This window comes from Uranotaenia lowii, chromosome 2, assembly GCF_029784155.1.
Source record: "Uranotaenia lowii strain MFRU-FL chromosome 2, ASM2978415v1, whole genome shotgun sequence".
In the NCBI taxonomy this organism is placed as follows: Eukaryota; Metazoa; Arthropoda; class Insecta; order Diptera; family Culicidae; genus Uranotaenia; species Uranotaenia lowii.
In genome coordinates, this window is record NC_073692.1 from 174,684,820 (window position 1) to 174,756,908 (window position 72,089).

Consider the following 72,089-nt stretch of genomic DNA (forward strand, 5'->3'; position numbering starts at 1 on the left):
TCTATCTCTCTTTTCCTCAAAAATAAAAGTGTTAAGCTAAGAAATAAATTGTTAAAAAAAAAACGAGTTTGGCTCCTTAAAGCCTTAAGGTATGAGCCGTTTCAAATAAAGGATTTACAAAAAAAAAAATCACATTATTGAATAAAAATTATGCACGAAAACCCCTCTGGCAGTTACTGTTTAAAATAGTTTCGTTAAATTAAGGCTTGTTTGTGTTATTTTTTGGTTCCCATTCCGATGAAAATTGCTAAATTTGTGGATCATTAATATACTCTGAGTAACAAATAAAAGAATTAAAAACCATAAAAGTAAAAGGGTTCGTAGATAATTTCATTATAATTTATTTTATTTATTCCTTTCAATGTTTTAATAACAGTGGCCCTCACGGTAACCAAAGTTACTCTATTCTGTATAAAATTTCATACAGTTTCGGGAAAAGTGTCTCCACTTAGTTTTATGTTTGGGCGCTTTACGCAGAGCGTGAGCAAAGAGCTTTTATACATTTGAAAGCTTTCGGCCAGTTGCTCAATTCTGTATATTTTGACATGGGGATGCCCATGCATTTTCAAGATTTCTTCAGAAAAGTGAAAGTTGAGTAAATTTCTTACTAAAAAAAACATATTTATTTTCCGTAGCAATAAAATCTTTATTTTCAATTAAACATACCGGTCATTGAAATGTAGGATTATCGATTTCCAATGTTTTTATATCGACAGCAAACACAACACAAAAAATTGTTTAACTTGTACGACCAGGGAGATGTCAAAAACTGTTGGGCCCCAAACATTGATGGTTGTCAAAACAATGACAAAGGATACGGATGCTTATACGAGCACTTCCTGTACTGATTCCGGTACGTCTTCGTGCAGGCCAACCTCGAGGGAGCGAGGAGGGAATCGAGGCTGTAAGAAAAAATTATGTCAATCTTTTATAATTATTTTGCAATGTGAAAAAAATAATAATTAAATAAAATAATATAAAAATTGGCCAATAAAGTTTTTCGAGATACCTTTTCGAACAGTTTCGACGATCTGACCAGAATAACTCGGCTATTTCCTAAATTTTGCAGAATCAAGTGGTCGAAACCAGCTCAAAAAGCTGCTTTCCATTTTTCCTCGCTGTTTTTTCCTCGTTTTTTAGGAATAATAAAGCAACGAAGTACCTTGCTTCGGAAGTGCCATGATGAGTAAGAAGCTGGAAATGTTGTTCTAAATGTTATCGTAGTTAAGTCCAGCTCATTTTCGGAAGCATTTTTTTTGCAACGTTTCTACGTCGATTATCCCAGCAATGACCTGAAACAAACAATTTCATTAACATCACATTTTTAATGGGACCAAGCAGATGACTCTGAGCAGGAATATAGACTTCTCGTGTCAATTTTGGTTCAAAATCCGGGGATGCCAGGCACAGAACAATTTCGGGTTCAACTGCAGGCAGAATTCCGTGATTTTTCCGGTTTATTTTTGAAGTGCTTGGACTTTCCTGAAAATAAATGAAGTTGATAATAAATCGAATAAGAGACTAAGACACAATGGACTTACTCATTTTGGCGGAACCAATTGATGTACTTCCGGCGGAAGTTTCACGAGTCATAATTTGTTGTTCCAGCTCGTTTCTCAGCTTTTTCTTCAGTATCCGTACCTGCACCTTGTCTTCTCCTTCCTTTTTCTTGCGAGCGCGCATTCTCGGCATTGGTTTCCTTCTGCAAGAATCCCCTAATGTACTTGACCGAATTTCATCGGATCACGAGCGTTGGCTTCCCTGAAAATCAAACAATTAGATCAAAAAATCAAATTAAATTGCGAAAAACGTACCTTTACGAGTTTTAATGTTGATTCAATCGCAAAAATGACGAAAAATTAAAACCTTCACAACAAACGTATAGTCTAACCTGAAATCTTTTGGTGCTTTGACATCCCTTCCGAAGCTTTCCAACAACAACAAACTTTTTATACAGAGTTGAATAATCGAGTTTTAGTTTACATCTGCATAGTGTCGTCCCAAAACTACCCAAAACTGAATTGGGGATATACAAATTTTGAGCAACAATCCATTAGTTATTATGGATGTGTAATCGCAACACATTTTATGAATAACTCAATTTTTCCGTGCTCGCTAAAGTTTTAGAGCTACTAATACATAGCTCAAAAACGGATTGTTGTACCTTAGAAATCAGGTAAACCTTATGCATTGACTGTTCATCGGAGTTCACCCGAAATATTTTTTTTTCCAATGTGCGTACATACTCAGGTAATGCAAACTTTGTACAATTGGTTAAAAGAATTTAACTTTGCTAAATATGGTTAGTCATTTTTTGTATTTGCGTCGAACTCAAGCAGTGGAATATGATTTATTTATCTAAAAAAAAACTACTTTTCACTATAATTTGTTAATAATCAATATTTTAAAGAAATCATTGCATCACCTGCCATGGCGTCGCGTTGGTTTCTGCTGCTGCATTCACTCGCGATGAACAACATGAACGTAGCGAACTGTCAAAAATTCAACCAAATACAACTCGACAAAACCAATCCTCTAGCGTAAATTGTTGGTTCCTTGTCCTTCACACTTGGTACTAATTTTGAAATTTGCAGCCAATTTTTTTTCATCTACGTGCTGCCGTTTTCACTAGCTGCCAGCGAAATTAAGGTAAGTATTGGTAATCATGCCAGACCGCTGCGATAGAATCGCCATAGAAATGTCTTCGAAATTTATCAGGAAACTTTTTTCATTTGCTTACTGTAGAAATAAAACACCGCCACTAGCGTCGATGAGGGCCTACAAGAACCGATCAGCAATAGCAGAAATTTACCGAGCGTCAAATCTTGGCAAGAAACACCCGTTCAACCATCCCGAAAAAATGATAGCCGTATCAGCGTGGAACAGGATATACGAAATAGACAGCTCAAAAATTTGTTCTGTGAGGATCCAGATTTCACCTTCTTCTTGATCGCAATGTTTGCCTACGTTGTTTGCTACGTTGGATATCATACAAAGCCAAAGCCGATGGCACTAGTGCTGCAAGGACGGAGATCTGATGGTACCAGTTGCGGTGATTTCTCCGAAAACGGTCGAAACATATCACAGCCTCGGCCAAAAGTAATCGATTGACAACAAGTGTTTTTTTCCTTCTATTAAATTATCTCTTAAATTGAGCAGTTGCTTATTTAAATTCAAATTTGAACTTCTCTCCATTGTTTTATGTTTCATGTATTATTATAAAAAAAATAATTGAGAAATCAAATATTTTTTATCACCATTATATAAGCCTTCTTAATAAATAGGCACCATATACTTAGCTTTGAGCTCGAGAACACTACAGATTATTTTTTTACAGAATTGTGTTAAATGGAATTGATTGTAAATTTTTTTTTTTCAAAATTATCCAAAAAGAATTCCTTTTTAAAATCCATAAAATATCACCTCAAAAATTTGATTCTTAAAAAGCTAGTTGTTTTTAAAGATTTAAACCTTTGTTGTATTTTTTCAAAACATTTTTTATCTAAAAACATTTATTTTAAAGTTTTGTTAATAATATAATTAATATTTTGTTATATTGAGAAATTTTCGAATTTATTTCTTCCAAGTCACCTGCGGAATAGGTTACGACTTCAAAAGTCACTTAGCACCGACTTGAGTCACGCCATTCGCCTCTGAGAATACGGTGACAGTAAAAAAAGGTTCATTCAAGTCACCCAAAGTTCATTCAAGTCACGGCATTCGCCTGCTAGAATACGGTGACTCTAAAAAACTGTGTCACTTCACGTCACTCGCCTCGCAGAATAAGCCCCTTTGTTCAATTGCAAATTTTGTGCTTAATTTGTTTCTTTTCAGTAGTTTTTCAAGCACTCCGGGAACGGCAGTACCGTCCGGAAGGCGGCCAGGTATTCCGCATCTCCCAGCGGTGGATTCAAACCCCCGGACCAGGCGATGTTCACAATGAACCCAAGGCTGGGACCTGCTCCACACTCCGTTGGCCCACCGGTTCCCGGGAAAAAGTTCCCGTCGTCGTGCCTGTGTATCGACAGGTACAACACATTCGGATCGTCGTAGAATACCTGTTGCGTTCCGTTGCCATGGTGCATGTCCCAATCGACGATCAGTACCCTCCGAATTTCCGACGGTAACCGCTGCCTGAGGAGACGCGCTGCGATGGCTATCGAATGGAAGAAATAGAAACCCATGGCCTCATTTGGTTCCGCGTGGCGTCCCGGTGGACGAACGACGGCGAATCCGTTTTGGATTTCCCCTTTTGCTGCCTTATAGCTTAAATTGATCACGCAACCTGCGGCCATCCGAGCGGTAGCCGCCGTATGGTGCTCGTTCCAGGTGGTATCCAGGTCTACACCCACGCCTCCGCACGCTAATCGCACGAAACTGACCTGGCTGGCTTCGACTTTGGCCCGGTTGATCTGGTTGGTACCGAACACCAGCGAGTGGCTCTCAGTGTGTACAGTCTGTAGTTCCTGGGTAGCCTTTCGAGAACGGAGTTTATCACAGCGAGAAGCTAACCCAGTCTCAACAAGCCGGGCTTAAACACTTTGCAGCCGGGAAATTTTGAAAATGGGAATTAAGAGAGGAAGCATATTGAACGATAGTGATTAAAAAGCTATGAAAAAATTTTTTTAATAAAATTTCAATGTTAACTATAAAAAACCAAAACTATTTTAATTCAAAAAATAACACAAATGCCTTTTAAAACCGGACCACCCTATTTCATCACACATACATGCACATTTTTCAATGCCATGACCTCACACAAAAGCACAGATGTCAACCGAGCTGTCATTCTGAAAATTCATTTCTAGTCATTAAAATTCATCTGGTTGGGCCATTTTCCACTAGAAAACAAAGGGATGGCTAGTAGGCGGCAAGTAGGATTCCTACTAATCTTTCTAGTGGTCCTACTACTCTTTTTATTAATTGGGTTGAGTCCCAATTAATAAAAAGAGTAGTAGGACCACTAGAAAGATTAGTAGGAATCCTACTTGCCGCCTACTAGCCATCCCTTTGTTTTCTAGTGGAAAATGGCCCAACCAGATGAATTTTAATGACTAGTGGTCCTACTACTCTTTTTATTAATTGGGTTGAGTCCCAATTAATAAAAAGAGTAGTAGGACCACTAGAAAGATTAGTAGGAATCCTACTTGCCGCCTACTAGCCATCCCTTTGTTTTCTAGTGGAAAATGGCCCAACCAGATGAATTTTAATGACTAGAAATGAATTTTCAGAATGACAGCTCGGTTGACATCTGTGCTTTTGTGTGAGGTCATGGCATTGAAAAATGTGCATGTATGTGTGATGAAATAGGGTGGTCCGGTTTTAAAAGGCATTTGTGTTATTTTTTGAATTAAAATAGTTTTGGTTTTTTATAGTTAACATTGAAATTTTATTAAAAAAATTTTTTCATAGCTTTTTAATCACTATCGTTCAATATGCTTCCTCTCTTAATTCCCATTTTCAAAATTTCCCGGCTGCAAAGTGTTTAAGCCCGGCTTGTTGAGACTGGGTTAGCTTCTCGCTGTGATAAACTCCGTTCTCGAAAGGCTACCCAGGAACTACAGACTGTACACACTGAGAGCCACTCGCTGGTGTTCGGTACCAACCAGATCAACCGGGCCAAAGTCGAAGCCAGCCAGGTCAGTTTCGTGCGATTAGCGTGCGGAGGCGTGGGTGTAGACCTGGATACCACCTGGAACGAGCACCATACGGCGGCTACCGCTCGGATGGCCGCAGGTTGCGTGATCAATTTAAGCTATAAGGCAGCAAAAGGGGAAATCCAAAACGGATTCGCCGTCGTTCGTCCACCGGGACGCCACGCGGAACCAAATGAGGCCATGGGTTTCTATTTCTTCCATTCGATAGCCATCGCAGCGCGTCTCCTCAGGCAGCGGTTACCGTCGGAAATTCGGAGGGTACTGATCGTCGATTGGGACATGCACCATGGCAACGGAACGCAACAGGTATTCTACGACGATCCGAATGTGTTGTACCTGTCGATACACAGGCACGACGACGGGAACTTTTTCCCGGGAACCGGTGGGCCAACGGAGTGTGGAGCAGGTCCCAGCCTTGGGTTCATTGTGAACATCGCCTGGTCCGGGGGTTTGAATCCACCGCTGGGAGATGCGGAATACCTGGCCGCCTTCCGGACGGTACTGCCGTTCCCGGAGTGCTTGAAAAACTACTGAAAAGAAACAAATTAAGCACAAAATTTGCAATTGAACAAAAATAATTACCTGTTCCATCCGTTCAACGAAAAAAAAAAATCAGGCCATTAAGTGGACGACTTGTTCAGTCGCGTGTATACGGCAAAATGGCCGGTTTTTGAAGTCAACATGATGGACATCAGTGTTGTACATAGGGTGTTCATCTTGTTTTGTATAATAGGCATGAACTACCAATTTTTGTGCTAGTATGTGGGGCGCGCTGATTTGGCGCCAATTCATTTTTCACGTAAATCCATTTGAACTTAAATTAGACAGTTGTTACGCTGTGAATAATTAGCTCTACTATTTATGGCAGAATCCAGGTTAATTTGATGATTTTGAAGCCACGTTCAATGCTTTTTACATTGGCCGGTTATTCAATCAGACCAATTTGACGTTTGGGCGCTTTTACTATTTTTTTCTGTTTGGGAGTACACAAGGCAGAACCTTCAGTTTAAAAACAAAGCAGCTCATAAGTAGACGATCAAAAAGCGCGGACAGGAAGTTTTCTGGACGAATAAGAACTCAAGATCGTTTTTGAGCTGCTTTCGGGGAGAGATGAATGATCAAAAATGGTCTTTTTCTCAAAATTTATTCATGCTATATCAGTCTATGTTTAACGCCTCAATGTAGGCAAAGGATTCTCCGAAGTGCTATCTTTTGATGAGTTAACACTTAGAATTTCAGTTAATTTTTTAACCAGTATAACTTTTTTTTCTATAGATAACTCTAATCGAGGTGTAATTTCAAATCTTCGATAGCTTATAGAAATTTGGAAAAACTGAAAAGTCACCTGATGGGACGCAACGAAGGAAAAAGGCTTTATCTTGTAAACCACTGCATAAATAAAAATGCAAATTAGAGGTTAACTTGAGCAAAGCACGGCGATATATACCTAGTTTTTCAGGTAGAAATTCAACACCTAAAAGTTACCACAAAAATCATTAAACCAAGTTTTTCCGAATGATGTGTTACAGGTTTGAGGAATAAAAAAAAATCTTGCATATTAAAAGGCGTTAATTATTGGCGGTAAAATTTTGGACATCAAATCAATGAGTAAATTCAGGCGCTCTGAAGCAGAATCCAGTAACACATTTAATGAGAAGGGCCTTGACTAAAAGCAATTATTATTAAATCAACAGATCACATATTTGAAAATTAAGAGACTAACTACAAATACAAATCTACACTGAACTTATAACACTAAGAATTCTTCTTCGGAATACAACCTTCGAAACGTCAAAATCAAAATGCTCTGAGAAGCGGTTAAAAGTCTTGATGACGTCAATTATTGCAGAGTTGGCCCCGTAATTGTTTAGTCTAAAAGGAACGAAGAGCTGAAGATCCCGATTCCTCAAACCACGAGGTAGGACGCTAAGTGGAAGAACTTCCAAAAGTGCGGGAGAGTCGATTCTTGATGAAACAGATCAGCCACGAAAGACGCACGAGTGGCGGTCCTGCGGGCTTGCAGCGTGTCGATATCGATCAGGCGACAGCGGCTTTCGTAGCTGGGAAGTCGAAAAGGGTCTTGCCAGTTTAAGTGTCGAAGGGCATACCTCAAAAAACGTCGTTGGATGGCTTTGATACGATCAGAACCGTTTTGATAATATGGGCACCAAACCGCAGAAGCATATTTAAGGATCGATCGAACCAGACTGCAGTAAAGACTCTTCAGGCAGTAGATGTCCTTAAAATCCTTCGTCATGCGGAAAAGAAGACCCAGGCTTCTGGAGGTCTTGTCAACGTATAATTGATGAGATTCTTAAAATCCAGCCTCGCGTCGAGGATCACACCAAGATCTTTCACGTGTTGAGCTCGAGGGATTACATCGTTTCCAAGGAAATAAACGGCTGAGAACGGGCATCGTTTGCGAGAAAATGATATTACTACGCATTTACTACGGTTTAAAGGTAGGCGAATGGCATCACACCAGGAGGCAAAGAGGTTAAACTGGTTTTGCTGGAAGTTCACATCTTCGGGGCCATTGATAGAGTAGTACAGTTTCAAGTCGTCGGCATACGCTAATTTTGGTCCATCGAGGAGTTGCAGCACGTCATTGAAGTAGATTAGGAATATTAACGGCCCTAAATGACTTCCCTGAGGCACGCCTGATGAAGCTGAGAACTTCCCGGAAAAACAGTTACCCGTGCGAACTATCAATTTACGTCCAGTAAGGTAACTGCGGAACCAGCCAATAAGAGATCTACAAAATCCCAAACGCGCGAGCTTCCCGATGGCAATATCATGGTTCACCTTGTCGAATGTGGCAGACAGATCGGTGTAGATGGCATCAGTTTGGGATTTCTTTGCAAAACTTTCATGCACGGATGAGGTAAAGGTTGGTAAGTTAGTATAAATCCATGCTGGTCGTTGGAGAGGTTGCAGAACATGAAAATGGGATCTAAAATCTCCAATTCGAAAAGTGTGGCTATAGCACACAGAGCTGAAATTCCTCGGTATTTATTAACATCTTTCCTATCTCCCTTTTTTTCAACCGGGAACATGTAAGCTTCTTTCCACAGTGAGGGGAAGGTGGCCTGGTCAAGCGAAGCTTGGAAGATAAACCTGATAGGAGTCAGCAAAGAAGGCATAAAACGCTTCAGGAAGGTAGCTGGTATCCCATCCGGGCCCGTAGAGAAGGATTTTTTCAGCTTAGTGGCTGCTTTAGAGATGGTTGTATCCTCGACTGTAATACCGTTTAAAGAAAAGCTCAGTGGTACTCCTGATGGTACAACTCAGTTGGTCGTCGGTTATTGAAGATGTATCAAAGATGCTCGAGAATTTATTGGCAAAGAGATCGCAGATTCCGGAGTCAGAGTTCGCCATGATGCCATCCTGGAACATGCAGGACGGTGTTCCAGGTTCATTCCGCTGATTGACCTGATTCCAGAAGGATTTTAGGCTAGTGTTGAGGTTTTGCTGAACTCGACTAAGATGGTTTTGATAGCTACGTTGATAGGCTTTTTTATAGGCGGAGTTGAGTTTGCGATATTCTCCCTTGGTATGCGGAGATTTGTGCTTGTTGTAATTTCGAAGGGCACGCCTTTTTGTCGCTTTCAGTTGTCGTAAAGCTGCTGTAGCCCATGGAGTCCGAGGATTAGCATTGGCGGTGCGTTTCGGCACATGATGGTCGATTACGTAGTTGAGGATGTGCGAGAAAGTTTCGGCTGCAGCATTAGGGTTTGCTAGTTCGAGCTCGGATTTCCAGTCTATAGTGGCCAGTACGCGAGAAATGATATCGAAATCGGCGTTCTTATAGTCCAAGTAGAAGGGTGTGAGTTTATCAGGTTACACAAAATGGAGATATTGAATGTAACCAGTTAAGCCGGGTGATGTGGGCCTACTTTAACTAGCGGTGCAGGTGCTGATTCGATAGTTGGTAAACGGAACCCGTCATTGGCGAAGCAAAGATCAAACATCCGGACGTTCTCGTTTACAACACTGTTGATCTGACGTAAGGTTGCTGTACTCAAAGAGTCTAGAATAATGTTCGAGGAAGCCGAAAAAGTAGAGCGTTTAGGATCAGGATACAGGAAGCTATCTTGGCTGGAACACCACTTTAAACTTGGCATGTTAAAATCGCCTAAGACGATTATGTCATCTTCTGGAGCGCAGAAAGAGCTTATTTTAGAGATGCAGCGTGAGAATGATTCAGCTAAGGTAAAGTCTCTCGAACGATCAGGAGGCAAATATAATACGCCAACGTAAAGCTTCCGGTCGCCGAGTTCGATACGGGACCACACCATCTCAAGATTATGCCAAGATTCATCATCGATTGGCATAGCTCTGAATTTGGACCTTACGGCGAATAATACCCCACCACCTGTGGTCTTTCTGCTGTTACGGAGGCTTCGATCGCAGCGGAACACTGAATAATTGGATCCAAAGATCTGGTTGGAGAGTGTGTGATCGCCACGCCCTACGCCACAGACGAACTCAGGGCCGGGACGACTGGTGACGCTGGCAGGAATCAGTTCGACTGAGTCGAAGGGCACAGGGGTCTCCGTGAGGCCCGATACGTTGCGTCCCGGTGATGAGAACTCAGTACCAGTCGTGATGATCGTGGGGGGCGATGAAGAACATGCTGGAGTACTAGCAAGCACAGCTAGGTTATAACCAACGAATGATGTACTGTTGGGCGGAATAATGTTCGAGATGATGTAGGTACTTGCCTGAGTATGCAGGCTGGATAACCTCATTTCCACGATCGATCTCAGGGCCGGGACGACTGATAACGCTGGCAGGAAAATGCGCGACTGAGTCGAGGGGCTCTGAGGCCTCCGTAGTGCCTAGTTCGTTGCATCCCAGGGTCGAAGCCAATGCCGCTGGGACAGTACCTCCAAGGTGTGGTAGAAAATCGATAAATCTGTCGAAAGGCATGAAAACATCAGGCGGAGGAAGCGCTCTCAAGTTCGACGACTACTTGCCTGTAAGGGCAATCTGGGGAGCCTGATCACCACAGACGAACTCAGGGCCTTTTTCTACAAAGTTTTTATTTTTTTAAATTGAATAGTCTACAACTTGTATCAAGTCGTAACCAGGGTTGGCAAAATTCAACGGTCAACGGTAAAATGGTCCTTCAAACTCATTTGACTGTTCCTTAACGACCAGTCAATTCGTTTGCCAGTCATTCATTCCCCAGTCATTTGAAGCTAAAATAATGACCTAGTCAAGCAATCGCATTTCAACGACCGATGACGAAAAAGAAACGCATTTATTATTATTGTTACTCCTGCCAGCAAGCCGAAGACGACCGAAGACGAAAAAGAAACACATTTATTATTATTGTTGATCCTGCCAGCAAGCCCGTTTTCAGTTTTTTATTGCTATTGTTGCTCTCTGCCAGAAAGTCGTTCAATTAGTTGTACCTGCCGGCAGCAGCCGATCGAGGATGTGTAGGAGCTTCGCCAGTCGCATGACGGAGAAATGTTGATTGTTGTCGTGCTTTATCCGTCATGCGAGTAGTGAGGCTCCGTCAATTGAGTAAGGTGCCGGTCGTTTGATGAAAAAAAAACTAGTCGGGTCAAGCGTGACGGGCGAAATTTACCAACCCTGGTCGTAACTATAATTAAATGAAAACTTAACTAATAGAAAAATTACACCACTATTAAGTGAATTGTCCAGGAAAAAGTAACAGCAAAACATGCGCATTTTTAAATAATCAAACCTTGTAGAACATATCATTAAGCTATTTAGCCTTCTAAGCCTTCAACAAACCCATGATCACGTTTTTCGAGTTTTAAACCACTATGCACTCTTCTGGTATGATGCGTTCTGTCCACAAGTTTTGGCGTTCTGCCCCACGGTGCGTTATCTAGCAGTTTTAATTTTTTAAAGGAATACATATCATCTTTATAGAGTTTTCTCAATAATGTTCCTTTTAATGAATCCATGAAACAGATCCCTGAATCGTTTAAACGTTTAATTCGGTTTTTAAATGATTGGTCGCGCTGAAAATAGCGATTTTGCTAAACTGGTTCGTTTTGTAAGGTTGGCTCCTATCTCTTTAAAAAATATAATCAAGTGCTATCAATCTAAAATTCTGTCGTTCCGAAAAGAAATCGCTGCAAAGTTGAATAGGTATCCAAAACATATGAAGCATATTTTGCATAGTTAATTTTGCTTCTCAAGAATAATAGAGTACACGAGGCAGATAACCTTCGATTTAACAGCAAAGCAGCTCGGAATTAGACGATCAGTAAGCGCAGGCAGGAAGTTTTCAGGGCGAATTAGAACTTCGATACTGTAGATCAACTTTGAGTTTCTTAGGGGGTGATGGGATCAAAAATGTTTTTTTTCTCATAATTTATTTATGCCGTGTCAGTCTATGTTTAAGGCCTGAATGTAGGCACAGATCTCTCCGAAGTGCTATTACCTGATGGTTATACATGGTAATATTCAGATCCTTTTTAACAATAAACGGAAATCAATGATTGTTAAATCGCCAGCAGAAGTCAGTATTTCAGTTCATCGAAAAGGGGAATGTGATATCGTCAAATGAAGTAGTCTTTCTCCATAGCCTTTCAATAACGTTATTACTACACTTTTCTTTTTTTAAGTTAGCATGAAAAGTACACATATTGAATTAGTTCATTTACTTATTAGCGTTCCATCAGCAGAGCAGCCCGAATGTGAAAAACGAATCCCGTTCCCAATTCAGCCAAGTGTTGTCAGCTTCATATTATCCCTATATTGGATGCGCACAGCTTTTGGAGTTGTTATGTACAAGTTTTTCTAAATGGTTTTTTTTTATTTCGTTTTGTACATTACAATCATGTGTATAGACTTGTTTCGGAGCTCTCAAGCAACAGCGTGTTAAGTTTAACTTATTACTTTTTGCCTGTGTTACAATCCATAGGAAATACATATCGATCAAATAATCACTATTGTTGTCTGGTAGCGAAGCTTTCATATTTTTTTTTATTCATACAGTACTCTCTCGTTAATTGGATTATTTTGGTCAAATTTTCGGCTCAAAATTCTATATTTCTTCACAATAATTTATATATTATTGAAGATTGAGCAAAACGTAGCGAGAAAAACCGAATCGAACGAATTTGAAGAGCTACAAACATTTGATAACAAATATATGAAAACAATACTGTTGGCAATAATGATTACTTAGTGGAGCACAAAAAAACCATCAATTAACGTTCGGTTAGTGAAGAACTATTTAAGAAAAAACTTGAATTTTTGCAATTATTTCAACAAAACGTCCGATTATTCAGTAAAATTGGATTTGGACTCAGCTCCCTAAACGTCCGATTACCGAGCCTGTTCGATTAAAAAGTGTCCGACTGACGAGCGAGTATTGTATTAACTTTTCACAATTCTATTGTTACTTTGGTTTTTTTCTTATAATTATTTTTAGGATTAACACTCATCTACAAACTACTCAAGACGGCATTGGCTGTTTTCTTTTTGTTGTTGTTTGCAATCGTTTAGCTGTAGTGATCATTTTCACATGGTTTGAATTACAGTTCATGTAAGTTTTTGGCACACACAGTTTTTTTTCCTTTTCATGGATCGTTTAGCTATTTTTTCCCATTAAGCTAGATACTCGTTCAAATCGTCATCGGTAAATAAGTTCACTGTTGCTTTCTAATTTGTTTACTTAAAATTAATCAACTGATTTCATTGGACTAAATGCTAAAACATTGCCCTTACGCTTAGTGTAATTTCGTTTGACAAGCAATTGATGTTGTTGTTTCACCACTTCTTAAAGTGGCTTAAGTTCAATTTATGTTTTTTTGGCATACATTTTATGGGTAAATTGAATTGATCTGGTTTTCGGTTTTCAAATGTCACCGAATATTTTTATCGCTTCGAATAGTCATTTTCTTATTTACAAATTTGTACTTATTTATGGTAACATTTATGATTTACTTTTCGTCGATATATTACTTACAATTTCAGTTGAATGTTAAGGTTTTTTTTTAAATATACAACATTTGATAGGAAAGACTTTATACGTCTTACAGTTGATTTAGGGTAGTCATTGAGATAAGCTGGAAAAAAGCTCAGAGCAGTTCGAGGAACTCAAAAATTGTAATGATCGGTTTTTTTGGAAGGATTGTATGAGTAACGACTAGTATATCTACATTGAAAATTAAATAAAAATCAAAATTATTTTAATTTAAAATCATAATTTGACTGCCTTACTAAATGTTAATGTCAAGAATTCTAATAATTACAATAAGAGGACTAATTAGTATCAATCTTAATTTCTTTATGCACACGTATCAAAGTTGCATACTAAAGCAATGCCCCAATTGAATTTGAAACCATCAATACCGCATAAAGGTGCATTTTTAACTTCTTTTTTTTTTTTAATTTACTCTACATCTGTGAGATAATCTATTCCACCAGGGACTTCATTATGGTAAAGCAAAGCGCAGGATGTTTTATTTTTGTCTCGTGACTCGTGTGCTAGCATTTAATGAAGTAGCAGATTTAAAATGTGGAATCCTTCCACGAGGTTTGATTTTTTTTGTTGGTTATTCAAATTGATTTACTTTAATTGCCCGTTCAGTATGCGGTGGATGATGTGATTCAACGATTGAGGTTTTCCATGATAAAAAAATTAAGCATACTAAATGCCGCCTGATGATTTGCTTTTTAGGGCAATGTAGGATGCGACATAGGTGATAGTAGGTACAAACTCTGATAAACAGAATTCATGGTAAGGTCGAGTTGATATTAGGTATAATATAATGAAAATGTTTTAATGAAAAAAAAAAATCAGTTTTAAAATTTTTTAATGGTGATGGAGAATTTTAGAAAAACATGGGGAATCAAAGAAAGGAAGAACATAAGTCGAATAAGATCATTTTCGAAAATTTTATCAAACGTCGCTGGTGAAATGGCAGCAAAACACAAACTTTCGAAAATCTAGTGCTTCACTTTTATTTGTCGGAAGTCGGAAGTCCCTTTTTATTTTTATTCGGAACATTCTTCATCTCATCTCCAAACTGTAGTTAGGCCACTTTTGAAAAAATTTAAATAAAAATCCTTATCTGCCCTGTACCACAGTTGTTCAAATCCTCAAAAAGCTTGGTAAAATAGAACTTTCAAGACTGCGACAACGAATTTTATTATTCAGGATTCCAATTTTCAATGTTCAAAGAACGATTTGATATAATCATATATTTTCTAGTACTTTTTATACATCTTCCATGGAACGAACTAGAACGACAACTTAAATATAAAAAAGGTGTTTTTTTTATTCTTAACTCTAAATAATTAAAAAAGGCATCTCTATGTTTAAAAATTTTTAAATGTCTTTACCGGAGTGATATTTTATAATCTATTTTACAGATTTTATGAAAAACATCCTCATTGTCATGAACTAACAACTTCACTTAATTGAGAACCCAAAATTTGATGATAAAAAAAATTTCGATTAACTCTGATTATTTTTCAGAAGCCAAAATATAACTTGCGCTGCCAATCGCCGTGGTAAATTATATACGGATTGCTTTGATTCAGTTGAATTAGGCCGGAACAAATTTCAAATCCTTCTTTTGTCACTCGGAGTTGGAACATTGCGAGGGGTTTCGGGGTTTAATGCACCCCCCCCCATAAAGGTCCAAAAATGCCAATTTTCTGTTTTTCTGCAAATTTTGATGAACAATAGTGTAATAATCTCAACTCTGAAACCTCGAAATCTCATTCCAGGACCACAATTCTACAACAGTTTTTCGAAAAAAATCTCATTTGTTGGTATTAATTGAGTCCCAAATATTGAATCCCAACAAAATTAGACTAAGCCTACCATGTTGTCAGGATCCAAAATCATACGAAAATTTCTATTGAGTCCTTTAAATTGAGTATCTAGCGAATTTTGAGGAAATTTTTGAAATCATTCACCAGGTTTTAAGATAAAATTGCCTGGATTTTTATCCTCAACTAGCTGATCCCATACGAACTTCGTTTCTCTTTCAACTTGGAGTATGTCATGAAAAGTTTTGTATGAAAGTCAATTGCCAAGCATTCTCCAAATGCACTTCTGAATTCATTGTTAAGTAATAATTGCAAAAATATTTGACGATCACTCTGTCTGTCGTCTGCTACTAAATTTGAAATCAGGAATCTTGACCGTGCCAAAAAACCACGTGTATAAATTTCGACAAAATCATTGCATAACCCCTTTAGGGGGCTCTTATACAATCTTTGATATCTGAAATCGAATGCCCTTCCCTCAAAACTTCCGTGTGATAATTTTCAAAGCAATTAATTGTACAATAACGTCAATATTGCTAAGAACAGTGAAAAATAAATTTATATGGACGACCCCTTTCGTCGACTCCTGGCAAAACATTTGACATCTGAAATCGATTGCCCGTCCCTCAAAACTACCGTGTGCAAATTTTCATCCGAATCCGATGTAAAATAACGACGATATTGCAAAAATATTGAAGGTTTATATGGACGACCCCCTTTGCCGGCCCCTGACACTGAATTGAATACCTGAAATCCATTGCTCATCTTTCAAAACTCTCAAGAATCAGTTTTCGTCTGAATCCGATGAATAATAACGACAATATCGCATCAACAGTGAATAGTTGATATGGACGACCCCTTTGGTCGACCTCTGATTTTAGTTTGGATAAGTGAAATCAGCTGTTTGTCCCTAATAACTCCTACGTGCAAATTTTCATCCCAATCCGATGTATAAAAACGTCAATATTACTAAGTTACTGAAAATTTAATATGGACGACCCCTTTTGCCGGTCCCTTACACTTAATTTGATACCTCAAATCGATTGCACGTCACCCAGAACTATCGTGTACCAATTTTCATCTGAATACGATGTATAATAACGTCAATATCGCAAAAACAGTGAACAGTTTATATGGACGACCCCTTTGGCTGTCTCCTTACACAAAATTAAACACCTGAAATCGATTGTTTGTCTTTCAAAACACTCATGCGTAAATTTTCAACACGATCCGACGAAAAGTAACGTCAATATCGCGAAAACAATATTTGTCTTGTATGGACGACCCCCTTCAGAAGGGGTCAGCCGAAAATCTGAAAATATTTTTCATCCTTCCTGGTAGTTATGAGCATCCATGCCAAATTTCAGCTCTCTAGCTCTTAAGATGGCTGAGTCTATAGAGGACAAACAAACAAACAAACAAACAAACAAACAAACAAACATACAGAAATTGCTTTTTATATATATAGATTTATATGCGGAGTTAAAACATGACAAAAATTCATGAGTCCAGAATTGAAAAATGTGAAAAAAATTCATCATTCACAATTTTATTTTAATTCACAAGTTCAATTACGAATTATTAATGGAAAAAAATTCATACTGAAAACCACACATTCAGAATCAAATAAGAAATTTCTAGTTAAGGATTCTGGTACAATTTTCGCTTTATGGTGGAAATTCATAGGATTTCACATCTGGAATTTAGATTAAAGTTTTGAATATAGGATCAAAATGCAGAATTCATACTTGGAACTTGGGCTTGTGATATAGCTCAGTTGGCAAGTCGGTTGTCTCCTGAGCCGATGTTCGCGAGTTCGAGCCCAAGAGTAAACATCGAACACAGTTGTACCGGATAAGTATTTCAATAACGATCCGACAACTGTAACGTTGATAAAGTCGCGAATGCCATAAAAATGGTAAAACGACTATAATCGAAACAAAAAAAAAATACTTGGAACAAAAATTCAAGAATGGCATTCAATTTAGCTCAAATTTAAGTTTTATAATCAATATTAAAATAGCAATGTTAGAATTTTACTAAGGATTTAAATTGGAGGAAATTATTGAGTTTAAAATTAAATTAAATTAACATTTGCGAATTCAACCAAAATCAGTTTAGAAACAAAAACCTGGTGAAAACCACCTATAAAAAAAAGAATTCATTTCAAGAACTTCTTTTTGGAAAAATCTAGATTTCAATTTTAAAAACTTAAATCTCAAGATTCAAGTTATTAAATATAAAATAATTTATGATAATTTTGAACTTGTTTTTAATCTTCAGATTTAAATTTCTGCTGTAAATTTTATTTAACATTATTTACGTATATTGCAGATTCTTTAAAATCAAAGATTATTACTAAAAATTTTAATTTCAATGGAGTTTACAAGAGTAGAAAATAAACCCCTATTTTACTTTTATTTTAGAATATTTGATACATTTTCACCCATGCTTACAATCGTTTCGCTCGTGGTTCGAAAAAATTCGCTGCAATTTTGTGCATTCAATATTTCTAATATAATTCATTCAACTATATTGTACGATTGATGTCTGACATTAAACAATATTTATAGCAGATTCAACTATATACTATATATACTAATATAATTGGTTTGATTGTAAGTATGATAGATTCAGTTATGATAATATGATTGATTTAATTGTAAATATGGTAGATCCAAATATGATAATATGATTGACTTAATTATAAATTTGATAGATTCAATTATATTTCTATGATTGATTCAATGAGGTCAACAATAAATATTGTAAATTTTAATACTGTTTATATTGGAAGTTACCATATCTTATGATGTTTTTCAATAGATTTTAAATTTATTATTTATTTTGCATTTTTAGTTTAAGTGAATCTTCCCAATTCCAGAAACTGTCGCCCTACCACACGACCGCTGCCAGGAACTGGTGGACGAAAATGTTTCCCCATCGCTGGAGAGCGCTGGCGTTTTGCCACCGATGTCGGCTGAGCCCTTACAGCACCACGATCACTGCAGGAAACACGTACTGGTTGCACATTTTCGATTTTTTTTTTTAATTTTTGCTGATGAACACGGATGAACACTATAGTATTCAAGTATCACACAATCATTCATAAAATTATAGTTGAATTTACTATATTTATAGTTCAATACCTAGAATCAATCATACATTTGTTGTTGAATCTGTCATATTAACGGATGAATCAATTATACCACTACAGTACCACTATCATATTTATAGTCAAATGTTAGAGGTCAACCAGAAATGTATAGTTGAATCTATTAAATTTATAGTTGAATACATGAAATCAATCATACAATTTACAGTTGAATCAATAATACCATTACAATTGAATTTACATTACATTATTACATTCATAGCTAAATATTAGAGGTAGAAAAGAATGTATAGTTGAATCTTTTATATTTATAGTTGAACGTCTAAAATCAATCATAAAATTGTAGTTGAAACTATCACATTGAATCAATTGTACCATTACAGTTGATTTTTTAATATTCATAGTTGATTGTGTAACATCAATCAGCAGTTTGTAGTTGAATCAAATATATTTTTAATAATATGTATAATGCCTAAAATCAATCATACGATTGTAGTTGATTGCGTCAAGTCAACCTTCAGTTTGTAGTTAAGTCTATTATATTTATATTGGGATTCGAAAAAATCAACTACGATTTGATAATTGCTATAACCAGCTGAAATAATTAGAACTACTGTCACTTAAGTGAATTTCACATGACGGTCACTCATAGCAAATATATTAAAACAAATATACCCCACTGTCAGCCTTCTCTATACATCTCATCAAGTACACGCGCATGTCAGCACCACCTTCTGACGAAAGTTCCTACTAAAGTCACTGATAGTACCACAATCACCACCACCAAGTACAACAATGCCACCTACAATTCAGAAGTTCGCCAAAAGTAGTTCTGATCGTCGATGTTTATACATGTTAGTTAGGACTTTCTACATATGATGGCGTGCTTGATATGTCGCCTTGTTTTTTTAAGAGTGAGATATATTGGTATTATTAATATATTTGCTGATAGTTCACATGATTTTACATATGGGCAAATTTCACTCCAGATGTCACTTACATTTTATGACAAATTTATATTCAGTATATGTTTGATAAGTTTTTTTATGCCAAATGTAAAAAAAATATTTTATCAGTTTTATTGAACGCGATAGAGACGTACATGAATCTTATATTAAAAACAAACATTGCTAAATTTTTCACGAGCCAGGTTTCTCGGAAAATAAACTTATTAAAACAAATATTGCGGAAATTGCACCCAATAAGACATTAGAATATTTTCGCAATGACGCACACATAGACAATCGGAGTCAGTTTTTCAAATCAGCTGTTGCTCATTTCTGATTTTCGAATCACATTTCCAAACGGCATAATCGTTGTTGTTTGAACAAAATTTGTTATGAAATACGAACCAAGGAGTTTAATAATGGCAGTTGATCGACCTACATATGAAAAGAAACGAACAGAAAACAGCATGCATTCTGTACATTCCGGTACTAGAATGTTAGTGAAACAAATAAATTATAGATTTTTTGGGCATTTTTTGAAATAGTGAAAAAAAGCTGAAATTTATAAATTATCATTTTTTTATTAGACGCGCCATTCGCAATTATTTTTAATTCAATTTCATGTTAAGATGTAAAGCATATCGATATATGTCATTGTCTGAGTATGCGTCAATGAGCAGATTATACTGCGCGCAAATTATTTGCACGGGGGTCTAAATAGGTGCAATCAGCGCAGTTTGTTGAGGATGGCAACGGTGCGTATGAATGTTGATTTTTTAGTAGAAATAATTTGAAGCAACTAAATTCTGATGTTGGCTATTTTGTCTTATACTCCCTTTTCAACTTTTGGCACATGATTGTTTACATAAAGAATGGTATTGGTGAGTGCGGAATTTTTATCTGTCTAAACTAAAAACTCATACAATTGCCAATATTATTGTCATATGATCCCAGCAAACATAAAATCTCAATTGAAATGATAGCACTGATGAACTGATGTACAAGCTAGCCTTGGAATGTGTGTAAAGTTCCGACGACCGTTTTGAATTAATTTTATGTTTTTTGGTTGAGCCACCAGATGTCTCCAAGGACACCAGAGAGAACTCTCAAGAAGAAAATTAAATGTAAACAAAACAAAATAACAAACTTTTATTCAATTATGAAAAGGTCGTATCTATTTGACGAGTTTCGAGCAAATTGATGTTGAAGATTCGTTACACATTTCTGATTTGCGTTATCAAAATTTTACGCTTAAAGCTGTTTTTCGAATTGCTTCAAACTAACATGAAACTCTTAATATAACAGATATGATGCGTGGAAATGCTCGCTCAGAGAAGCCTAGAATCTGTATTTCTTCGTTGGATTGTTAATTTTAAGCTCAACTGGATAAAATAACTGGTTCGTCTGGCTTGTTCAAAGTTATTAGTTGGCCTCTTTAGTAAAAATAATCAAGGTAGAATTAACTAGATGAATTTACCGTGTTGTGAATATATTGAAGCCGTCGATTTTTCTATGATGTAAGTTTATTAATTTTTAAGATCATTTACAGTTACGCTCTTCCAAAAATCAGGTACTTCAAAAGTTGATTCGGCTTGTTTAAATGATAGCATCTGGAATTTTGAATACGTTTCTGGAATTTTAAAATTCAAGCTTCAAGTATATCTGTCATTTCGTCAGTCTTATTATATAGAGCAATTCATCTAATTGTATTTAAATTTATGTATCAATGAGTTCAAACACCATTGCGCCCTCTCGAAAAATTCTTACTTTCAAAAGAGCTATCTGGAAACAGTGCCATCTATTGCGCCGTGCAAAAGTTACAAATCAAGGAATAGATGGCACTGTATTCGTCACTTTTTAACGGCTTCTTTAAAAGAGAGCACTGGAAATTTTACACAAGTTTTTGAAGATTTTTTGTTCGAGCTCGTACATCAGTTCATCAGTGATGATAGCTCAAATCATTAATAACGTTAAAGTGAACTCACAAAAATCGGCTATTAAGGCAACTGATTTGCAATTTAATTTTTATGTTTAAGTAGATTAACTTCAAAAGAATCTTTCATAAAAGAAAATTTAACCACATTTTCCTGGATCGTTTTACAAATTCCAATTCAAAGGTCATCAATTTAACGACTGAACATTGCTTGGGCAAGTAAGAAGTAAGCTATTCATCAAGGCGCTCTGGAATGTTGTTTACCTAATCCGGATTCTGTCAACTGTCGATACGACATCCAATGCGAAACTCTTTTCACAGTTCACACCATCATCGCGATTCGGTACCCAACTGTTTTCTTTAACACTTGCTTCAACAACCACGCGTGACATGACAGTCTGGCTGACTGACTGACTTGCTTCCTTTTTTGAAGAAAGAAACCATAGTAAATGGCTCATATGTGTGGGGTAGTCAAATCTGCGTGTAATGTTATTATTCACCTTCTTTCCATGCTTTTGAATCGAAATAAAAGTCTCATACAATGGGAAAATCGTCTGCCTCCCCTACTCCAAGTTTGTCATGCCAGCCGAAATTCGGCGGCTTCGTATGAAGTCATACGAAGAAAAGAAGATTTTCACTTTGTCACGAACGTCACGGAAAGGAATCGTGAAATCGTGCGTACCTACTTTTTTCAACAACAACAAAAACTCTCATCAAACTTTTTGGATTTTCCAGCAATGGGGTGATGCACCCAAAACTGATACGTGTGCGAAATGTTTAGTATCCTAAACTATTTTTGGAACTAAATTGGAAAACCTAGTTCAATTAATATATTTGAAAATCTAAAAACCCCAATTACGATTGAATGAGGGATGATTTATGGTTCATCGAATTAATCCAATGAAACGATCTCAAGTATCACATTTCAGGCAACTCTTTCAAGCTTGAGATGCCTGAATGAATGCCCAAAATATCTTAACGCAGCCAGCAGCAGACGACAAAAGAAAATGTTCATCCTCCTTCTCTGGCAGGCAGTTGATAGAATTTATCTGTTTATCTTTGACTGAACAGATTTCCAGCATTAGGGTGAGGGAAGAAAAAGATGGAGACCACAAGACAGTATGTTTTGGCAACGAGGATTTACTGCGTGATGGCATTTTGGAGTGCTTAGAGAGCTTATTGTCGCAAATTCTAGGTCGGTTGTGGTTGTTGTGTGCGGTGACTTGTTGATTTACTTCTTGTTCGGCAGTTTTTTTTTTGTTAAGATGACTTGATACTTTTTTGAAGAAGATGTGACAAGTATCGGAGAGTAATTATTGAATTCAAGCACATCGTTGAAAAATTCATATTTCTTCTTTTTTAAATTATGAATGATTATTGGTCGGAAATCAGCAAAAAAAATCAAAGTTTTTCAATTCTTCTATATTTGAAAGAGCCGCTTTTTTTCTCGGCAAAAGAAAAAAATGAATATTGAAACAGAAAAAAAATGTTTAAAATCATAGAAAATAACACAAACATAGCTCATGAAATTTCTCTTAAAAACTTGTATTTTTTGCATTACGTATGAGGAAGATACATTTCTGAGTCTTCGAACTTGGTTTGATTTAACATCTATTTTACATGTGCGAAGCAATACAAAATCTCTTGCTGAATTTTATGTCTTGCGTGATGCAAAGTGAAAGATATGACCATATCGACATAAGAACAGCATATATAAATCTTCAGTCAGATTAAGAAGTTTAAGTTAATCGTTATCGTAAAACGGGGTAATTTTGATCACCGGGGTAACTTTGACCAGCAATAAATTTTTCCACATTATCATCAATAACTCAGAATATAGTTTGAATTTTTGAAAACTGTTTTCAACGTTTAAAAGCGTATCAAATAGGCAAAATTTGGTTTGTATTTGATATTTTTTATGGTAGTAAAAATCTAATTTTAAAATCATAAAATATCTGTCTTCTCCAAGGCTCGCAAACAAATAGCTCTCCTGATGATACCAAAAGCATTTAGAAGCAAACATGTGAAAGAATAACTTGTATCCTTTGTATATGAACATTTATAGTGCTATTTTTATAGTCTTTTAATGATAAATTTTTGATATTTAAAAAATGTGGCCTTTTTCCAAGAGTAAGCACGTATTGGACAAATGGATAGGAACCCTATCAAATCGTTAACTTTGAAGAATAAATGAAAATGGAAAAAGAGAGAGGGCCTAGGGAAATGTGTGAAGGTAAAATTTCATTTGTATTTTGAAGCTCAAACTATTTAGCAATTATTATAATTTTTGCCCCTAAATGTAGGCAGCATCATAGTTATTTTTTCGGTTATAAATATTTTTCAAATAAAACGTTAAAGTTAAACTGATAAACTAGTACATGTAAATATTATGAAGGTGTTTTGTATCCTTTATGGTCAAGAAAACTCGTTATAACCGTCAGAATAGAGACTGATCAATGTCACCCCAAAGCATTAAATTCTGAACAGAGACGAAAGCGATTTTTAAATCAAATTTAAAGTAGTCTAATAAATTTCTGCAACCATGTTTTACGTTCATAGGAGTCGAGTACTGGTTTTAAAAATATAAAACATTTCACATTCTCCTTAACAGAAAAAATAATCGAAATATATTGAAAAAAGTGATCAATCTTACCCCGGATTACGGTACTTAAATTTAAAAAATAAGGTGTTTTTACTTTTTCTTTTTATTCTTTTTCTACCTTTACAGTCTGTAACATAAAAGCGCAGTCACTGTTGCGAAAAAAATAAAGAAAAACCCATTAAAGAAATTGTTTCAACTATTGACTTATTTCATCAAAAACTTCAATGCAAATACATTTATAACAGGTCCAATTACCCTAAGCATGAATAATAGCATGACATCTTTGCGGCATACTTTGGACAAGATTATGCGCATACTTATTCCTCTAAAAACTACCTAAAAATTGTGTGAATCCGGCGACAAGCTGCTTCAAATTGCAGAGTCAATTTTCTCAATCTTCATCTTCATTTGTACCCAAACGAGTTCATTGGCATCAGGCGATTTAGAACATCCATCCAATGTCACGACCTTCGGGGTACGAACGTAAAAAATGCTTTGAATCGCGAGAAAAAGGGAAGGGGGGTGGGGGGGGGGGGGGGTGGGGGGGGTAATTATGAAAAAATTACCCAGTTTTTTATATTATCAGCTCAAACAAGTAGCTCTTTAATGTTAAAATTCTGGAAAGTAACCAAAAATGAATGAGTGGTTGCCTTCTCCTTTTAAGGATTTTTTCATATTTTTAAGTTGCAGCTTGTGGACGTCAAACGTTTGTTCATAGTTACCCCCTTGTCTATGGGATACGATTTTTGTTACGTGATGACTTTTGATGTTGGCTATATTCCTAGATTGAAACTACCTCTAAACAGTGGATTGTAGTGAGATTTGTTGATTTTAAAATTTGCTGTTGACAAGGCCGTGTGAACGGGGGAGGAGGGGGGCAGTGTTAGGGGTTAAACCCCCCCCCCCTCCATAGATAATTTTTCGATTCAAATTTTCAGTACAAAAAATTATTTTACGGGGAAATCACCTGATCCCAACAGGTGTTTATAAATAAGTGTTTACAAACATGTCAGAAAATTGGCTCGCCTCCGGCGGAATTTAGTCTTAAATCACTCTCTAGGCCTTAGACATTTCAATTTACGACTCTATATGAAGTCTACTAATCTAATCAATCGTAGATTTCGATTTGCTATTCATTTGTCCTTTTGTATTGAAACTCAAATCATGACACACAAAAACCTTTACTCGTGGTTGGAACGGGTGTTTACTAAGAAGTGTAACAAAAATTTGAAACCAACCATTTGAACTTCAAAACTCATTCAAATAATACAAATTCTAAGTATCACACTAGTACACACATCACTTGTATCGATGACTTTATAACACATCACTGTGATTATATATAAAAAAAGGGTAAAACTAACCTCACATTTTATGCTGGTATGAAATATTTCTCAAGAAACCGATTTCAGCCTCAATTGTATCTCATGTTTATCATTTTTCTGAATCCTTAACTCCAAATTCAAAATCGTTTTGATAAATTACTCAAGGCCTCAAATTTAACATTTTTCCTATGTGCAAAGAATTTATAAGCTTATTTTGATTAATTTGGGTGTCTTGAATCCAAATATGCCAAAAGGTTTTTGTCTAACAGCTTTGGTTTTTGAAATCACTTTTGAAAATAATTAAAAATCATCTAGAATTTTTTTTTGACAAGACTTCAACATATAAAAAAGGAAAGACTTCAAATCAATTATCCAATCCAATCCAATTATCCAGTTATCCCAAGATCACAAGTAATTTTCGTTTCGGCAGAAAAAGTTTTAGCAGTCTTTTATTTGTTCATTTTACTCCATTTATACTATTTATTATATGCTATACTACTGTTATCTTAAAACCTGGCAAAACTCGGGCATTTTATTTCAAAATTGTCGTCCAAAATCTGGGCAATATTCAAGCCAATTTGTCAAAATTTACTTATCAAAAATCTAGATTTTTTTTAAAATTTTTTAATTTAAATTAAACAGCATATATATTATTGTGTACTTCAAAAGATACTTTTTAAGCCTGAAGGCTGGAAGCATTTGAATATAAAAAAAAAAATTATTTTATATCTAATTTTGATTACTGGAATCCTTGAAATAATAAAGATGTTTTTTTGTATCGAATTGAAATTAATCATCAAGTAGGTATATGTTTTGATTAAATTCTATCAAGTTCAAAATGGATTTTTTTCCTTAATCATGATTTGTAAAATCAAATCGTGAATAAATATTTCTTAAAGTTCAAAATAATACAGAGGAATTTTCAAATCAAATCAAATCAAACGAAATGTTGATTAAGACGAATTATTATCGTTTTGCTGAATAATTTTAAATCATCATTATTTTTTTAACTGGTCTGAAATTTATTTTTGAGTTCGGATTTAGATTCTATTTGAATCTGGGTGAGTTTTTTAATTGTTTTTCTTTGATTCTTATGTCCGAAGCATTAAATTCTGGTTTCAAATCAAAATTTTTAAACCACGTTCGTTTTCATTGAATTCAGTGTTTTCGGAAAAATTTAAGTTAAATTTGTGAACTTGACTTCTAAGTATTTATTTTTAAGCAAATGTCTGGTTCAGGATAAGGAACAAAATTTTGAATAAATTATTGATGACTTGCCAGAAACAGGAATGATTCAAAACCTTGAAAATCTGGATCCTGTATTTTGAATTTTGAATCCCCCCATGAGCGGGTCCTTCGCACAGACCTGGCTGTTGAAAAGTTATGGGCTATTTTCAGTTTTAATTAGGTGGGAGGCATCTTTTCATATTACCACAGACCTACAATTTAAAAAAAACTAATAATTTAATGTTTCAGGCTTATTTTCAAAATTTGAATAGTTATCGTGATTTTGACGGTAAAAAGTTAATTTTAATCATCAACCAATGCACAGTGGTCCAAAAGGGCCTGAAATGGAACTTTTTTCCTGGTGCCTTTGTCTTTCATTTTAGCTATTAGATGTCTTCAGAACATTTACTAGTAAGATTGTTTCCCATAACGTGAAAGAATCAAAAATTAGTTACAGCCTGCTATGATAAAAATAAAAATACAAACTTTTTTGTTTGAAGAGATAGAGACCAAATTTGTTCTACAAAGTTGTAGATGTCATCAAAATATGAAACTTTGCTGAAATAATAAGAGCTCTATCTCTATTGAGTGCAGAGTTATAAAGCTTTTAGTTTAAAACATACTTAAATTCTGTTTTTTGTACTTAACTATTGTAAATTTTGAACTTACATAAATATGATGTTCACAACATTTATTGCGATAATCAATACTCACATTTTGCACTAGATCTTAAGTCTCTACGACCTTGCCTCCCGAAGTTATCGTAATTTCAAGTTTTATTTTTCCTTAATTTCAAGAATTTCTAGGGTAAAATGGGGCAAGTGGATCCATAAACGAAACACCACATTTTAAAGTATGATTCAAGTACTACAAACTTAGCCAGAAACGGTCGGCATAAAATTGTTGAAATCTTAGATTTTAACGAGAAAATAGAGTTTTATTGTCACCGTTTAAATAAAAGCATGTTTAAAATACACATAACTTTATCAGTTTTCAACTGAAATCATCAAATAGCACATCAAAACGCATTGAAATTTTATCATCTTTTCAAATTTAATATTTAAAAACAATTAACAAAAAACATTTCCAGTCAAAATCGTAAAAACGTTTTAAAAACTGTTTAAAGGTACAAACGGTATCATCAAATATTCCTTTAAAAATACCATTCAATAGTTCGCTTGATGTTGCAACTTTCATTTGAAGACACCAAAACAGAAAATTCACTCCTTGAGTAGATATGACAGAATGATTAACAATCAATTTCTATTTTCTCGTTAAAATCTAAGAATTCAACAAATTTATGCCGACCGTTCTGAAAAAAAAACGGGCGCGTGGAGACAAGTAGTTTCTGCTAAGTTTGTAGTACTTGAATCATAATTTAAAATGTGGTATTTAGTTTATGGATCCACTTGCCCCGTTTTACCCTAGAAATTCGTAAAATTATAGAAAAATAAAACTTGAAATTGCGATAACTTCCGAAGACAAGGTCATAGAGACTTAAGATCTAGTGCAAAACGTGCGTATTGAGTATCGCAATAAATTTTGTGAACATCATATTTATGTAAGTTCAAAATTTTCAATAGTTAAGTACAAAAAAACAAATTTTAAGTATGTTTTAAACTAAAAGCTTTATAACTCTGCACTGAACAGAGATAGAGCTCTTATTATTTCAGCAAAGTTTCATATTTTGATGATATCTACAACTTTGTAGAACAAATTTACTTTAGAAAACAACATTTTATCGCCATTGACATTGACGAGGGAGTCAATTGATAAGACACGTCTCAAAACGATTTTCGTTTTTCAGAGACATGAATTTTGTGAATAACTGTAACTACAAAATTTAAATAGTTAGGTTTGCAAGTTTTTTCTGTAACTTATCAATAGAATGACAGACTATCACATTTGTTTTGAGACCCTACTATGACCCTAACGGCGCTAACAGCTTTTTTTTTTCGGAATTACCCCTTTGTTCATAATTATCCCAGTTAGCCCTACGCGGTTCTTATTTTGGAAAAACACTGAAAACTTATTGAAAACAGTAGCCAGGTGATTAACTTTCACAGAACTAAGAAAAAAAAAATACCCCGTTATACTTTATTGATCTCAAGTAATTGTTACCACGGTTTTTCCGTAACAGACTTTGAATGATTTGACTAGGATTGTTCGATCTTCAGGGAAAGATCGATCTCCAAGATCGATTCAGATGAACAGTTCTAGGATCGATCTATCTAAAAAATCGGAGCTTAAAGATCGATCTCCGATTAATCGATCTGTTCCATTTGTAAAAAAAGGGAACTGCTTTTTATTGAAAATGTGCAAAAAAGACACAATATTTCAAAGTTGTATAATCCTTCTATATATGAAATGAAAAATATTTCAAGCGCTTTTATGTAAGGTGAACCGAAGTTTGTAAACAACTCTAATCAAAATCCAAATATCTCGGAAACGCTTTGATATTTTTAAGTATGTAATGTATTGACAAGAAATATTCTATGAACTAAAAGAAATAAGTTCATGGTATTTTTTTAAAGTTATTTTAATGTAGGTATGAGAGATATCGAACAAAGTATGCAGAAAAATTTCAAAAATGAAATTTATTAATTTATTTGAAAAAAGTAGTTTTTGGAAAATCGCTGTTATTTCTTAAGATTTGCAAATTGTAGCAAAACTTTTAATCTCAATCAAACACAAAAACTTTCTACAGCCAATCCACAACTTTTGGAAATAATTGGAATTATGAATGCTAAATGAAAAAAAAAATACCTCGACACGGAATCGAACTCGAGTTTTTTGATTATCTCTCCGATACTTTACCAATAGTTAAACCGTCAGATGGAAACTAGTCAAGCTGTAACTCTATAACTCAGTTGACTTTATCGAATAAAATTAGCTGCTAGATTCTACGGCAAAAAACGCTCATCGTGCCCCGATTGATATTGCTTATACTGGCCCATGGGGGTTCTTATCATGCCCCTACAGTGACTGATTTTCAGATTTTGGCAAAAATAAATTAAAATAAATACGAAACAATGGTGTAACTCACATATAATAGCTGTTTTCAAAGGTTTAATAAGCATCCTTCTTAAGGTGGCCATTATCTTTAAATGAGCCATTATCCCTAAATGAGAAAAAAAGATCGAAAGATCGAATCGAAAATAAACCGATTTAATCGATTTTTTCCTGCCCGAGGAATCGATCCAAAAAATCGAAAATCGAAGTTCAAAAGATCGATCTTCCAAGGATCGATCCAAGATCGACCAATCCTAGATTTGACTCGAGTTTATGATAACAAATGACATTTTTTTTTTAAATTTGATTAATTATTGAATTTATTTGATTAATTTGAAGGAGTTTTTGAAAAAGGAAGTACTGCGTAAGACACAATTATTGCCTAATGATAAAGTTCGCGTGCGTTTTCATTACGTCGCATAAAACTAAATGTAAACAAATAGTTTTATAACAAAAATACAAAAAAACTAACATACAGTATTCGCAACTTCCATTGACTTAGAAAAAATTGTGGTCTGGACAACGTATTCTACATGAGAACTAAAATATATTTTCCCAACTTTTGCAGCTGTTTTCTGTGAAAACATTACGACGTAATGAAGGCGCACTCGAGAAATGTATCCAATGAAACTGACATAAAATGTGGGTTCCCTTGGATTTAAAAACAATTGAATATTCCTAAGACGGAGTGTAAACACCCCAAAGTGATGTTTTCTCTTCAAGATCAAACCATGTATTGCAAAAATGGGTACACTAGAAAACCAAGTTTCATATATTTTTTTCCTAATCTCCTTTAGCATTAAAACTACATATAATGAATGCGAAACCTCAAGTTTTGTCTTTTTTTTAGTATGTCTTTCGTGCAAAGGACCACAGGATGTTTCTAATATTTTTTTTCGTGACATAATCTTATATATAAAAATGGAGGCGTTTTCTTTGTAACACCATCACGTATAAACGGATGGTCGGAATGAGGTGAAATTTGGGATCCGAGGGTTTTTCGGGTCAGAGGTGGTTTGTATAATAGTTTCAAGAATCTCACTTTTTCGACTTTCATAAGGACGTTTAGTTCAACGTCAATCCTTTAAAGGATGTATTTAAAGAGGATTGACGTTGTAAACGAAGTTTACCGGGTCAGCTAGTTTTTCATATTTTTTTTATAACCTTTCTATAAGAATATTTGAGTCTATAAAAATATGATTCATATTTATTCAGAGTACAGATAGAGATACAACATTGTCACTCTGGCCAAACCACCATTCATAAGTAGGTCCCCTTCGAGATATACTCGTATGAACATTCCTACTTCCTTCTTCCAACCAGCAACAGCATCCGGAAGCCATTAACAGCGTATAACCATAACAATAACTAAAGGGAACAAACACGTTGCTTCTTTGCGCCCACTTTCGGCATTTTTTTTTTCCTCGGACGCATTGTTGTGTTGCCTTTACTTAGCCAGTCGTTAAGAAGCAAAAATATCTGGAACCGTAGTTCGTTGTTGCTTTTCCGGGAGGCTCTTGGATCTGGAGAGCAGATTCTCTACTTCAAGCAGAGCCGCCTCGTGTTGGATGAGAGCGAAAGAAAGCGCACAATTTAACGATATGTTTTAATGGATGTTTTTAATAAAGTTAGTTTCCCTGTTTATTGAAACTGCATTATGGGACAGAGGAGATGTATTTTCCGAGGGGCTTATGCTACGCGTTCATCAGCTGGGATGGAAGGAGCAAAAGCTGACAACTAATGGTGTTGTTTGCCTCCTTTTCGAGTGTTATGATTGTCATTGTAACGTAATCCTATAGGCATGAAATCGGCATGAAATTTGCTTTCTTTTGCATATAGTTTTATTGCCTAAACTATACGTTAACGTACTCAAAATCCAGTGCAAAGCTGAATTTGGGCGTAGGGATTGTCTCAGAAAATCCAGATTCATAAAAAGTTCGCAAAACAACTACCTTTGAAAAGCCGTCAAAAATTATGTATTTAGTATTTTAAAAATCTAAAGATGCCAAAATGTGACAAATTACGTCTACTTTTCAATTCACTTTTTCAAAATTTTCTACTGTAACAGGAACAGCTTTGGCAGTTGATTGATTGAAAAGTACGGGTTTTACACAACTTTTTTGCATTTTTTGTGGCCATGATCTTAGAAAATTTTCAAAAAAATTTTCCATATGTGCAACAAATAGCTTCTAACTTCAGCTTTCTCAGGCACTAAGTGAAATTTTTTTCGAACACTTAATAACTGATTTACAACCTTTGTCCTGAAGCATGTTTTTTCATAAAATTTTTCTTGTACTGTAAATAACTTTAAAGTTATTGATTGTAGCTGAAAATTGTCTGAGAAACATATTTGAGTCGAGTTATAAGATTTTCAAAACTTTAAATTTGGTAGAAATCGGTTGAGAAACAAGGGAGTTTTAGCGAAAACGGTGTTTGCCGTCATTTGACCGCTCGCGGTATGAATAGGTATATACAAAGTGTCGGTATGTTTAGTGTTAAAATATGTTAAGAAATGAACAAGAGGGGAACTGTTTAGCTTAGAACAATATATCACTTCTATCCAATAATGTCTATAAATTTCTCTAGAGTAATATGCTATTTTTAGGTTTTTTAATTAAAGCAATAAAACATTATTTGTTTCTTGGTGAAATTTTTTAAAAAGATTTCTTTTCGCTTTTCATTTATAAAAATTGTAAAGCAATAAGACACACCCTGTGCGCGAATGAAATGTTTTTGATTTCAAACATCGTTTCATGCAAAAGTCATGTAAAATTACAACAAATTGACCCGAATGAGGAAACGCATGGTTTTTTCAGGGCTGCGTTATAGTATACAACACATCTGACCGAATTTTACATGAAATTAAATTTTACATGAAATGTAAAGCTCAGTATTTTTTTTCTGTGTATTACGTAGCTATGAACATAGGTTGTAAATTGAATGAATGTATTTCCCTTTGCAAGTAGCTTCTAAATTCTGATGCACGATTTTCATGCATTTTTTCATTAATTCATTTCATTCATATTTTTCAATTCTATTTCATCAATTAAATAAAATACTTTTCCATGAAGCTTTTTTACGAATCAAGTTTTTATAACTAAATCAAACTCAGTGGTCTATAACCTGTGGCATTGGATGTGAATATGTCGCTGCTTAAGCTCACTGCTCAAAGATTACATGTTTTCATTATTGAAAAACAATTAATGCTTAACTGATATTCGAGTCCTAAAACTTAATCACGGTTTTAATAGATCCATAAGAAAAACTTGTACAACTGTCATCGCTGTCGGAATAAGGTGGATGGTCAAAATGGCAAAATTTAAAGGTTTAAATTAAGCTGATTTTTATCTTTTTTTTGCTGTTTTTAAGCGTAGGATAAAAATTTAAGATAAGTTACTATTGTTTAATTAAAGCGTGGATATTTTTAATTCATTTCAACACGAGAGTTGAGCTCATGTAAATATTAGGGGAGATGAGGGCATAATGAGCACTCCTTTTTCGTATTTTCTTAAACAAATTTTTATAAGGACTTGTTTCGTACTACCCATAGTATTAATTTTTCACCAAAAAATAAAAATCCTTTTCATCTTTACAGAAATATTAAATAATAACCAGCTAGGTTCTCAAGTGACGAAAATATTATAATTTATTTATAAGCTTTTATGACCTTTAAATCATCTTGATCTGAAATGTACGCTCTGCAACATGATCTACACATTGTTTCTCAATTTTCAACATCATAAAGTTTTTGATTTTTCACTTTAATCAATTTTAAAACGCTTGTTTACTTTAATTTGTTAACTAGAGGCGAACAGAGCACTATCAATGAAGGCATAGTGAGCATTTTCTGCCGGGGAATCTAGCAGCGAATTCAACTCGATGAAGTCAACTGAATAATAGTGCTACAGCTTGGCTTGTTTCGTCTGTCGATTTGGCCTATTGGTAAGATGTCGGAGAGGTAATCAGTAGACTCGAGTTCGATTCCTGTTCGAGGGGATTTTTTTTGCACATTCCATTCATGATTGATTTTTTTATTGTTACATTATACGGCTAATAGCATCTGTTCTGTTTGGGAACCACTGTACCGTAGCATAAACCCGATTAATGAGAAGCGGAGGTATTGTCAGAGAAACCATCGAGAAATTGATCTGCTGATAAGTACACTCGCATCTCGTAGCCTAAACCATGCATGCTTTTCCTTCTACCACACACGATAATAGGCGTCGTCATTGGAGGAATTGATCATCGATGATCAGCAATGATCATACTGACGACCGATAAGAGCGTGAGTTCTCCGATAACAATTGGATTGCTCGAACAGTACCCGCAATTTACCACTGCACAGCTGCTTTACCGAGGACCGATGAGACAGTTGACCACCGACTACCGACCGATCGAAAGATATCAAGCATTAAACCCTGGCCGGGTATTGAAAAGGCCTTGCTTTATAATAAGTATAGTTATAAGTCCAATTTAACGTTAAGTAAAAACCCGTTTATAACGTGAAGTAAAATCCGCGAGTTTTATTTGGTTCGTGAAATCCACTTCCAAAGGGGGAGTTCTGCATGCTGCACGATAAACGGTTACACTTTGCTGGATTTTGTGGACTGTAACGACGGTTGGCTTCCAGGTCGGACAAGCCATTCCCAACGAAAATATTGGTACCAGGTTGGTGGTAAGAGGCCCATCCGGACACAAACAGCATCAAAGCATCATCCGTCAAACAAAACACCAGAAACATAATGTATGAGCATGTGTTAATTCTTTGAATTCTACAAACAGATTTAGATTATTTTGTTATTGCTTTGTTTGATGAATCTACGCCTCACCGTTTAGTGCAATCATGATCATGATGAATGATAAATGAAAAAAAAAATCACCTCGACCAGGAATCGAACTCGAGTCTACTGATTAACTCTCCGACATCTTACCAATAGGCCAAATCGAAAGACAATACAAGTCAAGCTGTAGCTCTATTAGTCAGTTGACTTCATCGAGTCGAATTTGCTGCTAGAATCCTCGGCAGAAAACGCTCATTATGCCTTCATTAATGGTGCTCATACTGCCTCGGGTGGTTCCTCATTATGCCTCTACAGTGACTGGTTTTCAGCTTTCGGCAAAATGTTTTGAAATGCATTTTTTAACGTTTTTATCTACTTTTTCAAGTTTTAGCCGATTAGGCAATAAACTATTTGAGTGTCTGAACACGAAACAATGATGTAATTCACATATTACAGCTGTTCTCTATGGTTAAATAAGCGTTTTCCTTAAGGTGGCCATTATGCCCCCATCTCCCCTACGAAGGTGTTTTGTATCCTTTATGATCAAAACAACACGTTAAAATGTTCAAAATAGAGCGTGATCAATGTTACCCCAAAGCATCAAATTCTAAACAAAGACGAAATCGATTTTTAAATCAAATTTGAAGTAGTATAATAAATTTCTGCAATCAAATTTTACAGAATACAGAAAATCGTTCCAATTTCGTGGTAGCTGGACAACAGGTTGAGACAGTGGAGTGCTTCCAGTATCTTGGTAGCCAGATTACGCCTGATGGTGGTACCAAGAAGGACATCGAAACCCGGATCAGAAAAGCCCGATTTGCGTTTGCGAGTCTCCGAAACATCTGGCGGTCACGCCAGATCTCTCTACGAACTAAGATCCGAATCTTCAACTCAAACGTCAAATCCGTATTGCTGTACGGGTGTGAAACTTGGTGCACATATGCGGTGACGACGCGAAAACTGCAAGTTTTTGTAAATCGCTGCCTGCGGAGCATCATCCGCGCTTGGTGGCCTGGCAACTGGATCTCAAACGTTGAACTTCATCGCCGGTGTCATCAAAAGGCGCTAGAAATCGAGATTCGGGAACGTAAGTGGAGATGGATTGGGCACACGCTGCGAAGAGATGAAAACGAGATTTGCAGAGAGGCGCTTGACTGGAATCCAGATGGGCATCGAAGAAGAGGCAGGCCCAAAAGCTCGTGGCGGCGAAGTCTAGCCGCTGAAATCCGCACAGTTGACGAGAACCTTGGCTGGCAGCAAGTGAAGACGCTGGCTCCGGATCGCCAGCAGTGGAGATCTTTTATCTCAGCCCTATGCGCCGGTCAATCGGCGCTGGACCCTTAGGTAGGTAGGTAGGTAATCAAATTTTACGTTCAAAGGAGTCCAGTACTGGTCTTAAAAATATATAACATACCTGAAAATTATCAGAATCATCAAAGATGATGGAAAGTATAAGTGCAACATGAGAATCGATGAAACGAAGAACATAATATCATAAATTTTTCAAATCTAATGTTTTGAATTCGTCTTGGTACATCGTCGTACCTGAAAATGATCACATTGCGGGTTCAGCAGGTGAGCCGTTGTATTTTTTTCGAGAAATTTATGATATTTACGGCATATGTTCTTTCTTTCTTTGATATTTCATGTTTCTCTAATACCTTTGAAAATAGATTTTCGAAATAGATGCAGAGGCTCACCGACAGGTCCCGTTATATGGAACAATTTAACTTTTTCAAACTTTTCTTTTAAACCTTGATTAATCATGTAATCTATGTATAACAAATCTTGCAGGTTCAAAACTCTGAATTAAGTGCTACGTACGTACGTACTTAATCCTTATTTTTGGATGCGGACTTTCAAATCGGTCTTCGGAATCACTGAACTACAGATTTAAGAAGTGTATTTGATAAAATGCAACACTTTGTTTTATAAATAACTTTTAAATATATTAAATATATGAAAACTGATGATTTTCAATAAAGCTGGTGATGTAATGTTTACATGTACAAATTTTTGTGATGTTTTGTAAAGTGGTTTTTGAGATAGCGTCCATTGAAAGTTTTTCGACTTTTATTTTCAAGGAACACGTGCGCCATCTGTAATGCATACTATGAATCAGGCCCCAAGGCGTTTTTGTTGCCTTAGCTGCAAATGCCCTGCCAAATTAAAATTTTCGAGCAAATTTGTCGGCAAAAAAAAAATATTTGGCTGGAACATTGCCCCGAACCGTTGCCAAGTAAAATTTTTGACCTGGGATTTGCCCGATGTCAGCCTTGACACAGGTTTCATCGTCCATTGGAAGACACCCGTCGAACTTGGTCAGAACCTGGTCGTATAGCTTCCGAGCACGGATTTTGGCCCCACTATTCTGTTTTGTGGTCCGATTTGGCTGTTTGCTAGCTCGATACGACTTGATTCCTTCCCGGAGTTGAATTCTCCTCACGGTACTATGGGCAGCACCGGATCCGCCAGATTGGAATTCTTCTTGATCGTCTTCAAAATCTTACCACGCATTTTCCGGTCGACAGTTTCACTCCGACGATTGGTTTGAGGCTTCCAAATCGTTTTCAATGTTTCATTGTACCGTTTGATAATGCGCCCTGCGGTATTTCTGGGCAATTTCAGCTGTTAGCTAGCCTAGATACAAACCACAATTGATTTTCCAAAAAAAAAGCTTTGCAGAATTTTTTCCCTTCTTTCGGCTTCCATGTTGATTGTTTGCAAAGTACAGTCAATTTGAGGAATGTCAAAAATATATACGTGAAGCTGACAAAATTTCTGACACGTGGGGGCCAAGAACTTCCAAATCCGTCCACCAGGAGCGCCAAAATATGAGCAAAAGTTTTTACCAATTCTAGCTAAAGCATGCTTCATTCTGTTTTTTTTTCGAGACTAGAAATATAAGCTGTTAAATATAGGGAGCTTCAATATGCCTGCCCAATATAGGGTGTCGTCCTGATTTGCGATAATTTTAACCATTTTTTCCAGTCTTTTGCAAAGTTTTCGATAGTATCTGAATGCTTCACATGCTTTCTCTAATATGATTGGGTATGGACCCAAAATATTTCAACCGGCTTAGCTGGGGAACAATCTGGACAATTCATCTCATTCAGTACGATCTGGACTCTGTTGTGTTGGTACCATACCATCGTGTTCTTTGAGTAGTGAATTGATCTGGCCAAAACAGTACTGGGCCATTGCCATTTGTTTTCTCCATATATAGTTTAAAAGTCTTTGGTTTGACGGAAGCAGCTTGTTTTTGATTCCTCTTCGGCTTCTTCTGCCTCTTATATTTCTTAAGACCCAATCTTACCTTGGAACGATGGATGGTGCTACGAAGGTATCCCACTTTTTTGGCCTCATCCCGCACTAAGGCAGTCTTCCTACTAGCCTAAGCACGTATGATTTTCCGGTCCAAAGTTCTGTCCACCGGACTCGGTTTCCGCCCAGATTATTTTTTGTCCATGAGGCTACTTTCCTCTCCATACTTCCGAATCGCATTTTGGAAGTATGGAATGCCTACATCTTCCATTTTCCCCAACCGACTTAGCAAAATGTTGGGAAAAGTACATCAATTCTACACGATATTGTTCTCATTTTCACGAAAGTTATGAAAACTTGAGCTCGCAATATACAAAGTTTTAAGTTGAACTATAAACAACCACACACACAGCAGTAATCAGCTGTTTAAACGTCATCCGGAGTGAGCAGGGTTATGTCAAAATCGTGTTTAAGCATAATGGGACACCTTATAGCTGAATAAGAACAGTTTTCGTACCACATATTTCAAATTTAGCTTTACCAGCATAAGATGCTTAGAAACGTGTATTTTTGTGGACCTTGTATGAAATTAAAAAAAAGTGGCAGAGATTTTTATCATCAACTTTTAGCAGCTGATTTTCATCCCCATTCAAGGAGGATGAAAAGGTGGGTTTTCCTGGATTATATCTACTCGTTTGAATAAAACTGATATTAAAAAGTAGCAAGTTCAAAATATTTTTGCTTTAATACACAATTTGAACGGTTGTTTAACAAAGTTTATAAAGCTAGTCAGGCATATGTGTAAAAACGTTTATATTTTGGAAACGCTTAGATCATCTAAACTTTTCCTAAATAGGAATCATTCATCAAGGAATGACGTCACGAAGTGCCGATACCCGACAGACAATGGGCTCCATCATTGATGCCAGCTGGGTGAATAATTAATTTGTAGCCAGAAAATTCCTGAAACAAAAATCAAAGTTGTTACCTCGATTCACTCGGTCACACCGGTCGGCGTGGGCGTAATTTGGCACTGTCTTTCAAGCCAAGTGTTGACGTAATTTGCGCAACTTTCAAAATCGTAATCTTTGTTAGTTTTTTTGTTTTCCTAGATACATGAGACTTGAAAGTGACTTAATGGTTGATGTATTGATTTAGTGTTAATACTTTGAACATGAGATTTGAACTTTGAAGAAAAAAGGACTAACAACCAATAGCAGTCTAAATTTGATTCTCACACAAACCTCCCTACCGATCAAACGTTGCGCAATTCCAACAAATCAACTGGGAAGCATTGAAATGGAATAAAAACTAGGGAACATATTACATCATTTGAAACGGATCCTCATAGAAGCTGTTTTCGATATCTATACTACTTGCAGTGCTGTTGTTGTTGTCCTGATGATGATTGTTGTTGCTGTTGCTGCTGCTGTTTGTTGTGTTGCCGGTGCTTCCGTTGCTGTTGTTCGATGTGGCTAGATTGTTGTTAAAATTTGTCATATTAACATTGTTGTTGTTGTTGTTGTTGTTGTTGTTGTTGTTGTTATGATTGGTGTGGTTGTGGTGGAAGTGCCCATTGCTGGTGGAATGATGCAGATGCTGATGCTGATGGTGGCTGCTGATACCATCGTTGAGCTCGTCAAGGGCGGATATATTGACGGAAATCGGATCAGCCGCCGTCGCCGTCACTGCTACCAGGTGCTGATGCTGAAGATGCTGCAGATGATGGATGGGAGGAAGCTGAAGCTGATGTTGGGTGGAAGCTGTATGAGACAACCTCTGCTGCCGGGTGCAAACTTCGACTTCCGCCTTGGAGATGCTGGGCTGGTGCAGTGCTGAAGACGCTATCGAAACGACAGGACTGCTCGTTGTGGAAATCGTTGCTGACACCGAGGTGGCCGAGCTGTTGTCCCCATCGCCGCGCATCACGATGATTACGTCCGTTAAGGCGGTGATGTAGTTCTTGGCCAGGGTTAGCGTTTCAATCTTGGATAGACGGCGCTCCTTCTTGACGTGTGGAATGACCTCTCGCAGTGACTGTGGGGCCATGTAAAAGGAAAGAAAGTAAGTGCATTCATTTAGCATGAAAAGGAATGAAGTGTGCTAGACTAAAAGGGGTTTAATTAGTGATGTTAGTATCAATTACGTCTTCAGGAATGTAGTAAATTAAATTTTATTTATATACGAGTTGGTACTCTATGACAAGATTCGATGAAAAATGATTCCAGGAACGGAAAAATGCAAGCACAATCTTTGCTTTTATGGAAACATAATTCAATCTAATTGTTTTCTCTCAAATGAAAACAAACAAATTATAATTCATTGAAAAAAAAAAACAGATTCCAACTATGTACGTTTCTTGCAGATAGAAAGAAAACAGAAACTCCCAAGATCCTATACCAATCAGTCCGGTGCCTACCTGAAATGCATCGTTCAAGCTGTGCATTCGCATCCGTTCCCGTTCGTTGCTTTCCAGCCGTCGCAGGTTCCGTTCCTTGGCGTTGAGCACTCCTTTCCTTCGGCGGGAGCTTGCCGATGAGCTGCCGTTATTGTTGTTGCCATTGTTTTGCGAGTAGGCATTGCGGCTGCTGCTGCTGCCTCCGCGACTTCCGTTGCGACTGCTTCCGCAGCTGGTGTCATCGCTCTGGGAACTGGAATCCGTCATGTCCGGATCCAGCGCTGATTCCTATAATGGAGAAATTACAACAAGAATATTTGTATTATAAGCAGACATTAGACAAGAACGCTGCAAGGATGATAAAGTATCATAAATAAAGTAAAGTAAATTAATACAGTAAAAATGATCTTAAGTTGAATTAAGTTTCGTATATCTTGGCCTTTTTTCAGTACAGGCAAAAAATCCGATATTTTGGACGAGAATGAATGGTTTTCAGTTTACCAAATATGATTTCTTTGGCTGAATTCTCATGATCATTGATGTTTTCGAGAATAAACCTGTACAGAATATATGGACTTGTCTCATAAAATTTTATTTTTTCGTATTTGGTATGAAATGTTCAAAAAGTAGGTGCGTGCCAGTTGATTTGAAAGAAAAAGCTCATCAAAATGGTGAAGGATAGAATTGTTCCACATCTTAAATAGAAGAAAAACTTCAAATAAGTGCTTGTGTAACAAAACCGTTCCAAAATATACCAAAACCCTCGAACTTCATAAACATTTAGAACTTTTCCTACTCGGTATACCTTTGAATTTAGTCAAATTTTACATTGGGGAGATCAATTTTCCAATAGTAGCCTCAGAACCGTAGGACTTCTACTAGAAGTCTTATTTTTTATTTTTCTTTAAACATTTTAAATTTAATTTGATGCTCAACCAAATATAATAATAGTAGGAATATTCCTCACTCCCCAGAAACTTGAAGGACACATGAAACGCGCCTCCATGTGAGGAAAGTTCTTACGAACATGAATAAATGCTATCGAGAAGACCTAAGTTGCCTTAGACTAAATTTCGGAAGCTTCTGGCGAAAACTGTTAAGCTCATCACCAATACTTTGTGTCCCGATCTGACAATTATACTAAATACAACACAAGTATATCTACTATTTTTTCATAATATCTTCCGTGATAAGTAGGTTGACTTCGTTAATGAATTTTATACTCAAAATATGATTTTGATCCATCGGTTCAACAAGTTTTGGAGTTTTCAAAAAATCAGATGTGCCTAAATGAAAAGTATTAAAAAGGGCTAATTCTACACGAAGAATTTTTTCCTTTATCAATTTTTCATTTTTAGAGTAATGCTGATTTCCATTTACCAAACATGCTCCAGATAATTATAATAATGATGATGATGTGGCCATCAATAAATCTCAAATCATATTGTAGAGTTGATTTTAAGATCAATTTACTTAGTAAATTATTGCCTTCTTATCAGGGCCGGATTTAACCATCGGGGGGCCCGGGGCAATTTTTCTCGGGGGCCCCTATGATTCGATTTTTTCTCAAATGCTATCCCAGAGAATACTTAACATTTTAACCGTTCAAAAGAACTGGAGATGAGTTCAGTATACTGTTTTTGAATAGCCGTGTTGTCTGCGTAAATGATAGTTTCTGGTATCTTCAAATAAAAATTGTTAATTAATCAAGTGCAAACATTGCGGAAGACATTAGAAATTTCTCAAAATCGAAAGCTTCGATTTGAACTGCAAAATGCAATATTTAATTCTCATATTTTTTAAAAATATCCTTATCACCAATTAAAATACTCTAATTTAGAAAAAAATGACCAGATAGATATTTTGAATGATTTTCATTTCATCATTGATCGTCTGGTTTGTGCTTTATCGAAAAAAAAAACAATTGGGAAGTATCATGAAGATTTGAAACGTAGAATGAAAAATTAACAAAATGATTAATTTCACAAACCATAGAGATACAGATATAAGAGTTTAAGAATTTAAAACTAAAAATCAGGTTATATTCAGAACCGCAATTCAGTGTCTCTAATCTAAATCAGAAATTCAAATCAAGTTTTGAGGAACAAAATATGAATTGAATGAAAAAAAGAGATTCGAAGTTACAATCAGAACCAAAGCAGGAATTGCACCAAATATGAATTTCAATTTTAACTCTTTGAAACCCATGAAAAAACCTTTTCATCCCAGTTTATGAATATGGTTCTCATCAGATAATAAAAATTGTAATCAAACTGTATAAAAAAACTGTTATTCTTTGTGACAAAAGTTTCATAAGATGCCCTCTAAGCCAAAGGAGTAAAAGTGGAAAAATAATCGGTTGAAAAAAAAATCAGAATAGAGATTAAACACAGAATGAGTTTAGTACCTTAAACAAAGATCCCGAGTTCTAAAAATTCAGAAAAAAAACCATGAAACTGAACTTCAGTAAGTGAAGAAACAACATAAGACTTGAAAATCTCAATGAATTGAATTTGGAAAAAGGTAAGATTAAAAACATAGAAATATTCATGTTAAGAGAGTTACTCAATGATATTGCCACTCAACTATGAGATCCTTTTTATTATAATTATAGAATGATCATTTCGAAAATGATATGCTGAATTCAGGATATTAACTTGTGTCAAATCAACTGAAAATGTTTCGAAACGAATTTCAAGTCTAAGACAGAAATTGGGATTGTACTGTAGATTGGTCCAATTTAAGCAACTACAGTTCCTTTTTTAGATTTTATTTCCAAAAATAGGTAGGAAAAGGGTTTAGAATTTAAAAAACAACGTAAATTTCAATAGTATTGATTGAAAAGTGAAATGTTATAATAATACCCGGTATCAACCCCCCAATGTTTATCATAAAGCTTCTCTGTTCTCTCTTAGCACTGTGAGCCAGTTTTGATGAAATCAGCTGCTATTTTAGTGCTGTAACTTGGAAAGTTAACGTAATAATAAACAAGTTTATTTTGCAAGACGTTTGTATGTAATGAAAATGTGGAGATATTTTTCTTTATTTTAACTTTTCTGTGCAGAATATCCTGACTGACATGTTTCAATGGAAAAAAAAATGAAATTTGGAGATGTTTGCCTCATATTCTTCCTAATTTATGTCGATTTATTTTCAAATTCAGTTTACATTATTTTCGGTCGATTTTTGGGTTGAACATTTTGAATTTCAATACTATTTTTTTGATATTTTCAGCCCGCAAAATTCGGGAGATCTTCTTCTCTGCTTACTATAGGGGGACCCCTTATGTAAGATAAAAACTATTCAACATATTATTTCACTGGGGCCTCTTTAGTTGTTTTATTTCAAGTTTTCATTCCAAATTTCTAGTCTTGAATTCTTTTCATAGATTTAAAGAAATTGAAGTAGTATGATTAAAGTAATGTTGAAATATTTTTTCCCTCGGGGGGCCCCCTGAGCCGGGGGGCCCGGGGCAATTGCCCCCTTTGCCCCCCCCCCTTAATCCGGCCTTGCTTCTTATGATTTCTTTTATGAAATATGCATTCAGTATTGTCCAAAAAGTGAAATTTCCATCAATGATTATTCCAATTCAAATAACATTAGAATCTCAAATTGTAGATTTATTTGCATACTCCGTCAGTCGAGACCTTTTTTCCATTCGGCAGAAAACACCACAAATTGAGAACCATAGCAACATACTTTGCTACACGAAGAAAAGTTGGAGTAGGCTGAAATTCCTATGTTGAAAATAAAACATAAACAAAATTTTCTGCGTGGTCATAGAAATGCAAGTTCAAACACAAACTTTTGTAGTTAAGACGCGAACCCACGGTTGATGGAAAGAATGTTCAGAGTTTCCTTAGTACCTCAATGCTTGAAATTTCCTTCTAGTAAGAACTTTCTCCAGGAGGTGGTGCTGATATACATGTCCTTGCTGAAGTATATGAAACATGCTGAGAGTTATCAATGTTGATTATAATATGTTTGGCTCAAACCTTAAAACCCATTTTTTTGCTGAAAATTCTTAGAAGTTTAGTTTTATGATTGCATACCACTTTAGTTCTACGAATAACTTGATCGATTAGGAAGCATTTTATTTTCCGAAAATTATGTGGTTATGCAATTCTAAATAACTCTATTTCAGTACTTTTTTGGTTGCAACAATTTAAAAATTCGTTGATTTGTTATCGTTTTTATATATTTATTTTTTTCTACCTAACAAGGGATCATTTTTTTAAAAAACAAACCAGAATAAAGAGAAGTTTAAGACCTCACTGTCAATAGCTATGTAAGATCGATAAATACAATACGTCTGACGCGACCAACATGATAATTCTTCAAAAATAGGTCCATTACCAGTTTTCTCATGTTATGTCTAATGTGAATGCTTGTTAAAGTATTGCCATTAGGATGGGTTGCTAGATTCATAGTACTTTGAAATATACGAGTATAGGCTATTCCACTCTCTTTCCAAGAGGCTCCGAAAAATAATTATGGAAAAAAACTGGCAAATGTATAGAATTTATTAGAAAATCACATTTTTCTTAAAATTTACAAGCATTAAAATTATGAGAAAAATATGCACTGATGCATTTTAATGCAACAAACAATAATTGGTTTTTTAACACCGCTAAAAGTAATATACAAAGGGCTTTTTGCCGATTTAAACCTTTGATTTGGGTATATTTTTGCTTTGTGTGACCATTTTTTGTGCAATTTAAATAAAAATTGAAACAAATTGACTGTTAATCGCAGACATAAAATACTTCTGTCAGCGATTAACAGTCAATTTAATATAATCAAATCAAATAATAAATCAAATAATTAATCAAATTCTTAACACAGAAAGAAGCAAATATCACATTGCTTGCTCTCAAAAAAGAGTGACGGCAATAAAAAATTCTTTTTAATGCTCATTATTTATGGTTCAGATCCAAAAATCCAGTGCAAAAAACAGTTTCCGATAAGCCTGAAGAATCAATCTTTAATTAGAAGCCCTTTTCAAAAGAATCGAAAGGCATCGACGCAGAAATTAATAATTTTGATTGCCATTCTTTATAATACTGCCAAATTTTCATAACTATTTTTGTTGGTATGCAAGCATGCTGTGTACATACACGGAAGTTTCAAGTGAGGTTAAGCGCAATGGCTTACCTATTATTTTCCATGTACTGTGTGCTAGAGCTAGGTTGATATATTTGGACTCATGCTATGCTAAAAGAAACTTCAAATAAATATTGTCTTAGGTCTTATGCCGATTGTAGCATCTAAAAGCGGCTATCGTTGAAACCCAACAAAAAAAAAACAATTTTTCTTCCGTTGCTTGTCAAACATGATTTAAAAAGAAAAATTAAAAACTTTCAAATAAAGGGAATCCATTTGTTTTTTTTTATTTTCTTGTGATTAACTTTGAATAATTTTACACTTCTACACTTTTAATTGCTAGTCCTGATTTTGACATGAAGCATAATAAAGAGAATTAAACTTATTAGACAACTTCAATTAAGAACATGGATTTAAATTGAGAAATCACTCAAGTAGTTTAAGTCTTTAAAAACAACACAAAAGCCCTAGCTCAAATTTTGCACTTACTATTCGATTCCTGTTCACCTTTCATTTTTTTCTGTCTATATAAGACAGATTTTTTCAATGACTCTAGCTTTGGTGCTATGGCTCGTAAAATTTTAAAATGTTGCAAATTTTACTGAATTCCAGCTGGATACACTAATAACTGCAAAGTGATTACAAAGTCTATATCTTATTTTTTATGAACCAGGATTTTGCCTCCATTTTTTTCATCTAGATCTAGATCTTATAAAAAAACCAGGCAAAATCCAGTTATTTGATTTTAAAATTGTCGACAAAAAATCCGCTCAGTATCCGGGCAAATTTGGTCAAAAAATCGGAATTACTCTGAAAAATCAAGATAAAACTTGAAAAAATATTGTTTCAAATTCTTCAGCAGATTTTAAAACGTCTTTTTGGCTTCCAAAATTTTTCATGATTATATGAATGAATCTTGCTTAAAAAATTTACAACACCATTTGTTTTTTGTTAGTTTGAATTGAGAATGAGAATGTGAATTAACCTGAGCAATATCCGGGCTATTTCAATGCAACCCGGACAACCGGACCTTCCAAATTTCACTTTCTCCAAATTTCATATTAAATATCTGGCCAACCCCGGATAAAACCGGGCAATATGGCAACCTTGATATAACTGTTTCTGGCATCAGAAAAGGACGTTTTAATTTTTTTTATATTATAGACTTTAATTTATTTAACAACTATTTAGAAGACTGAAAAACTATTTGTGTTTTGAAAATATCTGAGATTCATTTTGGTTTAAAATTTCTTTGAAATGTGGTCAAATTACTGTATATCCGTAGAACTGTTGAAAAAACAAAAAAAAACTTATGTTACTTTTTCTCAGATGTCAAAATTACTCGCAGGCATCGAGGAAGTTGATCATTTTAAAAAAAAATCATTCTCAATATGTTCAACATTTACAGTTTAATAAAAAAAAAATACATAAATTTTTCAACAATCCCGAATCAGCCAATATCAGCTCTTGAATTTTTTTGCACCAATGTGATTTTTGTCGCCTTATGCTATCATAAATAGATCCTTCATTTCATAATTGTTTATTTATTTCTAGAACATTATTTTGAAAAATTGTGAATATTGTGCCCTTTAAAGAATCAAAAAACAATTTCAATTTAATTCATAACCTCTTTGTTGCAAATTGTTACAACTCTAAACAAATGATTAAAATTGGGCCTGAGACAACTCTCCTTGGTAATTATGGCCCCACGGGACCAGAGAGACAGGTCTTTTACGGGTTCGGCGTAGACAGTCAAAGACTGCCTAGGCCGAGTCGTGTGTGGTGTGAGCTCGTGGTTTTCACTTAGAAAACCAATCAAGGATTAAAAGGTCCTAGAATTGAACCAGGTTCATAAGTTACGGATCATTTCCACCCCATACCAGTAAATTTTACCTGAATGATCCAAGTTTGTCGGACTCTTACAGCCACTTAATTATAACGGAAATATTTAAAACACTCACAACATTCACACACAAACGCCAAGTTAAAATTGACACATAACGGAAGCTGAGTCATCTTCCTCTTTTCCCATACTCCTATGCCAACCCTTTTTTACGCCACCCAATATGGCAGACCTCATAAGATTTAACTGATTTAATTGAATAAAAAATCAGATTTAAAATTCTTGAACTTCATTCTAAATAGCAAAAGATCATTTGAAATTTTTCATATTATTTAGATTTGCAAGTTGGATTAGAAATATGTACATTATAGAAATAAAGAATAATCAATGAAACCCAAAACATCCGAATTATTTATAACAATGGTTTCATGATTGAGGGCTCTGAATTTCAATTCTTGACTCATGATTCTATATTCAGAAACCGTTTTTATGTACATTTCATAAAACGTATTGAAATTTCGAAACAGATTGAAAATTCAAATTACTAATTCAGGCTCAAAATTCAGTTTCAGATCCAGCTTGTAAATAAGCGCCATAATCAAAATAAAATTATCAAGATAAATATTTTTGTAAGGAATTTAAAAAGCAGGCAAGAGCAGGCTTATAATTCTGATTATTAGTTCGTTTTGAATATTTTACCAAAGTCCGTTTGTTTGCATAATTCAGCTGAAAATGACAAAACTTAAATAGAATTTTATGAAGGATTAATCACCGAAATTTATGTTTGTTACTTTAATTTATCGGCCTTATCGATGAAAAGTGATGTCCGTATTAGTAGGACATCTTAAATTTAGATTATGAAATTTTTATAGATGGATAGAAGGTTAAATGAAATGAAAGATGGTGAAAATGAGTGGGTAGAATTTATTTAGATGATAATGCTTCTAAATGTTAAATAGAATTTGAGTTCATTTTGCTAGTTTTTTCTTATGAAAAACGTATTTTAAAAATCATCCACAGGAATTGATTTTTAATGAAAAGTAATTGATGATAAAGAAATATGTATCTTCTCTTTAAGAAATTGTAGGCAATTCCATATATTCTGGTGTATTGTTCAACATTATTAATAACGCAGTTGTTTAAGAACCAAGTTTCAAACTTAAATCGAGTTTGCGTAAATCAGATTTGAACCGCAACATTTGAATCTTTTACCAAGGCCGGATCAAAGGGGGGGCAATAGGGGCAATTGCCCCGGGCCCCCCGGCTCAAGGGCCCCCCCGATTAGGTTAAAAAATATAACATTACTTTAATCATACTGCTTTAAGCTCTAGAAATCTAGCCAAACAAGAATTGAAACGAAAAAATTTGAATTAAAATATAAATATAACAAGTAAGGGGGCCCCAGTGAAATAATTTCTCTAATAGTTTCACTATAAAATAAGTTAAGGTCCTAGAATAAGAATTGCAGAATTTTTCCCACATTTTTATTGCTTGGGCAAATGAATACAAATATTTCCAAACCTAGAAAAATCACCAAACAGCTCAAATTTTCATTTTTTATCGAAACTTGTCAACAGCGTTTGAATCGTTTCTAAAATTACCAAAAAAACCAATTTAAAGATAGTTTTGTTTGAGCCAGATCATAGCTCGCTTTTCTTGTCCGGTGAAAACTATTAAAATTATAATGTATTCTAGGGGTTACACGTTAGTAACTCCTAGAGTATTTTCTTTATTTTCAAATCAATTTTACAATCAATCATTATTTTTTGGATATGAAATAATTTTTCATCATTTAAAAAAATGTAACGATTTGTACGACAGCTAACGGAGGCTAGAATAATAATAAAACAGAATAATAATAAAACAGAATAATCTGGAAAGCTCACTTTATAAGAATGCAAAAGATGATAAATGCAAAATTGTTGTAAACTTTTCTATCATTATTGAAATGCACTTTTATTTAAAAAAAATTCTTCTACCTAACCGGTAATCAGCATGTTATTTTATAGTTGATCAATCTCAAATTATTCTTGATCATAAAACACTCTCATAGTTGAATTTAAAATTTTGTGGAGTGATTCTCTAAATATGAGTATGATATTAATCTTTTCTTCCAGATGTTTGATTCTGTGTCTTGAACATTTTGCCACTTATAGAAGAACAATTTGACAAAATTTTCTGTTATTTATGTAGTAATTTATGAAATGTTTGAATTTTGCAATTCCTGCTTTGGTCCTGATTTCATATTTGTTTCATAATTTTGCATAAGAAATTATCTGTTATCTGTTTTTCAAATTTTGATTTGAAATTGTGATTTTATTTTGAGACACAGAATTGTGGTTTTGGCGGAATTCCGGTTCCGAATTTTACTTTCGAACTATTTTATCTTTATCTTTACGTAATTTGTCTTTATTTCCATTAATTTTTTAAATTTTTTATTCTAAATTTTAGATTAGAAAGTTACTTCCCAATTGCCATGATACAAATATTTATTCTACTTTCGATCTTTCTAATCTGTTTTCGATGATCTGAAATTAATCATAAAAAGAAAAACATGTTACTATCTGTCTTTGATGTTTTCTAAATCAGAGAATTTTGGGAGATGATAGAGTATTTAAATAATTGAAATGCATTTTAGCTTTAATCAGAGTTCTAAGATACATTAACTCTTAGGCAACACTTGCACGTGATATATTAAACATTTAAGACACATGTTTTAAGACACCAGACATAATTGTTAACAATGCAATATAATAAAAAATATTATAATAACTAAACTCCAGTTTTTTGTTTGATTTTGCAAGAAATGTGAATAAATCTGGCAAAAACTGGGCTTTCTTTAAAGATTTTCGGCTTACTGGGCCGGACGCAACTTTCCTAAATTTCAAAATTGAATATTGAATCATGCCCGTATAAAACCGGATAATCTGGAAATATACTGAAATCGTTTCCAGTTTCTTTATATGTTTAAAATGTCAAAAAAAGATTCATAGGGACATCCGAGAAAAATTGCTCCGGACCCCCGAAGGCTTAATCTGGCCCTGTCTTTTACTTTTACTTTTGAAAATTGAGTTTGATTTTCAAATTGAATTTCCCGGATATTCCCCGGATTTTGGTCAAAAAAAAAACTTGAAACTATAATGCCCGAATTTTGCCAGATTTTGAATAAAATAGCCCGGATACGTGCGGGAGAACATCTGGCAAAATTAAGCTAAATTCACAAGATTTCGATGAAAATTTTTAAAATTTCAATAATCGATGAAAGTAAGTTTCCTATTTTATTACTAAAGGATTCTTTTTACAAATCCAAGTAATATTGAGTATTAATTTAATAATTTAATAATATAATAATTAATAATTAATTAAAAATTAAATATGAAAAATGAATAATCAAATAAATTTTTTTTTTTATTCATGCATTATTTGAGCACAAATGCCATAAGGCTATGATCATTTAGTATCCGGGCACTTTATTTCGGTGATAGCTACGTTATTAGAGCTTGGATATGCAAAATTTTAGCAGCGTTGTGTTGGTTATGAAAAGGACTATCTTGCCTATTTTTGCCAGATTTTTAAGTTAATGTATGTTTTAGATTTTTACGATGCAAAAAGACATGGTAAAAATAATTTTGCACAAATTTGCGCCTTTTGCGCATTTTGCGCCTCAGAAACTCTTCATTTTCGACTTGAAAACTCATAAACTGTCGATTTTTTTCTGATTTTTTTTGACCGAATGGTTAAGAATATAAAGAGCCACTCTAGAATCCACACGAAGTTCAAATCAAGCATCGGAATGAAACCCTTGATCTTAAATATGGTAAAAAGTCTATGGTTATTGGAGATAACTGAATACAGACCCCTTCAATAATGCAATAAATCCATTTCCGTCAGTCAAATAGTGTTTTCCGACTAGTAGACACCTAGTAAATAACTAATAGTGAACAGTTCCTTAGATTGCAACATGTGCAACCGGTTTTTACGCAATGTGACAGATGTGTTCTGATGGACAAAAAAAATTATGTTAAAACCGGATTTAAGAGATCAAATTTTTCGAGATACCAACTCATGAAAAGGTTTCAACCAGATTCCAATTGCTTTTTCCAGATGAATTTGTGTAAAATATCATGACTTTGCAAAGGTTTTGGCTCTGTGGTAAAAAAAATAAATCCATACATGACTAAAAAAAAGTGTGCAAAGATAAAAAAGAGATTTTATGAAAAAGTAAGAGTATTTTTTAAAATCATTGATAAATATTTTTTTTGATATTTTTAGTTTAAATTTCATATTAACATCTTCATTTCTTACATAGAAAGTTTTTCGATCAAATGAATAGTTTTTAAAATACACACGTTTGTAACTGCCCGGATACTAAATGATCATAGCCTTAGAATGTCAACTCCCCCCCATTAGCCAGTTCTTCGTACGGCCCTGCCTGATTACCAAGATTCCAAACAATGCTACAAGTCGTTTTTCGTTAATTCTATTTTATTTTATATAAGAAAGTTTTAATAAGTTTAAAAGTTCGGGTACGTTATTTTCACTCTGTATGAGCAAACGCAATAAATTCCTGTACTAATTCAAATGAAAACTTTTTTTTATCATCATTACTACTATTTAGTCGGGGGAAGGACCACCTCGGATAAATGAAACCTCGAATTACACGAAATACATAAATAACTTATCCTTTTTCTTTAGTTTTTCATATCATCAATGCGCATAGATCGGTAAACACATGGATTTTTAATGGTATTTATGTAAGAAATACTTTGAAAAACAAAGTACCGTCATCCGGGGTAATATTGATCACTTTTTTCAATATTTTTCGGTTATTTTTTTTCTGTTAAGGGGATTGTGGCATGTTTCATATTTTTAAAAACAATACTGGACTTCTATGAACGTGAAACATAGTTGCAGAAATTTATTGGGCTACTTTAAATTTAATTAAAAATCGATTTCGTCATTGTTTTTAATCTGATGCTTTGGGGTAATATTGGTCAGTCTCTATTTTGACGGTTTTTACGAGTTTTCTTGATCATAAAGGATACAAAACACCTTCATAATATTTACAAATGCTAGTTTATAAATTTTACCTTGCTTTTTAACGTTTTCTTTTCAAAACATTTAAAATCTAAAAAAGAACTATTATGATGCCTACATTTAGGGGAAAAAATTAAATCAATTGCTGAATAGTTGAGCTACAATATACAAATGATATTTTACCTTCAGACATTCCTGTAGGCCCTCCCACTATTTCCATTTTCATTTTTTCTTCAAAGTCAACCATTTGATAGGATTCAAATCCATTTGTCCAATAAGAGCTCACCCTTGGAAAATGTCCAAGGGTGAAAATGTGTATTCAATAAATAGGCTTTCAAATGTAGAAAACATTTTTCAAAAAGTCATACTATAGACTGAGTTTTTGATGACAATGTGCAAAAATTTATTGTTGGTTAAAATTACCCCGGTGATCAATGTTACCTCGTTTTACGGTACCAATATATCGCGGCAACAAAACACAACTTTACATGGATTTTGTATGGAAATGGTGGCTCAGATAACAAGGAAGCGGATTAGCGGGGTTCGGATAAGCGGGGGTGTTTTGCCGTATAATTTGTGCCGGTGCTGTTGGTCTTCAGATTTATCTCTAATTTTCAACTTTAGTATTGATTTTCTTTCGGATTTTTCATATTTTAACTACCCCAGTTAAACGTTCTTAAACGTGATCTGATTTTCTTAGAACATAATGGTTTTTTTTATTGGCAACTATCTTAACTATAACAATCTTTTAGATTTGACCAACAAAGTTTTGAACTTACTTGTTAAAACTTGGCAGAGAATTTGAATTTTTCGAGAAAAGTGATATTTAAGGGAATCAAAACAAAAACGCATCTTCTAACTTACCGTTTGCAGTCTGCGGGCGGATCTTTTCGGTCTCGAGGTGCTTCGTTGGCCGTTCAGGAAATCGTGCGGGATTTGCAGCAGATCGTCGGACCGATTACCATTGTTGCCATTGGAACCGTTGCTGGTAATTTCGAAAAAGCCACTGGTATCGGATGATTCGGCTATTTCGGCTGCCGCTATCTGCAGGATATTCCGGTCGTCCACCAGGTCTGATCTCATTTTTTCAACCACAAGCAACGCTTTAATCCGTCTCAACAATAGATCACCTTCTTAAATCACTGTGTTTTCGATACTTGGAATCGATTAACTTGTGTTCGTTTTTATTCTAGTCTAGTCTTTCGTATGCCAGGATTGTTTTTTCGAGACACTCAACTGATTGGTTTGACCTCTCAAATGGTCCAGCAGCAGACCTTTTCCATTTCCATCGTTGGCCCTTTTCCGGTTTTCGGATTACTCTTTTTCCGGAATCCTTGTTCTAGGAATTATCCTTGGTAGAATTCCTGCGGTCGAAAAAGAAATAGAGAGAAAAAAAACATCACTGTAGAAGCGGAAATGAGTATGAAGCTCGCCGTAGGAGATTATAAAACACTTCCGCGCCAATTTTCCCCACAATCTATTTTTACTTCGAGATTAATTTGTAGACTGGGTCCACTTGCTTGCTACCCAAGCGATGTACTAGGTCCTAAGTCCCAGGTCGAGGGTTACCCTCACGAGATGGCCGGAGAAACCGAGATATGTACAATGAGGGTAGAAAAAAATCCCAGAGACGTGATTACGGCCACGTTGTCGTCATCGTCGTTGTCCTCTATAGTTAAATACCTCCCCCCCAGTTCAGAGAAAAGATTTTACCCGTCCTAGATTGTGATTCTAGGGAATAGTTGGGTTCATTTAGCACATGCTTCGAGGCTTTGTGGTGGGAGTAAAAGGAGCAAAAGTTGAGATTTATCAGGCAAAATTTGATCCTTTTTTATTGCTTTTGAAAGTACTTCGATGCCACGGAAATGGGATGAATGGAAATGATTATACCTAATCACTGTTTGAAAATTTGCAGCAAATTGAGTGTCATTGATCAACAGAAGGTCATAATGCATTTAACTAGGAGTTTAAAACCCAATTGAGAAAAATCATTTGTTTTATTTTTTTTTATTTTTAGGTAACTTAATTTTATTAGTTCGGAGAATACACCGTGCGGAGAATGAATTTACTGTAGTAATGTAAAATTACTACATTTCAAAAGGTAATTAAAAATAAGTAATAAAAAAAATGTCAGTAAGTTGGCACGTCTCCGGCGGTATTTAGCCTACCACCACAATAGGCCTGAGACTTTTCATTCTATCATCCCTTACTTTATTACTTGTCACTTTGATAATCTAAAAAAAAAATTATCATTACAAATTGTATGTTAATATGAAATATTCTTCAAGAGAGCAATTCCAGCCTTTATTTTATTTCGTGTTTCTAGATCTTTTGAATGTTCAACTCCACATTAAAGAGGTTTTTGATGAATTACACAAAACCACAATTCACATTTTTAGAAATTTTTAAAGGCAAAAATCAATTCGATTTCCACATTTCAACCAATTTGTTAAATGAATTATAACTTTTTTTTTCTTCAATTTTGTCAGAAATATTCATTCGAAATTTGTCAAAACTGTAGAATTCAAATTTTTCAGATTATTCATCGTCATCATCGTTGAAATTATATCTATTTCTTATTTAATATAGCAAATAAACAAATTCAAAATCAGTTTTTTTTTTCTTTCATAAAGATTTGTTAGTTCATCAGTAATTGATTTGACTCAAAACTGATTCATGTTCAAACTAATAATCTTCATATCATAAAAAGGAGAAGTGATAGACACAATCTGGGAAAAAAAGCTCAGGACCAGTGATGGTAAATTTCGCCCGTCACGCTTGACCCGACTAGTTTTGTTTCATCAAACGACTGGCACTGTTCTCAATTGACGGAGCCTCACTACACTCAGCCGAAAAGGAAACGTTATATTCACCTGGATTTTCACGTAGGCGCTCATGACGTGAATTTATGATCGATTCACGTGAAGCATTTAAGAATTAATAGAAAATCACGTGACCTTTACGTGAAATTCATTTGGTTGTATGCGGTCAAAACACAGACACATTCGTTCTACGTGAAAATCCAGTGATCCGCCAGGTATAGAAGGGTTTGATGATTTCTATGTGATATTCACGTAACTCTGAATGTATCATTCACGTAGAATCTATGTGAAAGAATACACTATTCAATATGGCGTAGATCCAACAATTCGGGCTGGAAGACAGCGAGACATTCTGTGATAGAAAAGCAGATTTTTCGTGAGTAGTAAGAATTTGGTATTATCGTTGTTGTTTACATTTTTTGTTATTTTTACAGGATTTGGAATTGGGACGCCCAGCAACCGCGGCTTATCAATTGCCATTTCATCGGTAGTGTCTTAATAAAATTACTGAAATGTTAATGTGCAGTTAAAGTGGTAAACTATAGTATACAGTTACTATTGAAGTGAAAAATACGTGCATAGTGTTTTTAATTTCATTCGACATAATAAAACTCCTCTGCGAATTTAAAATATGTTTTAATTCAAGATGCGAAATAAAACACCCGCTACGTTCATATCAATATGATATCTACGTGAATTACATGTAGCAGAACGAATTCCTTTTCCACGTACACGCTTCAAGTGACATTCAACCACAACACACATGAAAATTACGTGAATTCTGTTTCCTGCGCGAACTTTGTTTGCTACCTGAAATTCACGTAGATTCCACATGATTTTCAGGGTGGCAAAAATCTATGTTCATTTTCACGTAGCGATAATGTGAAAAGTTTTTTCGGTGTACTCGCATGACGGATAAAGCACGACAACAATCAACATTTCTACATCATCGACTGGCGAAGCTCCTACACATGGTCAAAATTTCTCCTGACGGTGACTGGCAAATCTCTTCACACTTCGACCGGCTGCTGACGGCAGGTACAACTAATTGAACGACTTGCTGGCAGAGAGCAACAATAGCAATAAAAAACTGAAAACGAGCTTGCTGGCAGGAGCAACAATAATAATAAATGCTTTTCTTGTTCCTCTTCGGTCGTCTTCGGCTTGCTGGCAGGAGCAACAATAATAATAAATGCGTTTCGTTTTCGTCATCGGTCGGTTGAATGCGATTGCTTGACTAGGTTAATATTTTAGCTTCAAATGACTGGGGAATGAATGACTGGCAAACGAAGTGACTGGTCGTTAAGGAACAGTCAAATGAGTTTGACGGACCAAGAGGCTCAACAGTCACAGTCATTTGACTAATGACGTTGAATTATGCCAACCCTGCTCAGGACGCCATAATCTACTATAGAAAACAAAATGCTGCCTCTTGAGTTATCAATTAAAATCCATCAAAAAGTTTAAGAAAAGGATGTTGAATCTAATCGTCATCATCTTTTTATTATGTTTTAATTTATGAAGAGCGGTGATCAAGCGCTTAATTTAAAGAAAAAACAGTAAATTTTAAGAATTGAAAAGATATTAAAAATGAGCGAGTGAAATTTTATTAGAAGCATTTTCTTCAAACATATGTCATCAAATTGTTTCTCAAGGAACTAATTTTCATTTTCATAATCTTGAAATGCTCTTACTAAAAAAACATAACTTTTATCGAGAAGACGAATTAATTTAATCAACATTTTATATTTATTTTCAAATAAATTTACCTTCTTTTTAATTTTCAAATAAACTTACTGAATTTTATAGTCAAACTTATGAAAAATATAGAATATTTTTCAAACGTTTGCCTTTGTTTTTCCACTCTGAGTTTTAGTGTTCATAAAACATTACCTTTGAAGCCTTTAAATCTAAATATTAAGCTCGAAAATCTAAGTTTCTTGCTTTTGTAACTTTCAAGACCCAATATTTTAATTGACGAATATAAAATATTCATAGCTAGAAATTTCAAACTTTAACTGCGCTTGAAAATTTCACTTCATTACTTTTATACCTTTTTTAATCGACTATGAGAAATTCGGAAATGATTCGAAAAGGGAATTTTAGAGCTTAATTTTAATGTGTAATGTAAGCTTTAACATTGTGCTTTCAATATTTATAACAAAACTTGGAATCCCTTATTTTTATTTTTATCACCTTCGAATTTGATCCTTTAGGAAATCACCCGTTTCTTAACCTGTCAGTAATAATAAATTGAATATGCTGTATTTTAAATATATAAAGCTGTTTATTATTGTAAATTTCATTCAATCATGATCTTTTGTAGCCTTTTATTTGGATAACTGAAAAATTTGAATATTATAAAGAAATTAATTTCTGACTTTGAGTGCCAGGAATCTCTTGAAATATAATATCTGTCTATCAAATTAAATTCAATCATCATCTATGTGTTTTGCATAAGTTCAAATGGACTTTTTTTCCTTATAAAAAATTCACTTGATATCTTGATCTGAAAATAAAATATTATTTCAAATTAAAAATGATACAGAGGAATGTTAAATCAACTCTTCAATTGAAAAGAAAAACAAACGAAATTCAAAATGTTTAATAATAAACAATTATTATCAATTTTCTAAAAAAAAATTAAACATGGTTAATTTCTGACCTGATGTGAAATTTATTTTAGAATTCGAATTTAAATTCTTTTGAAATCTAATGTTATTATTTATGTATTCTATTTCAGTGCATTGATTTTCATGTCCGAAGTTCAAAATTCTGGTTCTATTCGAAATTTTTATCAGCATTCGTTTTCTGATTTCTGATTTATTTAGAATCGAAATAGTATAATTTTCTTTTTTTATTCAATTTGTATGATGGTCATGAGTAAAAAAATGGTTTGGAAATAAATTTTCTTATTTATTGTTCCATTTTGGTATTGTTATGATTATTAGCAAAAATTTAATTTCGGAACCCCCTTGCCCCTCCCCCCGGGGGCATATGACCGTTTTCAGGATCAAGGATGGTTTCTATATTAGTTGTTGTATTTTGTGTGTTTGTTGTATTTTGTATGTTTGGTGTATTATTATGTGTACTGCATTACTTCATCACAGCATAAAACACGATCACTCTTTTGATTTGAACGGCACGAGGATAATTGATCGTCACAATTTTACTTCCGGTCTACAAACATTAGAAATGTGTCACATCGCGAGGAATGGCAACACGGTCAATAAGAAGACTGATACAGAAGGGCTCAGTGTCATCTACGCCGGCATATTCAACTCCATCAAAAACAAACCAAAACACACCAATACACATAATAATACACCAAACATACAAAATACAACAAACACACAAAATACAACAAACATCAGTAGTGGCTAAGTGAAAAACAACATCCAAAATATTGCAAATCATTTTATATCCGTTTTCATATTCAAAACTTGCAAAGTGTTATATCCATCGCAACCAGATCAATAGTAAGTAGAACAGATTTCAAGGAAGATTGCATGCAAGTAGAAAGCTCAACTTTGAATATTTTTGTTATACACCACAGACAACTGGACTTACATTTCCCGATTAGACAGTTTAGCAGATTCAAAAAACTTTTTAGACAATTAAAACGAGAAATGACAGTAAGTACACCATTTATTGTAACACCTTTTTAAACACATCCTTAATTTTGTTATGTTAATAGACTCCTTGAAAAAGGCATAATAAATGCCGAAACGTCGGATGAAGAAATAAAAATCGTTTTAAGATTTTTTCGTGACTGAAATCGCCGAAAATCAGTTTATTCATTACCCAACCAGTCGTTAAAAAAAATTTTACTATTTTTTGACATATTCAGATGGTTTGTTATATGAAGCCCCCTTGCCATTTTTGAAATGTAAATCCATACAAAATATCACAGAACTTAACAATTTTTAAACAATTATGATCAAATTTGGTATACATCTAAGTTGTAATGTTATAAGATGATTCATTTTGGGGTGTTTTCCGTTTACATGGAGGGGAGCGGGGGCTCCCATTTAAAATGAACAAAAATATGACAAAACTCGAATAATTTTCAAGTGACCGTTGCACATAACAGTTTTTACATGATAAAAGAATTGGTTTAATTTTCAAAAAAGTTTGGATTTGAAGCTCCCACAAACCTTGTTGTTGAATTATATTAATATCCAAAAAAATTGTTTGTTTGTTTGTTTCGATTATAGTCGTTTTACCATCATTATGGCATTCGCGACTTTATCAACGTTGCAGTTGGCGGATCGTTATTGAAAAGCTTATCCGGTACAACTGTGTTCGATGTTTACTCTTGGGCTCGAACTCGCGGACATCTGCTCAGAAGACAACAGACTTGCCAACTGAGCTATATCACAAGCCCCAATATCCAAAAAAAAGATGAGCATCAAACTTGCTACTAAACTCAATTTGTCATAATGAAATGGTTCATCACATTGATTGACGAATCATGATATATTTTTACAATTTTTTGTACTGTAAGAGCACTTCTTTCTAAGAGAGAGGCAGGAGGGCCCCATATCAATTTGAAGTAATCTATGTATATAAAAATGAATGTTTGTCTGTCTGTTCCCTATAGACTCGAAAACTACTAATCCTATCAATTTGAAAATTGTTATGTAAGAGTTTTTGGGGTCTAAGTAAGATGGTTTGTGGCTACCATTCAAAATAAAAAAACGCGACAAAGGATTTTGGTTTAAGATATAGAAACGAAAGCGTTTGGACATAATGAGATGGTTTATTGAATTGGAAATTATGATTTTACAAAATTAGATGATAGATATATTGTATTGATAGACACTTCCTTTATTTATGAATAAAGACTTTCATATTTAATAAATGTAAAATATATATTATTAACAAAACCAATATCTAAGTGTTTTCATTAAGTTTGGCAAACTTTTTGATTATGTGCGAATTTGTAGTTCCCTCCCATTTTTTAAGAGTGGCTCCTTCAAGCCTTCAAACCTTCAAGTTACGTTGAGAATTAAGTCAATCAAGAAGCTAGGAAAAATAGTTCACCTTTTAAAAATGTTTAAATTTTATTTAAAAGGAAGTTTTTTTTTAAATAAAAATAATTTTAACGAACTTAATTTTTCTATGAAAAGGGTAGCTTAGTTATCAAGAACTGATGAACTAATAAACCTTATAGAAAATCTAAATTGGTTTTGAATCAACTGATTATCCTTAATTCAATCATGTATTGATATTTTGGCTGATTATTCTAGTTTTAGAAATAATACCTAGATTTCGACAGTTTTTGCTTGTTTTGTCAGAAAAACCATGTTAATAATTGAGTTGACTAAATTTTCGCATTTCAAATATGATTTGTTATATGAATCAGACTTTTTTCTTCATTTTCTACCTTCTGTATTGATCAAAAGTTTTAAAACAACATTTTTATTATCCTTCTACTAAAACCTCTCGATGGTCTAGTTTTCGACATTCAATTTTAGTTTTCGACAAAAACAGTTTTTGTTTTCGACAAACATATTTCCACCTCCTTTGTTAGCTCAGGAATATGAATATTTGCATATTGGAATACCTTGCCTACTTCACGGCTTTTTTTACACCATGGAAACAGTATAAACATACCCAAGAAGATGGGTGTCGAAAAATAGATTATTAGGTGAATTTTCAGCGCTAGTTTTCGACAGCTCAAAAACAGTTGAAAATTCATTAATTATTAGAAAAAATATAAAATAAATTACAGAAAAGGTTGATTTCAGAACCCTATCCATCCATTGATTCCTCTTATGTTGCTTTTAATCGAATAAAAGGGAAGTTTTTTCGTGATTCAAAGTCATTCGAATTAGGCCGAGGGCATTGAATTTCACTGGTGATTTAGAATGTAACTTTCAAATTATTGATTTACTAACTATTCCTCATCTTATATAGAAGAATTTTTATGTTCAACGTATACTAAAATAGGATAGCAAAAATATAAAAATATGAACATAGATAGCTTGAGCCACCAAATTGAAAGATTAGCAATTCATTAAAAATTTGTCGAAAACCAGCTCCTGTCGAAATCTAGAGTATCTACCCACTTAAAAAAAATTCGGAATTCCTTTATACAACAAAATTAGGGAGAATTAACAAAAAGAGATCTTCAATAACTTATTGCTCAGAAGTTAAAATATCTCACAGTCTTGACGATAGTTGATCATTCAGATAACACCTTTGAATAATTTTTAAAATGTTTTACAATTTGCCCAGAGAAGTGCACAAATTTCTAAAACGGTTTTTTATCTAGAAATTAAAAGCAGATAGAAACAATTACAATAGTTTGTCGATTTTATCACTGTTCGATTTTTTCACTTCTCGTCAAACTCGCGCTCGATTTTATCACGGTTTTTGTTTCGATTATCACGCTTTTTGAAAAATCATACAGAAACCATTTTCCAGTTTCTTTAAATTCATTCTAAAATGTAGATCACTGCTGTTTAAATATTTTTTTGGTTTATAATAAACTTTTTGATCATAATTGTCATTAAACTGATCATGTTTTTTCTGAGTTAGTCTTTAAAGGTAATTTGGATCCGAGAAATGTTTATTTTAATCAACATAAATATTTCAACACCACACAGCGTGGTGATATTGTTGATGCAGTCAGTAGTGTCCTTTATTATTTGTGCTTGGTTAAACGTTCTTAAATATCAAACTTGAAGTAGGGTATGTCTAATATTGGTGAAGTGAATTAATAAAAAAGGGGTTGAAGTAAGCATTCTTGAGAGGAGATTTCCGTTTTTCAAAAGATTTTTTTTTGTGAAGATGAAATTGTTCATACCTTGGCTTGGATTTGCGATAGGAATTCAGATTTTTTTCTGAAAAATATTCTACAGGTTTTTAAAAAAAATATAAAGGACCATTTGAACCTATGTATGTATAAAGCTTGTTTTTAGAAAACACGCTTCAAAAATTCCGAGTTATGCTAACTCGCGCGTATATTTAAAAAGGGTTTAATTTTAATTTTATGGTGAAGATGGTGGTGTGAAATTTAAATTCTAAGAATACGAAATTCGTCGAACCAAAAGATTATTTTTTGATATGATTAATCTTTCTCGATATCTAGAGAACATGACTGTTCAGTTCTCCATAAAAAAAAACATCAGACTAACTCAATGATACACTTAAATGGCCTTTAATTTAAGGAATAATCTTTGAAAAATGCTATGGAAAAAATATTATGAGCAAAAGTCAATTCTTGGTTTTAAGAAAACTTTTCCAAATACATTTAATGTTCAAACTGATTGACACAAAGCGTCGAAGCATATCTACTGCCCAAGACAAAATGATTAATCATTTAGGGCAATAAAACAATTTTTTAGCGTTTTTTAAATTTCGCCGAATTCATGGTTTCACCATTTTCACGGTGAAATTTTTTATGAGCGTGATAAAATAAAAAAAAAACTACTGCATTGCATTTTTTGAAACAGCGCTCTAGAATTAGTCAAAATAAGCACTTAAATTCTTTGTATCTCGGTCATTAACATTTAATTTTTTTTAACATTCGTATCTGAGAATAGGTTTTTTTTTCTAAAAGCTACTAAAGAGTTTATTAAAATAATTATATTTTTTTATCTCAATTCAAGAGCGTATTTCAAATAACATATTTTATTTAATATAATGATCACAATTCTGTGCTGCGAAACCGTTATGAAATGAATTTATATGAATCAAAGAAAAATCTGTTTATTAAGATTTTTTTCTTACTTCTAGAATACTGCAAATACAAACTTGATTAGCACCTATGAAATAATAATGTTTTTAATGTCTGCTACCAGGATAAATAAGTATTTAGTCATATGTTTACATAATAGAGACCAGATACCAAAGTTTTTTTTTAATTTTTTTTCTCGATACTTGCTTCCAATAGGGTTACTTTTTTATGTTACGAAGTTTCAAAAAAGTAAGAATGCTAATATAAAAAAAATCCGTTTCAATTCGTATACATCTGAGCAAAAAGAACGTTATACATACAAACGATCGATGGACCAGAAAAAAATGATTATTAACAGCCAATTTCTTTACATTTTGTTGAGTAGGGTGTAATTTTGTCTATACAAGAGCATAATTGTAAAAACCATCAAGATTTTATAAAAGCAGAGTTCATAAAATGGCTCTGAGGTGATATAAAGGCCAGTTTTAACTTTTTATTGTTGGAGAGCTACACAATGAAGATATTTAAGATTTTATAAAAAGCAAAGATATAGTTTATTTTGTGCAATGTTAACCAATATTCAGAACTTCAAAAATAGTATTGTTAAGAACTCTTTTAAGGTGGCCCTTATTTTCAAACTTACTTGAAACCTAGCAACCACCCCTCAATCTTGATCCAATCAATGATAAAACAATACTGGCAAAGTTTTAGTTCATTCGAACAACTCTAAGGCGACCCTCAAAGACCTTCGAATTGGTATGGAATAAGTGAAAATTTTGTATGGAAAATTGAAAAGTTTTATAAAAAAATCGGAATTAATTCTGGCAACGCGTCAGAACAACAAAAACTTTGTGATGAAAAGATTTTAATGTGAAAAACTTTGTACAATATTTTAAATAATTTTGACGCACGTGAAAAAAGTTGCAGGAATTTCAAGTAAGCTTTTATTTTATTATATTCGTCAACTTTTCACAGACACGAATGCCATATCAATGGTAAAGTGTCTTTAATCAAAATAATAATAATAATATTCGTCAACTACAGGTGACAGTGCTGCCAGATATAACATATTACTGTTTACTTAAATATCAAAAGTAAAGATTATCATTAAATGAAATTTGTTTAACTATATTTCAGTGTTGATCATAACTTATATACCCACAACACGTGGTAGCTCGAACATACTATGTATGTTCGAGCTACCACGTGTTGTGTTCCGAAAATCACTCATTTTCAATGAATGTTCCTGATTGCACTTCGCAACTGAACGTACAGCGGTCGGGTTTTGTTATTGATTGCTACTGGACCTATCCGATCATCGTTCGTTCTATTCATCGCTAAAATACAGATCACCTCGAACGATGCGTGCTGTCAAAGCAGTGCAGCACCATCATCAAATTGGAATCTTACCGATGAGCGATGCATACGGCGAATCATGTTGGTCTAGGATCAGGAGTGAATGGTTCAGGCTGTGAGTGAGTGATACATGCAACGGATCATTTGCAAATGTTGTTTAATTTTAAACATAGCCAATTGATAAAATTATTTTATTTTACAGCGTTTTTTACACCAGTAAGAATAAAATCAAATTGTTGATGTGTTTGTGAGGGAAAGATGTTCACTTCCGTCGTGTTTACAATTTCAAATAAGCCGGGCTGATACTGAGTGAAAGACAATCGGAATGGATCAGTTTGTATCTCACTCATCTCCGATCTGCGATATTTGCAAAACCAATGATTCTGAATGATGCGACTCGGTTGGCATTGCTGAGTGGAGCGCTGATCGAGATTGCATACCTGTCGGGCGAAGCAGTTGCGAGAGGCGCTTTCCTATTATACAGTAAGAATGTTTCAAATAAGAAACGTATCCTGAGTGTTTATTTTGATCGATTTTCGGAACACTGCATACATAAATTGAAAACCAGCAAACTTAACAAGACGGCTTCTAAAATCAAAAACTTATTATGGTTAACCCAAAACAAAACAATGGAACTGCTCTTGGAGCAGCTTTAATACTACATATCGAATATTTGGCTCCTGACTCTCTTGAAACAGTTATTGAATGATAATGCTCCAACCACATACACAGTTGGAACGAAAGGCAAAGTTATGATTATCAAAGTTATGATAATCATCAACAGGATCTTTCTATCTTATCATGTTATCAAAATATTTTTATAGGTATTTTTCCTTTCGGATCTGGTTTCTCAATTAAACCCAAAAAATTGGAAAACGGCAACGGATCAGAAAAGGGGTAGGCTAAATAGCGTCACGTAATCCAAACGTACGGGAAAATTGTGCCTAAGATTCTTAGCTCAGGAGAAAATTGCTCGATGTGAAAAAAATTAATAAAACTCAGGAGAAAAAATACTTGCAGATACTTTTGATTTATTTTGATTTTCTCATATAGCGCCATAGAAAAGGTATAGAAAAGTATAAACAAAAAGGTCTACAACTTTTTCGCTTAGTCTCAAACTACTTGTGGTCTTCTAAATAATTGTTTTTAAGCTTAAAATCTTCACTTCGATTAAGCTTTAAGATTTTTATAGTGTTGCTTGATGTTGAGTGTTGATTTTGAATTTTTAAATGATTTTTTTTACCTTTTTCTAAAAAAAAATCAACTTGAGGGCCGCCTTAAAGTGGTCTAATCAAAATGAAATTTTGCACAGTTTGTTATCTTGAGGATAAAGGAAAATTTTGAAGACTCTCAAACCATCCATTAAAAAGTTCAATTTGTGCCGTAAAGTTTTGAAGACTGTGGTGGCGGAAATGAGATAAACGAGGAATGGAAATTAAAACAAGAAATAATCGACGGTATGGGAAAATTGGAACAATTGACGACGGGAAAACTGGATGTTCGAAAAGTATTAGCATTTCTGCAGATATTCGAAATGTGACCATAAATCAAGATCGAAAGATAAGTATCAGATTTTAATATGTAAAAACCATCTGAAACAATCCCTTACACAATAGACAATCAGAGAAGTCACTCGTAGTACCAATTAATGCTTTTAATAACTGTGATATTTTTTAAGATTCAGAATTTTTCCTAATTAATCGCTTTGAGCGTATTGTTCAAAACCATAACTTTTTAAAAATGACACACAAATATTTTAAAGGAACATTGTCGATACACATTGTCATAGTATTATTCTCACTAAGAACTAGGTGAATTTGTTAGTGTTCACATAAAAAAATTAGACTGAATATAAAGTTAAAAATTTTATGGATTTATGCAATAATGGTCCAATGATACAAGTTGTTGTATTCGTGTATCTTACTTTCATATCTCTTATTCTTCTACACGTATATAAAAAAAACATAGTTTAGCATACATCAGTGAACGTATTTCAAACACTTGAATAAAAAACATGTTAAATATTGTAACAGAATTTAAAGCTACAAGAATTTTGGTTCAAATAACTCGAATGGTATATCGTAACAGGGTTTAAAATTCGACTTATTGGCGAATTAGGTTCATTTAAAATATTTCAACTTCAAGTATCAGTCCAGTTCCACTACTAGAAATTTAAGAAGAACTCTAGGACATTGGAAATAAAACGAACACTGGATTCTTTTTTTAACCGATCTAATTTTACACGGTTTTAATTTAAACGATTTTTTTTTTTAAACGATTTTCTCGAATAAAGACGATTTTGGAACATGTCAAAAACTGGTTTTTGACATTCTCACTTTTTGCTAAACCATTCTTGGGTGGTAAATTGATACGGACGTTGCTTCCCAACAGAAACATAAGCCGGAATGGCTACTTGGAGACTCTTCGGAAGTTCCGGAACATCCCTGGCTTAAAACAGATCAATCCAAAACAATTCTTTGAGCTTCCCGATTTCACTCAAATCACCTCAGAATGGTCTACCTGGTTGGAAATGATCGATTTTCAGTCCAAGTTGACCACTTTACTCGAAATGAGCGATGAATTTTGCCCGGTTGTTTTGAACTTTTTTTAAACGATTTCTTTTTTTGCACGAACACAACAATCGTTTAAAAAAGAATCCAGTGTAATTCTTTCGTAATGCAACTTTCAAAACACGATATCCTGCACTGTTAATTTAAAGCTCGATCTTATTGGAAAAGGTTTCAATAAGTTTGCAATAAAAAGAAAAGCCGTTCATCTATGAAACCATATAGAAGAAAATATATCACAATGGCAAGTGTCAAGTTTTATTATGTTTTTTTTTATTAAAACCTAGTTTTGATTGAGTAAGTCTATACAATAAGTAGTTGTGTTGAAAAGCAAGTCTATCATATTAAAACTGTAATAGCATAAACAGAAATTTTCGAAAATCTCTTGAATAATTGGAAACAAACTTTTAAAAAGCATTTAGAAAAACAAAGAGGAGAAATGATAATCTCAATAACACAGGAAGACCAAAAAAAACAGGATGTAAAATATTAAATCGCACTAGTCAAAAGTGTCTCCTGATCATATCCTACCCTCCATTTCCAGACCAAAATTGTTTTGCAAGGATGCAGAGGTGACCTCGGTCCTTAAGCATGAGTTATGAATCTTTCAATCCTTTTTCTCTATTTTCCTTCTATCCATTGACTACTAGGACGTGGCCGGCGCCGTTATTGATGTTTAAAGAGAGAGCATCAGTTTTGTTCATTGTGAATGTGCTGTCAATCCCAGACACCATTCATTTGACCTCTGGGCAAAATTGATGGCCTCGGTCAATCACGGAGTAGCAACCATTGGCGATGTGGAACTTGTTCCACTTAGCCACACCAGCGATCATGGAATTCGAAATGTTTATACACTATAACAGCGTTTTAATTACAATGAGAAATATTGCTTTACAATTATTTATTATTATTTTCGAGTTCAATGATTTAAGGTGGATGTGAGTAGTCAATCAAGCTAAGCTAAGCTAAGTTTGTTATCTTGAGGATAAACATTGTGGGGTGGAAGCAGTGATTTTTTTGCTTTTAAAAACCTCCATATAACAAAGAGCCACCCTTAGCTGTGTAAAGAGTAAGTGGTTTTGTAGCAAAACTGTAGACATTTTCAATAATTGTTGGTGAAGCTGACCTTAGCACATATTATCTTTTTTTATATCATACTATGCACCTTGAATTTTCACCATATTTCAAGTTGCTAATTCGAGGGGATTTTCAATAAGTTTGTGTCAATATGCTGTATCTTTAAACAACAAAGTCTAAACAGGTTAAATTGAATTCAACCAACTATGCTCAACTTTCATCACTACACTACTACAAGATAAGTATAATTTTTTCTACATTACTGCGTTAAAATTATGAACTGTTGATCAGAAAAATATTGTTCCTTCTGCAACAAGATAAAGCTTAGTTCTTTTAGAAATGGGACAGTTACGAATGCGTGTATCTCAAAAACCTTTCGTTTGATCTAAATACTTTCTATGAAGGAAATGAAGGTAATCTTATGATAATTCATGAAAAAATTTGAAAAAAATTATTTATCGTTTTTTGTAAGAATAAATTCTACTTTATTCTTGGTACCTCACTTCGGCCAGCGCACACTTTTTTCAGTCATGATAATGATCAGTTATTCAAACTAATACTTCGTTTAATCTGTATTTTAGGTGGCTACATCCCTCTCCTTCAATTTCTGATATTTTTCGGACCAATACATCTCTTTTAAAAGAAACTGAGGCCACTTAAGTGGATATAGCTGTTTCGAAATAAACAAATTTGATTATTTTTGAGCCAATTTTTGAGCGTTTTTAATGGAATTTCTGCTGACAAAATCTGGCAATAATGAAGTAAAACCATGAGGAGATTGAACTTAAAGTATAATCGGTTAATATTGATCGTAGGTTGCGAAGGGTACATAAAAGATTACTCTTTTTAAGCTTTTGAAAAGAGTGAAAATCATAGTTTTCGTTTTGAAAATTGTGGTTTTTTCCACAGGAGCAGAATTTTGGCAAATCATTATATTTTATACAAAATAACCAGCAATCACATACTTTAATATACTCGGGACCTTGCCACGAGCAGACGTGGTATAGGATTCAAACGCTGGAATTTGTTTAAATTTGGGTATTTCATAAGTTTTGTCGTTCATCAGAAATGATCTGTCCCATAGCCTCGGAACCAGATATACAGCTTACGAGCTGTGGATCTAGCAAAAAAAATTTGTTTGAGGTTAGTTTAGAATGACTCATTAAGAGGCAACACTTTCAGCTTATCGGAGATTTTTTTTTTTTAATTTCAGCGATCTACCCTTAGTTTTACGCTTATTGAAAATTAAAAATGCTGGTATGAGACTTGACTTCCCTGATGACCCTTAGCCGAAGTTGCCGACTATATGCGTCACTCCAATGGTTGATTTGAACTTTGTGAACATTTTTGACAGTATTTCCATACTTTTCCACCACTCACACACAGTAGTTCTTTGAATAATCAACGGTTTTGTCGGCTATCAATTGTATAAAGATGGATTTTGAATGAAACTGTGCAAAATTATTTTTTCCTTTTTCTCTTGCATAGTAAATATCTCAAAAACGCGTAAATTTTAAATTTTGAAAAAAAATTAGGTCGGATAGTACTTTTTACAGGCAACAAAATGCTGTCAAAATTTTGAATGTCCGATTACTAGTAAACGAGCTATTAGCAAAAGAAAGTGTCCCATTTCTAAAAGAACTAAGCTTTAGTTACCTATTGCTTTTTTTTTTATTTAACAATATACTTCCACCCTGTGCGTTAGAAGAGAAGTTCATTTATGCGTTTATACTCAGCTCTCCCTGTTATTCAATCAGTGGGCAACAAATTCCCGGTTGAGTGGGAAAAGTGTCAGTTTTCGTTTCATTTTCTCGAGCTGTTTTCCCGGGAGGGAAGCCAGCCAGCCAGCCAGCCACCAATCCGCAACTGGAACCGAATCCGATGCGGAAGTACACAATTCATATCCGGCGATGGTTCTCCTCAATTGGCAGAGCAAACGCGCCCGGGGCCAAGATAAACGATAAAGATCTTGGCGCGACCGATGAGAAAACTTGTTGCACCATAAGCACATCATATTTCTAACCTCATGATGAACTTCCATTATCGTGACAACGGAGCCGAACTGCAGTAGGGTTACAGCGATTATTTCTTCAAAAATTGTTCTCATTTTAGAAAACTATTTGAGGAGGATCATACCAACAGTCGAAATTTTAGAATATTACATTATTTTTTGTTTAGTTTATAGCTGAAAGTAAGGGACTTTACCTTGAACAAAGTCTGGAAAAAGTGATAGTGAAGAATCATATTATCCTTTTTTCATCCCTTGGTGGTAATAATATTTTTAAAAGAATCAACCGTGATAGACGATGTGAATTCAATACGAAACAGTGATCTTTGAAATCCGAATCCATTTTTTAGTGAGGTGTCTTAAAAATCTTTAGAATCTCAAATTCTCTTGTTAATTTTTTTCTAAATCCTTTAAAATACGACTGTTTCATTCAATTTATTGATTTTTCTCTTTATACTCATAAAATAATGGGTTTAACATAAAATAATAACCACTATAGCTATCCATGATCATCGGTATCATTAAGCCGTAAAGCTTCAGCTCATAAAAATCATTATTAAGAAGTTTCACACGTTCTGCGTAGAAAAGTTCTTCGGGGAAACATAAGGTTCTAGCATCGTGTCGTTATCATCGCTTTAGCATCATCATCATCACCATCGCCGTTATCATCATGACGGTGGCACACCATCATTCTCCTGCCGCATATTATCAGACGATGAACAGGCAGGATTCACATGGCTTGCGGGAAATTGTGTGGGTGGATTCTGTGGTTGTTCTGGAAAACGCAATCTCGGGCCCTAGATTGTGGCGGTAAGTGTGGCGGTTCTGGGTAATTTTTTTTCCTCGAATACTTGTCCTACCTTCCTGCTTCTAGCTTGAATGTGAGTAAACATTCCAGCACACTCATGGACGAACCACACACCATCCAGACTGGCTTGCCGGAACCAACAAACACGTGTTCTAAGCCGATGAGAACCGGGAAACTGGATATAAAGCATGGATCACTACAAATCTGGACGCACTATTTATTTTACCATAGTGGTCCTAGTTGTCGGATCTGGAATGTTTTGGCAGTACTTTGTAGAGAAATGTTTCTTCTACCAGTGCTAAAAATTTCATTACGATTCGTTTTGTTTAAAAAAAAGTTACACGTGATGGAAGCCGCGAGATGAAAATAAATTTTGAACACCCACGTCAAAAACCCGACGTGGTCGGGTTCAAAAATCGCGAAATCGTTAAAAATGGTCAAATCAAACGTGTGTAGCGTTCTCAAACGTTTCCGTGAGATGCGTACTATAGATCGGCAGGTTCATACCAAGCGTTATAATGGACCTAAGAATCAGAAACTGCATTTGAAGGTGTTGAGAACGATCAAGGCAAACACAGGGTAGTCGGACTATGACATTGCCAAGAAATTCAACGCCGACCGGTGCACCGTCAGCAGAATTCGTCTACGCGAAGGAATACGATCCTATCGGACCAGTAAGCAACCAAACCGGACATTGAGGCAGAATTTAGTAGCCAAAGGACGTGCCCGCAAGTTATACAAGAAGATTCCAACGAAGTTCGACGGATGCATCCTCGTTGGATTTTGGGCAGCTTTCTGGCCAAAAATTATGTAAAGCCACTGCAGTGGTGCACTGCACTGGTCATGGTGATGTCCCCGGCAACTTCAAATTCGTTTTTGCTGATAAGTTTGCAAGAAAGTGTTTGATCTGGCAAGGTATTTGCAGCTGCGGACAAAAATTCCGGTTTTTGTGAAAAACAAGACCATGGACTCCGAAATTACAAGGAGGAATGCCTGAAAAACTTTTTTTTTCGTACATTAGATCTCACAAAGGACTAGTTAAGTTTTCGCCAGATTTGGCAAGCTGCCACTACAGCTAGTAGGTTCTAGAGTGGTATTGGGCCAACGGGTGGATTTTGTCGAAAAGGACATCAACCCACCCAACTGCCCTCAATTCCGCCCTATCGAAAAATTTTGGGCAATTGTCAAGCATAAGATGAAGAAGAATGGTAGGACGACTCGGGAAGCAACAGAGATGAAGAGATTGTGCAACAAAATGGCCGCTGTGGTCAGCGAATAGGGTGTTCAAACTATAATGAGTGATACTCAACCAAAAGTTCGAAAATTCATCAAAACAATATCGGAATAATTTGTTTATTATTTTTCCTTTAAAGTGCAATAAAACCCTACATTTCAAGTACAAAACATTTTTATTTCGTTTACATAGCTCCGAGATAGACCCGTTTTAATGCGTCCATATTTGTAGTGATCCATGCTTTATGATCTATGGTGGGCTTGGTGGAATCTGGTTTTTCAAAATCGTGTGTTTATCGCTGTGTTTGAATTCAAGTAAATTTTTATATACTTCACATTACCGATATATTATAATATACAATTTTATTAATTCTTATACAGCGGTCAGATAGTTGGGTTTCAATTTTGAAATGTGCTCCTGCCTAGTTTTTAGGGTTTAGGTGGACAAAGTCTAAAAGTCCATTGTTAACTGGACATTTACCGAATTCATTTTTTGAGGAATTTTAAAAA

General features: G+C 34.5%; 1 protein-coding gene across 1 annotated transcript; it reads right to left on the bottom strand.

Annotated features, from left to right (window-relative positions):
• Nucleotides 1-39,012: 39,012 nt before the first annotated feature.
• Nucleotides 39,013-53,341, bottom strand: LOC129742107 (protein dimmed). The gene is made up of 4 exons (XM_055733952.1): nucleotides 52,886-53,341; nucleotides 40,060-40,326; nucleotides 39,214-39,677; nucleotides 39,013-39,115 (listed from the first exon to the last, which is right to left on the bottom strand). The coding sequence occupies exons 1-4, from the start codon at nucleotides 53,102-53,104 to the stop codon at nucleotides 39,013-39,015; spliced, it is 1,053 nt and encodes a 350-aa protein (XP_055589927.1). The 5' UTR covers nucleotides 53,105-53,341.
• Between the last annotated feature and the right edge of the window lie 18,748 nt (nucleotides 53,342-72,089).

Bases quoted from the DNA above. Each gene is read 5' to 3' on its own strand.
- LOC129742107 (XM_055733952.1), bottom strand. From the start codon at position 53,104: ATGAGATCAGACCTGGTGGACGACCGGAATATCCTGCAGATAGCGGCA. The intron at 40,327-52,885 runs GTAAGTTAGAAG...TCTCCATTATAG, and splicing joins CCGCCCGCAGACTGCAAACG to GAATCAGCGCTGGATCCGGA. The intron at 39,116-39,213 runs GCACTTCCACCA...ACAACAATCTAG, and splicing joins CATCATTCCACCAGCAATGG to CCACATCGAACAACAGCAAC.